Genomic DNA, 72,089 nt, shown 5'->3' with positions numbered 1-72,089 from the left:
AGTGCTGGCTTCACATTGCTTGTTGCCAGAGCCAACAGCTGAGGGGCAAGGGAAATCACAGAGTATAATTAAAGTTGCACATTGCAAGTTGAAATGAGGCTTTTCCTTTAGCTAGGGTTTCCTAGATGAACAGTACTGAGCTGAAAAGAGAGATTTATGGCAAAATGTTTATTTTTTCTTAACAAGATAATTATAGAAAAAATTGAGCTTCACTGCCTTGCATTACTATGCACCAGGGATGCATTCCATGGGTGGAGCGTGGGTGTTCCCACATAACCACCCATGGATGTTGGCACATTCCCTGATTTATCATTAGTAGCATAGATGGATGGATGGATGAGTGAAAGGAAGTACTTGTGGCATTTGGAACCCTCAAGTTTAGCAGCTACAGCAAGGGTGGAGTACTTAATGGGCCTCTTCTCGCTGCAACTTGACAGACAAGTTGAATGAGTGAGTGAAAAGATGGATGGATGGATGTGTGAGTGAAAGGGTGGATGGATGGGTGAGTGAAAGGATCAATTGATAAATAGATGGATGTATGCATGAGTGAAAGGGTGAATGTAAGTTTGGATGAGTGAAAGAATAAATGGATGAGTGAAGAGGATGGTGGAGGATGGATGAAAGAATGGATGGATGGAGGAATGAGTGAAAGAATGGATGGATGGAGGAATGAGTGAAAGAATGGATGGATGAGTGATAAGGTGGGTGGATGGAGGAATGAAAGGGTGGATGGATGAGTGAAAGGGGGATGGATGATGAGAGTAAGGATGGATGGATGAGTAAGTAAAAAGGATGATTAAGTGAAATGAAGGTTGAATGGATGGCTGATGAGAGGATGGATGACTGATGAAAGGAGTGAAAGGATGAATGGAGTGAAAGGGTGGATGGATAGATGGATGGCAAAAGGATGTGTGAGTGAAAGGATGGATGAATAGATGAATGGATGTATGAGTGAAAGGATGGATGGATGGATGAGTATTTTTGCAACATGGAGTGTTCCTTTGATTTATAAATCTAACAATGGCCCACCTTTTAATAGTCAAGAGTTTTAAGATTTTCTTACCTAAATGTCAAGCATCAGAAAAGCACACCTCTCTGGCCACAGGCAAATGGTGTTGTGGAGAGATTTATGAGCACTCTCAAGTAGACCGTTCAGTATGCTGCCCTGAAAAAGCTTGAACTCAAATCAGTTCTTCAGTCTACACTTCGTGCATCAACTCCACATTTTATTTATTTTTTTTTTTTTTTTTTTCGTGATACGCATCCTAACGGTCGGGAGACGCCAAGGGCTACATCCAGCCTGTCCGTGACCAGATTTCGACTTATCTCGTCGGAGCTCTACAAAAGGAAATGCCGGTTTCCAGAAATACGCTGAAATAATCGGGCTCCAAGAGTGTGAATTATTTTCTTTCTGCACTCCGAAAAAACAAAACATTGAGAAAACGAGTCTTTTACTCTAACTAAATTTTGGAAATGCCGGCTTCCAGAATACGCTGAAATAACCGGGCTTCAAGAGTGTGAATTATTTTCATTCTGCACTTAGAAAAAACAGAACAGTGAGAAAACGAGTCTTTTACTCTAACTAAAACATAAATTGACATCTCTTGTCTAAACAGAAGTGGAGTGCCCTATTTGTACATGAAATATTTTGACTATGGGAAGTCGTTTTTCTCTCTCTCTTAAAATTATTACAGTATAACCTTGTGGCTCCTGAAGAAGGCGTTTGTGGAAACGCGCGTCGAACAGAAATTAGTTTTCTGGCCACGTTTTATGTTCTTGTGAATATAGGTTTTTTTCTATACTTTAGGATTTAGAAGGAACTTTAGTTATTCACAGTTGAAAGTCTATTTTATTTGGCTATCTGTAATTTTTTTAAATATAAATTGATACAAGAAGGTTTTATGAATTGTGGTTCTTGTTCATTTTTTTAATTTATTGTGTCATAATAAAAATTCTGTTGTATTATATACATGTGTATTTACTCCCTCTTTTTACAGTGTTTTATAATAATTTGTTGTTTGACAGAATTCTATACAATTAATTAATAATTGATAATTTGATTTTGAAATGTCTTAAATTTAATGGTGATTACATAGAATGCTGATGAGTCTATACATTAGGTAATTTTGTTTTCCTACCCAGCTGTTTTGTCTGTTAGCTATTTGTCTTCAGAAAGTGTTTATCACTGTCGCCTGGTTTCCTTATTCCAAAACAGGGGGTCCTTGTTTTTTGCACCAATCAACTCCACATTTTACCACAGGTGAAAACGTGCCACCTTAATGTTTTGGAGCGCCATAGGCAGAAAGTTGCCACAATGGACCAATGAGAGATCTATTGACATTGATAGACTTTGCACTACTGACTAGTCTCACAAATGCTAAATGTAGACTTATGAGGATGGATGCCGCTGTGCACAGAGTACTGTTTTTAACAGAGCAGACCAAGTTATCATCAGGCAGAAATGGACACGCAAATTGATGCTGACCCACTGAGGGTGACTAGGAAAGGACAAATGGTGACTGCACACCATCCTAGAAAGTCCAATAGATGAGATTATTTGCATTTCAAGCACCTGCTTGAAAATGCCTGCTTCACCAGCTCCAGATGTTATAAGTGAGATTTGTCCACTTAGGTGTCTGAAGAGACCAATGACCATACCGGTGTCTTTGTCACAGTGCCAGTCATGGACACTAGTCCTGTAACTCAGCAACCTCACATGACCAGATAGAGCACCAAAAAGACTTACTGAAGAGTTGCAATGCATATATTTATTATTGGTACTTTTAATTTAACAAAGGCAGAGATGAAGTGTCTTGTGAGTTAGAGATGACAGGTCCCTTTTTGTTCCTGATGGACTACATGGAACAGTGACTTAAGTGTGTGGGTGATAGAATTCATGACGTAAAATGTTCAGTTAATGGTAACACGCTGATGAATAAAGATGTGTAAGACCAAGCTCCATGTGTTGTGTGATCATTTGCATGTACCCGGGCTGGGGAGGATGCTTCAATTTCCACATATTTCCCTCCTTTTATACCCAGCGAAGAATAGACTACTGCCGTCCGATTTCTCCCACAAGCCAGGTAGTTGCATCAACATAATACATACAGTGTGCTGGCCATGCACCCAATCTACTAGCCACCTCCATAACAAATGTTTTGTAACTCATCTATTAGACAGCAAATGGTCACAGACCAAATATGACACTTTTGTAAAAGTACGATGACCCAATTTTATAGCAATATGTATGAAAGAAACTTCAACCCTTCTGGAGGCCATGCTTCTAAGCTGCTAAAATTGTAACCAAGACATTTTCAACATACTGAATATATTTCACTTCATTTAAAACTGCACAAAACCAAGCAACGCAAAGAGAATATCATCACAGTGTAATCTTCCCACACTACACAATAAGCTATATAGCTTATACAGCTGGCCAAGTGACCAAGCCACACACTTCACTGTGATATAATTCTGACTAAGAATACCTAATCCATATAAAACCAGACCGCTACCTAGGGAACAATTTCTGATCCCAGCTCTACAAAGATGCTCAGCTGGACAGGTGTTACTACGCAGACTTCGTCCTATATCTTCCATATAAAAAATTAAGACAGAACCACCCACTCCATGATACAAATAAGGGCCTCATTCCGTTGTTGGTCGGAAAGCATTCGGACAAACTTGGATTCAGGGAGTCCGACTGACCGATTTCGATGTTTCTAAATACCATTTGGTCGGACTTCGTTTGACTTCAATGGGAGCCTGTGTTCCGACTGACAACACAGGCTCCCATTGCAAAATGGGATGGTTGCACAAAACCTTAAAGCCCTGGGGCAGGCACCCCTTGGTGCCTTCCACACCGTGAACAGTTTGAAAGAGGGGACCCATGGGCCCCACCGGTGGGCTCCGTGTGTAGGGGGCTGCTCTAAGCCCCCAAAGTCAGATTCCGACAGCTGATCCATGTCAGACAAACTGAGTTGGAAGGGCTGTCTGAATCTAACATCGCAATGCGCTGGTCGGAAACTAAGTCAGTAGAGTTGTACGATTCCGCTCCGAGGGACTCTGTTTCTCCAAATGCCGATCGGAAATGAGTTGGAAAGACCGAACGGGGCGCCTAACATCATAATCGGGCGGTCAGAAATGTTTCCAAGTTGGTCAGAAACATGGGTATTGACACGGATTCAGATAAACCGAATACCATTCGGAGCCTTTCTGACTGACATCGTAATGAGGCCCAAAGTGCAAAAGAGCAATTAACAGACTTGAGAGCTAATGCCTGTATATGTTTCTGCATCAACAAAATTCACGCACAATGAATGAGGTCTAACAAATACAAATGGATCCTTCTGTGAATACCGAAAGTCTTAAAGTTAGGATTTTTCCCAGTTTAGGAGTCCTAAAGTTAGGAGTCCTAACTTTACTACCCCTAAAGTGAGAACAATCCTAACTTTAAGACTTTCGGTATTCACAGAAGGCACTTAGGTGTCCTAAAGTTAGGACTCCTAACTTCTGTGAATACCAAAATGAGTAAGTGCCTTCTGTGAATACCAAAATGATTAAGTGCCTTCAGTGAATAACAAAATGGAAGTAAGTTTAGGAATTTGTCTTAAATCAGTTCTGTGAATCGGGCCCTCAGTCCCCGCCACCTTGCAGATGGGGGGACTCAGCCAACCAGGGACAGGCTTATGCCCCTCTCCCACTGGAGGGTGGCATAATAGGGGTTGTACCCACCCCAGGGAAGGGACCCATTGGTCTGTGTCTTTTACCTACCTGTAACGCCCCTAAATCTAGTATTTAGGGGCACCCCTGAACCTTACTTCTCAAACAGGAACCTACAAAAAGAAGAAGGAGAAGAAGGACCGAACAGCCATGCAGCAGCTAACAAGAGGAAGATGCCCACTGACTTGGCCCCGACCCTATCGGCCTGTCTCCTCCTCGAACCTGCTCCTGTGAAATTATGGTGTGTCCTGCAGCCAGCAACCTTGAAAACCCTGCAGAACCTTCCTCCTTTCAAGCACAAAGACTTTGTCTCCCATGTACACCGTATTTGTTCATCTACAACCTCTGGCTCCGGCCGACACCGCAAATCCACCCCACTCTCCATCTGCCGTCCACGGCCCGAGCTCGAGTGGGCAAACACCACAAGGAGGTCACCCCGGTAATCCTGAACCAAGATCTGGTGACCCCTGACCTGCCTCAAGCCTCTAGCCTATACCTGCAGCCTCAATCCAGAAGGCACGCATAACCGTGACCAGGAGCTGGTAAGAAGATCAGACCCCAAAAGGCACCGCTGCACCCGACGCCCCACGTCCTTGTTTGCCCAAACCAACGGGACCTAACCAACCCCTAACTTTCTAACTTACTTCTGGAAGTGGTGGTCGCACCCAGAAGACCTTCGTCCCCAAGTCTGCAGTGCCTTTGCAAACTGAAGGTTCCCCATTGAAACTAACAGTGCGCCTGACGTCGAAACAGCACCCTGCACCCGGCCGCACTATGGCCGCTGAGGGTGCCCCTTTGGTGCTACTTTGCTTTCCCATTTGCCCCGAGCTAAAGTCCAGGAGCTTTGCTCCCACAACCCAGTGGCCTGCTTGCCAGCAGCCACCAACTGGAGACCCCTATCCCCCATTGGATAACAAAGGGCCTCAGCCCTCTGCACCCGGCCGCCCTAGTGCCACTGCGGGTATAACAAGAGTTTATCCTTGATCCTGGGGGAACACTTTCTCTAACCCCAGAAGCTCAACTCCAAAGACCGATTATTTACCTGGTAACTGTAAACTTAATTTCTCTTCATAGGAACCGATTGACTGTTTTTCTCTAAAAAAAAAATCTAATTGTGGAGGTGATTTGTTTGGAAAACTGAAAAATAACAATTGTACAAAATGGATTTTACTAACCTTTTCTCTACGAAATGTCCCAGTGTGCTATCACACTGAGTAGAAAAAGTAATTTTAAAAAGTAATCACAAAAGTAATGTAAAAGTAATTTACCTGTAATATTCATTGCAAGATCGATACGTAGTATATGTACAGCATTTGACAGTGTTGCAATACCAGTAATTCAAACAGTAACCATTTAAAAGTACATTTACAACTGCATTTCAAACCATATATTTAATGCAAAGTATGTATCAACTTACCTGTGCCAGGCTTGCTTGGTTCTAGTAAATAAAATAACTAAAATAATATTTTTATACAAAACCAATCGGTCTGAAGTTCAGTCTTTGAGTGTGTGAAATCATTTGCTGATTGAGTGGGTACAACAAATGCTACACTGTACTCTGACACTACCTTACTGCTCGACGACACTACCACAAATAGAGAGTGAGGTGCTATCTAACTTTACCTCTGCCTACCTTTGGGGATCCACTAGACTCTGTGCACTCTATACCTCACTTTGGTATAGTATAAACTGAGCCAGCTTCCTACACTCTCGCACCATTGAAAGACATTCGTGCATCACGTGTAATCTATTTTAGGGCATGACAGTCTTGTACATCAAAGAATCTGTTAAGTAACACTAACGTCCGAGATGATAGGGGACTCGTAGCCAAGGATATTTTCAAAGCCGAGAAAATTCAACAAGCAGCCACATTTCAGATAATGAAGTTAATTGAAAACAATCGAGAGCATGACATACATGCCCTCACAATGCCAGTTTCCATCCACAAAATGGGATGGAATGAAATAAGATGTCATGGCCACATAGGAAAACCTCAAACCTAAAAGAGAAATAGGAAAATCGTATTTGTACTCCTGTAACCATCAGTAGTTTTGATCCAGTACATTATTCTATCTTCATTTAATGGTTCTTTCTCATGGAATTACAGAGTAGGGCCAATAACTTAATCTTCTCAATCCTTTCACAGGAAGCCCACAACATCTTTGTTTACCTTTTTAGCATCCTGCAGATTGCCGTATTCTTCTGGGTCTGTCATAACTCCATCATGTCTACATCTATTAAGATGTACATTAATCTCCTTCCTCGCCTGATACCGTTTGATGCCTTTCCCCTCTACAGCTTCACAGATACCCTTTCTTCTTGCAGTTGACTACTGAATGACCGTATACATATAAAACTGAAATTCACCGAGACAGAAATTCTTACTTCTCCAGCAATGGATCATTCATAAGATTACAAGCATAAAGCCTTCCTTGTCATCTAGGGTGACCACCACTCTCCAGGTCATTATTGATAATATTTCTAGTCCTGGACATTTGTGTGGTGGCCTAATGTATTCTGAGATTTGTAGTATTGGCGTACTCCCATTTAACTAATTTGACTAAAACATGTGAAATCAGAGATTTTTAAGTGAAAAGTTCAGGACTGGACTCAGTGTCTGCAATCACCTGTAGCCCATGGCCTCCCTGGGCTCCAAGACAAAGCTCTGGGCAAAGTAATACCTTCTAAAACCTTTAGTTATTTAGCCCTAAGGCAGAATCTTTCATGAAGGACTACAAGACTCTTCTATCTTGTCTTGCAGCTTAGGAATATGTATAGGGATGTGCAGTATACCGCATACATATATTAAAACACATGGGAGCTTGCAATCCCTGTATAAAAGCCTGTCTCAAATGTCCTTATTGCCAGCAACATTTTGACATCACTTGTTGTCTGTAAGTGAGACAGTCGCTCAACTGTAATACCTTATTACACTTGAGTGCTGGCTTCACATTGCTTGTTGCCAGAGCCAACAGCTGAGGGGCAAGGGATATCACAGAGTATAATTAAAGTTGCACATTGCAAGTTGAAATGAGGTTTTTCCTTTAGCTAGGTTTTTCTAGATGAACAGTACTGAGTTGAAAAGAGAGATTTATAGCAAAATGTTTATTTTTTCTTAACAAGATAATTATAGAAAAAATAGAGCTTCACTGCCTTGCGTTACTATGCACCAGGGATGCATTCCATGGGTGGAGCGTGGTTGTTCCCACATGACCACTTATGGATGTTGGCACATTTCCTGATTTATCATTAGTAGCATAGATGGATGGATGAATGAGTGAAAGGAAGGACTTGTGGTGTTTGAAACCCTCAAGTTTAGCAGCTACAATAAGGGTTGAGTACTTAGTGGGCCTCGTCTGGCTGCAACTTGACAGACCAAGTTGAATGAGTGATGAAAAGATGGATGGATGTGTGAGTGAAAGGGTGAATGTTAGGATGGATGAGTGAAAGTATAAATGGATGAGTGAAAAGGATGGTGGAGGATGGATGAACGAATGGATGGATGGAGGAATGATTGAAAGAATGGATGGATGAGTGGTAAGGTGGGTGAATGGAGGAATGAAAGGGTGGATGGATGAGTGAAAGGAGGATGGATGATGAGAGTAAGGATGGATGGATGGACGAGTAAGTAAAAAGGATGGATAAGTGAAAGGAAGGTTGAATGGATGGCTGATGAGAGGATGGATGACTGATGTAAGGAGTGTAAGGATGAATGGAGTGAATGGGTGGATGGATGGATGGCAAAAGGATGGATGCGTGAAAGGATGGATAGATGAGTGAAAGAAGGGATGGATGAGAGAAAGGGAGGGTAATGGATTGGCAGGGGATTGAAAATGTGGTTGGATGAGTGAGTGGATGGATGAGAGTGGTTTTATGGATGAGTGAAAGGGTAAATGGATGGTGAGTGATGGGCAGTAGAGTGGAAGGATGAGTGAAAGAGTGGGATTGATGCGTGAAATGGTGTATGAATAGATGGACGGATGAGGGAAAGGATGGATAAATGGATTAGTGAAAGGGTGGATGGAGAGTTGGATGAGGGAAAGGATGTATGATGGATATATTTGTAGATGGCTGTATAGGTTTGGATATGCTGGATAGACAGATGGAATGGTGAAAGATTGAATGATAGATGAAAGAATTAATGGATGGCAATGTGAAGGAGATATTGTGGATATAAGCAGGTGGATGGAAGAATGAATGCGTAAATGGATAAGTGCTTGGATGGAAGAGACAAAAATAGTTCTTCTGGGGGGCGTCATCATGACTTGCTATATTTCCTTGGTACCATAACAGCAAGGTGGAGTACTTAATGGAGCTCTTCTGGCTGCAACTTGGCAGGCAATATTGAATGAGTGAGTGAAAAGATGGATGGATGGATGGATGTGTGAGTGAAAGGGTTGATGAATGGGTGAGTGAAAGGAATAATTGATAAATAGATGGATGTATGAATGATGTAGGAGTGAATGTGAGAGTGGGTGAGTGAAAGAACAAATAGATGAGTTAAAAGGATGGTGGATGGATGGATAAAAGGATGGATGGATGAATGAGTGAAAGAATGGATGAATGAGTGAAAATGAGGGCAGATGGAGTTATAAAAAGGTAGATGGATGAGCGAAAGGGGGTTGGGTGATGAGAGTAAGGGTGGATGAACGGCTGATGAGAGGATGGATGACTGATGGTAGGAGTGAAAGGATGGAAGGAGTGAAAGGGTGGATGGATGGATGGCAAAAGGATGGATGAGTGAAAGGATGCATGGATAAATGGAAGAATGGATGGATGAGAGAAAGGGAGGGTAATGGATTGGCAGAGGATTGAAAATGTAGATGGATGAGTGAGTGGATGGATGGATGAGAGTGGTTGGATGGATGAGTGAATGGATGGTGAGTGATGGGTAGTAGAGTAGAAGGCTGAATGAAAGAGTGTGATGGATGCGTGAAATGGTAGATGAATAGATGGATGGATGAGTGAAAGAATAGATGGATTAGTGAAAGGGTGGATGATGGATAGGTTTGGAGATGTCTGTATAGGTTTGGATATGCTGGGGTGGACAGACAGAACGGTGAAAGATTGAATGATAGATGAAAGAATGAATGGATGGCAAAGTGAAGGCGATATTGTGGATATAAGCAGGCAGATAGAAGAATGTATGGGTAAATGGATAGATGCTTGGATGAAAGAGGCAGAGAGATCTTCTGGGGGGGAGGGGTCATGATGACTTGCTTAATTTGCTTGGTACCATAACAGTTTGGTTATAAGCGGGGGGGGGGGGGGGGGAGATATTTGAATTTTCTAGCTACATCCTTATTTTTGAAAGTTTAGGGGCCGATTAGCGAAACCCTGTAAGAGTACCTACAAAGTACTACTTTACATACTTCGAAAATGCCTTTGTGAATCAGACATCAGACCTCCTAGTGTTCGGGATTAGTTCGCCTTAAAATAAAATAACTGGATCACATTTATCACCCTCCTGTACCACATCCAACGGTTCCATACAATGAGCCCTCGCCAACTTTGAACCCCTAACAACCTTTCTTGCACACTCCATTAGTCCAGATGAATTAATGAAACTTTCATGGGGCGACATTATTATTACCTCTACAAACAGCTGTCCTCTTTAAAAATTGTAAGAAACAAACACATATGTGTCTCAGACATATGATAACTTTTCACACTCATTTTTCTACTGAATTGGTCAGCACACATATGAAACAACAAAAAATATATTTTGCCATATTTGACTTATTTACAACGTGCTTAGATTTTTCCATTTTAAAAAGTAGAACAAGACTACAGCATTTACCACCAAAGCCTTTCACCTTTCATTTCTTTTACACTGAATATGTCGATGTGATATTGCGTACAACATTAGCACCACCAAGTGGGCTCTAAAATGTATGCAGCAAGAGATGAAATAAATCTGCATGTTAATACCTCGTGAGACGTTCACGTCACACAATGCATTGCTTGTAGCATAATGCACTATGAGCAGCATATTTGCATGAAGATTCTGCATAATTACTATTCCACACAGAACCCAAGCACGGTTTAGCACATTTCACATCCTCAGCACGCTCATCATTGCTAAAATAAAAGATTATGGTAGCTTTTGTGCAAACTCGTATGCACGGTTCCAATGCATGTTTCATCACAGTTCTTTGGTCTGGAGAAGCAGGAGTTTTTTCATCCAGTGCCTCACATGCCGTTTGCTTTTACCTGCTCGAGACATGGCCTGCTTCGAGAGAGTCCATGCATTCCGCTACAAATCCCCTGGCCGTCTACAAGAGAGAGGGATTTCACAGTCTGTGTAAAAAGAGGTCGATTTCCATTAATAACAAAAGGCAGATTATAAGCACATTTAACTTTTTTGCGATTTATCGCTCCAGAGGGAAACATATGTTTGGCTACCGACAAAGCCGTTCTGCTATACTACCCTAATATTTGACTGTATACTTCCCCATTCACACCACGGGACGCACAGTTGCTCCATCCTTCTGATAGTAGCGATAGTCATGCAATATGTTTCCCTATCTCACAGTCAGTAGGTTTGATGGATGTTGGTTTCGTTCAAAATGCAGACATGTAGCGAGTCAGAGCAGCACCAGAAGAGCTCCTAACATTATAAACATCTCTGACAAATATGAGGCGAAAGTCTGTGTTTTGTAGGAAGAGGACCCTGAAATATATCATTATCTGATATTGGTAACCAATAGGATACGAGCTGTAGGAAATTGGGTTACTGTTGGAGGTTGGTGAAACCCCACTCAAGTATCATCAATTGGTGGAGGGAGAGAGAGTAGAGATCGTTTCAATCTCCTTCCAGTAATTATAAATCAATGTGGAAAGGATCACTGGTCCTGCATAACCAACCGGAGAAATTGCAGCACGATTACTGACTACAAAAGTCAAGCGAATGACCTATGTGACAAACTACTTGTTCGTCAATATCCCAAGAAGGTGATGAACACATGCAAGAAACGTGCCCGCAACCAACCAAGAGAAGCACTCCTAGAGACGTGTGCCAAATTGAAGGAGGATAGGATCACATGTGTAACCACTTATAGCCCAGTCACCAACCAAGTGAAGAAAATCATCAACAGAAACTGGAGAATAATAACATCTCACAATCTGAATTGGCCTAAACCGATGTTTGCCAACAAGAGAAGCCGCAACCTCAAGGACTTGCTGGTGCACACGAGACCCCCACCTAAGAAAAAGAAAGACACACCTGGACTGTGGAATAACAGTCCAGTAACAGGCCATTACCCATGTGGTAACTGCACAGTTTGTGACACTACAAAACCCACAAAGGAATTGCAGTTGCTTCCCAACTTTAATTGGATATTAAAAAGGCATACGAACTGCAACACAAGCCATGTCATTTACATGATAACTTGCCCGTGTCAAATGAGATATATTGGCATGACCTGTCGTAAAGCAAAACAAAGACTTTGCGAACACCGCAGCAATGTGAACTGTAAAAAAACAACCACAAAAATGTCAACTCACTACAAAGAATCTGAGCACTCTGTGAATGACCTACAGTGGGTCATCCTAGAAACCCTCGAAACTGTGGACAGGAATGCAGCTAAAATTTAATTTGAAAAAGAGCAACGTTGGGTGCACAGACTTAAGACAGACAGTGAGGGCCTGAATGATGCCGTTCCGTGGTTATGTCTTAACAAATAATTAATACTCTGTCTGAAATACAAATTTTTCCAACGTTCTTTAACCTTGAGAAAATTCAGAATGAGCGCCTAAAGAGTACATTCTCATAAACTCCATCTGTCATCTATTTCCAAGCAAGAAATTATTACAATTCTCATCTGAAAATTAGGTATAACATTTTAGTACAACTAATAAGTACACACACTCTAGTAACTCTTCAGTTTCCATCACTATGCAATAAAAGAAGACAGGTTACACACTGGCGATTGATTCCGGGTTACCAAGGGCAGAGACAGCACAAGCTGCTAGATGGGTGTTTGAAGGCTAGAGGTATTGAGGAGCCTTGTCCTTTTCGCTATGGAGTAAACCGCAAGTACTAAAAACCCCTTTACTAAACTCCTTTTTTCCTCACTCCACAACAGTGAAGCCTCCCCCTAACTGCCATGGTTCCCGAGGAGACAAGTCTTACATAATGTAGAGGTACTTTCCATAAGGTCTAGTTACGCAAAACCGCATGTGAAGACTCTGCTGTGTACTGAGTTTTGCTTAGTTTTAAACTTTTGTTAGAAGTGCCTACCTTTCGAATAGAATCTTTTTCTGAATAGGCTTTACAGAGTGCGCATTTAAAGATACTATAGCGGCAGTATGCACATGTTTGATTTTCAGAATACATGTAGAACGAGTGCTTGGTACCGTCTAATAGTGAATGCATGTACTTTGAAATAACAGTAAGAGTTTACACTCGAACAGGTATTACATCTTTATACCAATGTCTAAGATAATCGTGATGACACAGTAAAATTGATTAGCGCCTTTGACGTCATGGTAATGTAACAATGAAATTGCGCCTAAAGTAAATAGCGCTTTTAATATTAGGGTACTGTAAAGAAATGATTCCATGACGCCTAAATACGACTTTGGGATTTATACATCACAATATTCCGCATAGAATTCTGAGAATGAGTAAGTTGACGCTTAATATGAAAGTGACTCTGAGTCTAGTATTGCACAACTCGCTTTTAATTTTGTTTTTTCTAATAATATGCTTCATAGTTCTCAACTGTGTCTCTATGTCATTGTACATTGCTGAAGTGCCTTTTCCCACTTATTCGCTACCAATGTGGTTGCACTATCTCCCTTTTCTCTAACCACAGGTACAATGTGACTTACTATCACAAAACGAATCAGGTTACAAATTTACCTTTTCCTTTTTTTCACTTAATCACTTTATGGTCCTGAGGAAAGCCGACTGACCAACAGGCAGATATGGCTGAAACATGTCGACCACTTTTAACCTCACAAGTTTAGTACGCTAGAATTCCTAAATAATTCCATAGCCACACGCCTTAACCTTCTACCCGAATCCAGAAATATTAGAGTTGAACCTCTGGCTGTCCGGGTATTTTAGAACACCTTTATAGCACTATTTCACTTATTCACCATCACTACTGTTTTAACCAATGGTACAACATCCTGCCGGAGGGTGCAAACAAAAACTGACCCAAGGATTACGCACGGACACGTGTTACAAGAAGCGGGGACACATCATATACCGCTACACGACTTTGAAAAAACACGTGTATGAGGGTCTTTTATTTGGGAGACACCTACCGATCCACCTGCAGACCTTGGTTATGCAGGACCAGTGATCCTTTCCACATTGATTTATAGAAACCCCACTCAAAGCAGAAGCCACAATCCCATACAAGGACCAAGTAAGGCATGCTGAACAAAGTACCTTGGGCCTCATTTATGAGGCTGTGCGTCACTTTTACGCCGCCGGAGCGTCACTTTTTGTGACTCACCAGTGGTGTAAAAAATGCGCCTTGTTGTGCCATATTTACAAAGTGACGCATCCTGGGAGATGCGTCACTTTGTAAACCCCTGCGCCACATTATACCTGCGCCAGGTATAATGCATGCAAGGGGGGTGTATTGACGCAAGAAAGGGTCGTAGAAGTGACGCAGTGAAATCTATGAGATTACACTGCACCACTTCTAGGACGCAAATGCGTCAATTTCTAACGCCTGCCTCACAGCAGGCGTAAGACTGATGCAGGCCCTTTCACATGGGGCTTGCCCCATGTGAAAAGCCACATTGCTGGTGTTGCGTCACTTTTGTGACACACTCCAGCAATGCGTCACTTTTGCGCCGTACAGACATGTCAGGAATACTGACGTATTTGTAACTCCTTGCGCAATGATGCGTCATACTGTAAATATGACGCATCATTGGTGTCGCCAGGAGGGCGCAATGAAAAGTGACGCATCGCTGTTTTCACGCAGCGATTCGTCACTATTCATAAATGAGGCCCCTTAAATCCTGGTTTCCACTGTTTTGCGTAACTTTAGATTTTTCAAGCCATGCAGGGCAACGCAATGTGGCCTTTGTGTGGCTTGATAAATCTTACTTAGTATTTGCTTCGCCCTTGCACCCAAATATGTGGTAGAAGGGAGACCCAATTGAGTGATAAATATGCCCCATATTCTGTGTACCACTGTACAGAATTGCCAGGGTCTAAATGACAAAGTTCATTTTCAGATGGGCTTGAGCAAATTTACAGCAGGATAGAAATTTTGGAGTTTTTGCAATCAAGGGCAGCTCCTGAATGGCTGAAGTCAATGATGTGCTGGGCGCTGACCCTTAGCAAATGTGCCCAGGACAGTTCCCATATTCAGTCGACAGTCCCTAGAGCACTGAGCCTAAGCACAAAATGTAGACATTGAGGGGCATATTTATTAATGTGTTGTGTCGTCCTTGTGCTGGACTGTTCTGATTGGAGCAGGGTCAAGACTGATTTCAATATAGCTAGATCCAAACTGAGGTGTTGTGATGTGCAAAATATTGATGGATTAAGATGCGACCCTGAGTGATTGCCAGTGGCTGAGATTAAATCAAGCATTCTATTAATCACTGTTTTGTATACTTACTGTGTCACCCTAAGAGGGACGGGTACGCCCAGATGTGGGTCCCCTGTACATTGTGTCACTGGAACCAAGCTGTGCTTGGCTGATAAGCCCATAACTGGGGTGAAACCAGTCCTGGGTTGCTTGTGTTCTGGTTCAGGGAGCACCTGGCTTGGCAGCTTGGGCTGGGCTATTCGGATTGGAGTAGGGTCAGGACTGATTTGCATATAGTTATATCCAAACTGAGGTGTCATGGTGTGCAAAAAAATATGGATTGTGATGCGGCCCTGGGTGATTTTGAGTGGCTGAGATTAAAACAAGCATACTATTCTTCACTGTTTTGTATATTTATTGTGTCACCCTAAGTGTAGGAGAGATGCCCAGATTTGGGTCCCATACACACACTGTGTCACTGGAACCAAGCTGTTCACCACTGTGGTGCCTATAACTAGGGTGAAACCAGTACTGGGTTGCTTATGTTCCAGTTCAGGGAGGACCTAGCTTGGCAGTTCAGGCTGGACAGTTCTGTTTGGAGCAGGGTTAAGACTGATTTGCATATAGTTGGGTCCAAACTAAGGTGGCATGGTGTGCAAAATAATGATGGATTGCGATGCGCCCACAAGTGATTGCCAGAGGCTGAGACTATATATCAATATTCCATACATGACTGTTTTGTATGCTCATTGTGTTACCCTAAGTGGGACGAGTATCCCCAGATGTGGCTCTCGTGCACAGTGTCACTGCAACCTTGCTGTAACTGGCTGATGCGCCTATAACTAGAGCAAAACCAGCCCTGGGATGCTTATGTTCTGGTTCAGGGAATAGCTGGCTTAGCATTTCAGGCTGGGATGTTCTGGCTGGCTCAGGATCAAGACTGATTTGCATGTGCTTGGGTCCAAACTTAGGTGACACGATAAGTGAAAAAAGATGGATTGTGGTGGGGCCCTGAACAATTGCCAGGGACCGAGATTAATTCAAGCATTCCATCCATCACCTTGTTGTTTATGCATTTGATGACCTAAGTGCACCAGGTATGCTCAGATGTGGGTGCCGAGCTCAAGGTACTACAGGAACCAAGCTATATCTGCCTGTACAGCCATAACTAGGGCAAATCCAGCCCTCGGTTGCTTGTTTCCTGGTTCAGGGACGTCCTGGCCTGGCAGTTCGGGCTGGACTGTTCCAATGAGGAACAGCGTAAAGGTTGAGATGCATAAGTCTTGGTCCAAAGTGAGTGGCATGGTGGGCAAAAAACAATGAATTGGGATGCAGCCTGAGCATTTGCTACTGGTCGAGATTAATTCAAGCATACCATCCATCACCTTTTTTTTGCATTCAACACAATAAGTGCACAGGGTATGCCCAGACATGGGTCCTGGGCTCACGGAACAACAGGAACCAAGCTGTACTTGGCTGAAGACACCTAACGGAGGTGAAACAGTCCTATGGTGTTTGTGTTCCAGTTCATGGAGGGCCTGGCATGGCGGTTAAGGTGGACTGTTCCCATGAAGAGCAAGGTCAAGGCTTGTGTGCATATGGCTGGGTCCAAACTGAGGTGGCATAGATGGTGAAAACGTTGGATTGAGAACCAGTCCTGAGCGATTACTAGTGGCAACGATTAATTCAAGCATTCCATCAATCACCTTGTTGTTTTTGCATTTGATGACCTAAGTGTGCTAGGTATACCCAGGTGTGGCTCATGGGCTCATGGTACCACTGGAACCAAGCTATATCTGGCTGAAGAATCCTAACTAGGATGAAACCAGTCCTAGGTTGTTGTGTACTGGTTCAGAAAGGACCTTTGCTGGCAGATTGGGCTAAATTGTTCCCATGAGGAGCAGTGCCAAGGCTGATTTGCTTATTTCTGGGTCTAAACAGAAGTGGCATGGTGGGAGAAAAACCATGGTTTGGGATTAGGTTTAAGTAATTGCAAATGGCTGAGATTAATTCAGGGTTTCCATTTATCATGTTTTTTTGCATTTGTTCTTGAACGTATGATTTTCTTCAGGACTGCAGTATAGTAGTTGGCTCCCCTAACCAATTGTACAAGCTGCCACTGTACTCACAAGAGCCACCAATGCCTGCAGTAGCTCTAGCTTCTAAGGATGTTGCATGGACCCAGAAGGGCTTAAGGCCTAATTTACAAGAGTACTGCGCCACCAGACCATCACTCTTTATGAAGCTCCAGTGGCATAGGCCTTTCAATCATATCTATGAGGCGACGCAAAGCCACCCTTTCCATGGCATCATAGTTATGAGTTGGGGCAAGGCAGCTCAAAGTGCTGCCTTGCCTTACTCTACATCAATGAGGCTATCCATTGGTGTTGCAGTGGGTTTTCCCACGCAAAACCCATAGGTTTTAACACATTCTCAGATTTATAAGGATTTATAAACCTGGGAATGCATCAAAACTGTGCACCTCCCAAGAGGAGGCTTAACGAGGAGAAATAACTTTATTTTTCCTTATTTTTTCCTCTTGAAAAATGCCTCCATGGATTGTTTTTGTGCAGGACGGTGCCCCTTCCTGCACAAAAACAATTGTGTCAACAGTGCAACAGGCTTGCAAGGGAGCCTGGGTTGGCGCTAGGCACCAATTTGTGCACTGGCGCAGCCAGAAAGGACAAGAATGCAATATATTTAATTAATACTTCACATTCCTGCCCTTTCCTTTTGATGCAGGGCAGCGCAACAAGAAGCCTTGCAGTTCAGCCCTGCTGTCAAAAAGTTGTAAATCAGGCCGTCAATTTACAGCAGAAAGTTGCCACCACCTTCAGTAACTCTCGTCCTAACGGTTCTGCTGGGTTGTTAGTGGAATCTGTATGAGCCAGAAAATATTGCAGTGTCCCTTGCCTTGGAGTGTTTTTGCCTTTCACATTACTGTTGGCTCAATATGTATAGGACTGTACAAGGGCGACCTTAGGCATGTGCAAGCTGTGCACCTGCACAGGGCCGCCAAAACCCAGGGGCTGCCACGCCAATATATATCCTTAATATAATAATCCTCTGAGGATGGATACACATTTGCATGGCGGCCCTTGGCAGGGGTTTGGCGGCCTCCGGCTCTGTTCCACTTCCAAACACCCTGGCCCCCCCTCTTCACTGGCCTCAGCGCCTGCATTCCTCATGGTATCGCCCCGCCCGTACCTCCTCTTCCGTGGCCCCCTACCTACGCTCCCTGCCCAGTGCCGCCATGAGCCTACAACCGCCCCTGGACTGTAGGTTGAGAGGTGGGCTCCCAAAATTAGTTGAGCTCTGATTTCATCCAACGAGAGTATTTGCAGAACAGTTGTACTAGGCTTCAAGTAGTTCTTAAAGTAGCAATTCCTTTTTAGTTTACAATGTTTTAAATAACGGGAACTAGAGACGAATGAGTTTGGCTCAATGGAAGGAGCAGGGGCTGCAGTGATGGGTTGTGGTGGTACCTTCCATCCAGCAAACTGGGTGCTGTTAGTAGGATGGCAGCTGCGGTTTCAGTTTGCTACTTTGTGGTTCCAAGTGATGTTTACAAGGTCAGCAGATCCCTTTGTCGCCCTTGTTTCGATAAATCTTCTCAGGCTCAGCTGTGGAATGGAAGCTAATGATATAGCTGTTGACCCTTGCAGCATAGGGGATGGGTTGATAACTAGCATTCGATTGAGGCCAACTCCCCCCCCCCCACCCCCCACATTGGGCTGAGATCCCCAAACACTCTTACAATCATCTACATTTGGTTGCGCCCCCCCTTAAATATTTAAACTTACTGGTGTTATTCACTCGCAAATATTAGACAGTATATGAATATTAAAGTGGGTAAAGCCGTCTAACCCATTCAGCTCTCGGGCTATAAAAACATACCTTGCAATGTAGCTTTAAAGGAAAGGCAATGCATTAGATTGTGCGAAACTCTCCGAGTAAACATGTTTTATAAAACTCCCAGAGTAAAAATGTTTTATAAATCAAAGCACTTTAAAATTCATTTTAAACGTTTTACATTTTCCTATTCACTTTGCTCTCTCCGAGAAAAAAGGGAAGTTTTGTGGTATAGTTTCCACCTTTTATTTTCATTGAACTTTTGAATCACAATTTTGATTGACATGTCTAATCTTTCCTTCGTGCATCCCAGACGTTACTTCTCTATAGTAGAGAAGGCCAGATTCGATTTCTTGCAGTCCTGCCTTTTCTGATGCTGAAAGATTGTCTCGCGATAAACCACGAGAAGGCTGACAGGAAGCATTGTCTGTACCTGTCAGATAGGGCTCCAAGTCTCATCGTTGTCATGTTTTCTCAACAAGAAGTATCTCAAGACTATTGTTAACTCTTCATTGTCGAAACTGCCCATCATCCGGCACTTGGTAAAGACTGCTGATTTAATCTTTATAAATTGAGAAGTCACTGCAAAATACTGTCGCTAGATGTAAGGCCCACTTTACGCCCTGCACATTTGAATATTTTCTAAATCCATTATTTACCCGAGGAGGCGACTACGTAAAACCACTACACTCTCTCGCTCTCTTTCTCTCTCTCTCTCTCTCTCTCTCTCTCTCTATTACAATAGATATATATTCACTGAAAAAAACAAAGTGTCCTTATGGTTAGGTGAAATTTTAAACGAAAAAAATATTGAAAGCCACCAGTTATAGTCATCTCAAGTAACTATAAATACGGCCCTCAAGTAACTACATCTTCCACACCCACTATGCACAGTTTCAGATGTTGCAGTGATGTCATCAATATTTGATCAAACATGCCATAAAAGTCTTGTAATATGGGAAGTAATTAGCAGCGCATGGCGATGGCATGAGTTACAGTTGCTTGCGAAAACTATAACTGGTGAATTTCAGTGTTTTTTACATTTTAAATTTCTCCTAAAAATATTGGCACTTTGACATTTTTTTTTTTCAATACATTTCATAAATTTCCTACCAGCTTTTTGCATGATATTGGCCGCAGTACCTGGATTGTGGCCATGTCCTGCAACCAAATCAAGCAGCAAACCCCTAGCGGTGCACTGGTGGGGGGCCCTTGGTGTGGCAAACCACAAAGAGGCTCAGCACTCCAGCTGAAGAACTCATATCTCCAGCCAGGAGTGCAATAAAAATAACTATGATAAGCGCTCTTGGGGTCAACGATAAATGACCTAGAGAGACAGTTTTTTTTATGTTGCATTTTCTACAGTCCCTCCCCCTACCACCGTACACAACATTTGAAAAAATGTTGGCTGCCCTACTACTTCTTTAGGGGGCACCACCAGAAAAAATATATAGTGAAAAAATGCCCTAGGGTAATATAGGGTGCTCCTTGCCAGAAGATTGGATGATAAATAAGTGGTTCTGCCACTGATTTATTATTCATTTTTGTTCTTGTTTTTTTTTTCTGGGTGTCCCGTATCCACCCAGGACCCCTTATTTTGCTTCGGGCCGTGGCGGGACCCGCAACCCCAGCTGGCTCCCTTGGCAGATGCCGGCCTTTCTTTACTTTGTTGGTGGGTGCTCTGTTGCCCAGCTGGGTCATCCACAATGACTGGGGTGTTGGGGAAAATGGGGGAAGTCCCAGCACCCCATGGCCAGTTCCCCAGCCACCATTGTGATTTTGATTTTCAGTGTGTGCCCCGGGGTCCACCCAGGGTACTCACACACCTGCCTTTATTTGGGGCCGTGGCGTGGGGGAGCAGCAGGGCCTTTGTGGCCCAAGCCCGCTCTCCAGTCATACCAGGTGCTGGCGAGAGCTGACAACCTTTATTTGCTCCCATCCAATGGGAGCTGCTGTTTTAAAATACTCCCACCTGGCGAGAGCAAAGTAAAGTTGTCTGCCTGGGACAGTGTAAGCAGAATATACCCGCACTCTCCCAGGCGGGGAACCACAGTGTCCCTATGAAATATCGTGCCACAGGTGGTAGAGTGATTGGGGCTGATATCAGCACTGGGTGAGGGGCTTTCAGCCCCCCTCCTTTCTAAAAGGAAATTCAAAAAGAGTCTTAGGGAGGGGTCCATTTTACCTCTTCCCCTTCTTTGAAATTTAGCCCTGAGGGATAGGGTCCAAGGGGCCTCTTAGAGGCACAGGGAGGGGGACCCCTTGCCAACTCCCCTCAATATTGACTAGCCCCACTCACCGATGAATTCAACTTGCTGTCCTACCAGGCTCTCGCCTACCCCATTTCATTAAAGGCACTTTAATTTTAAAAAAATGGAACAGATTCATTGATCCTCTGCAAACGTTTGGCAAAATGTAATACAAAAACTATTTTGGCCCCAGGCACGGTCCCTCTGAGACCCTTAGCACCAAGCCTAAGGGGTCAGGGTATCCCTACTCTGTCCCCTTGTGTCTTTTATGTGTGTTTTTCTAGGACTCAGGACTGAGTCCCGAGTCCTAAGATGGCTGCTACTAAATTGTGGTTAATGTGGTTGCAGCCAATTAGATCTCAGCATAAGATCGGTCGCATCCGCGAGTCTCTGAGGCATGTTATATGCTAAATTTTTTAGCAATAATTGCTCAAATACTACTGATGGGATATACTCTAAATCACAAAAAGCACTCTTTTGGGACCAAAATCTCGTTTTCTAACAAATTAATTTTAAATCTCTTGAGTGGTTTGGACTTTAGCTGTGTCTAAAGTTCCTATGGAAAACTGAATGGGAAAACACGTATTGGGAAATCTCCTTTTTCTTGGCCCACTCTTGACTGATCACTCCAAAACTTGCCATGTACAAACGAGACAAAAGTACCCTTTTTTAATGTTTCGTGGAGCATTGTCAAATGGCACAAAAGTTATTAGCAACACAGTAAAGGCATTTCCTATGAAAACAAGATTCTAACTCCAACTTCCCAGTGGCGACTGAGAAGTTATAGTAATATAAATATATATATTAAATGTAATGATCCAGATGCAAACTTTTGATAGATTGCGGCTCATACGATAATTTTCTTATTTCAAAACTAAACTATTTTACTTAAACAGTTTCACGTCATGTTGAACATAGACCAAGGAGGGCCAGAACATGGATGTATAGTTTATGTCTGGTATTTATAAGGACAATAATGCTAATTTAATCACGTCTACACATAGAACCAAACTAAATGTTTGCAAAGAGGGATATTACAGACCAGTTTGTTCCACTGTTTGGGTGCTTGGGCAGTGAAGATCCAAAAATGTTTTCTTTACACCATTATGGTGGCAGCAGAATTATCCTTTGCTCACTAAAATGTTCTCTTCTATTATTAGCTCACGTTAACCCTTCCTTTGATCATTTACATTGCTCCACAGCCTTTTTTTGTGAGCTATTTTTGCATTATACAAATAACATACGTGTGCATATATATTCATACCAACTAAACTGTAAGGAACCTTGGCTGTCTCTTGTCAACTAGATAGTTTGGAGTGATAATTCTTAGCCATTGCTCTCTGCTTCACATAGAGGCATTCTGGAACTACTCGAAGTTAGGATACATGATCTACTTTGGACTAATGCTCATCAGGCAAACGCGGCATCCTGCTCTGCCTGCATTATATTCAGTTGTAATGTAGAAAGGCATACACAGGTTATACTTGTCAGGAACCAGCTTTAAAGGGCCCTTTGCTACAGGGCAAAGTTCATTATGGAGGAAGTTTTAGAAATGCTCCCTAATCCAATGCATACAAGGGAGGAATACTCAGTAGCAGAGGTATGAAGGAAGTTCCCTTTTTATTCCCTTCTGAGTATTCAATCACAGATAAGTATCCTGAATAATGCCTGTGCCCATACCTTTTGTAGTATATAAAAAAAGAGAAGGAAGAAACATGAGAGGGGCTGGCAGTGAAGCAGGATTAATGAGAGGAAAAGTGCCCCACAGTGTCACCTATAGTATGGCAATATTTACTGTATCTTGAGGCGATAGCCCTCATTCACTTCAACAACTTGTTCAGATCCTCTGACACTGAGTAAAAACTCTCTGCAGGCAGTTTCCCACAGAGAGTAGGAAACAGAACTCTGCCGGACTGGAAACCAGAATCAGCCCTGTCAAATAGTTTCAAAGTAGAATGGAGCATTTTGGAATGGTTGGATTATGGCAGCCCATCCTAATCTGAAACCAGACCCCATCATATTTGCCTGCTGCCAACCTAGAATGTACTAGAGTAGAAGAATATCCAGTTCAATCCTGAAACAGTCATGCATATTTGAGGAGGTCCACAAATGATATCAGCTGGACATGATGCTGTAAATCAGATAGTGGGTGTAAAAATGCCCCTTTTTGTGTAGTCACCCCCATTTGTTATTCAATTTTATTTCTGCTTTTTGGACTGTGAACACTAGGGTACTGCCATCCAGTGCTCAGTGTCTGTGTTTTAATCCCTAAAACATTTACAAATTGGTTAAGACGTGATTGGCATATTTAACTCCACACATTGAGCCTCCTCTGTAGAGTGTTACACCTCCTTCCCCTAGCTGTCACAGAACCCTAATACAGGCATTAATTATCAGCCATCTCGATTACTGCAAAGCCCTTCTTATGTCCACTAATGAATCCATGCTGAATATACTGCAGGTGGTTCAGAACACAGCAGCCCGCTTGGCTCTTAACAATGACCCCTAGAACCTCTTCCCCGCCATAAGTATGGCAGCTCCACTGGCTCCCCATCCACCAGAGAATCAAGTTTAAAGTTTGCAATCTAGTTCAAAAGTCACTACATGGCAGAGGCCCTAGCTACCTTGCCGATAAACTTACATGCTATCTACCTGGCAGATCTCTTTGCTTGGGAGATAAAGCTCTGCTAGCTCTCCCCGTTACAGAAAATTTCCGACAGGGGGCAGAGCTTTTAGATACCAGGCCCCTGTGTACTGGAACCAATTGCCCATCCAATTGCGAAAGTGCACTAATCTCCTCCACTTCAGGAAACTCCTAAAGACAGAATTGTTCAGTAATTGACCTACCTAGCTCTGCAAACACCATTCCTTAACGCGGAGATAACCCTACGGGGGCAATTCCTGTACTTTACAAATTCAATAAAAACAACATATAACTCTCCTTTAAGGTTATAATATATGGTGTAGAAACAACACCTGCAGTGTGGAATGTTAAACGTCACATGTTGACTTCAGCATTCATAGTACCATCCACTAGTGTGACAAGGAAAATGGCTTCAGGCCTCCCAATGTAGCCTGTCTGCAGTGTAAACCTACAGTCTGACTTTTCACACTAGTTCTTTTTACAGGGGAAAAAACTTCCTGTTGAAATATTAATAAGTCACCCTTGAGAACCCCTTGTAGATCATAAGGTAGAGCGCCTAGCATTTAAAAAAAGTTTTAAAAAGGGAATAGGGGGCTATGTAGAAATGTAATATTGGCATTTCCCTACTGTGACAAGCCCCCAAAAGCTATTTTCACTGTGGTAAGCTCTGGCTGTTCAATGAGGAAAACTAAAATAAAGATTAAACTATTAATTTTGCTAGCTCCGGTTTGGTACAAGCTAGAGAAATGATTCAACCACTAATATTTAATATTAATAAAAAATCCAATGCAATGGCGAAATTAGATTCTTATTAATATTTTGGAAATTTATTTTTTAGAAAGTTTCCTTTCCATGTCTGAAGCTCCTAGAGGCTAATTTGATTTAGCTTGCCAAAAACTGCCTCTGAAAGTGCGTGACTTTAATCATCTTAATGAGGTGTGATAACTGCTCGCAGAGTAGGCCAGTGGATTAGGGCTGTTGAACACAGTGGGCTAGGTAATAGGCATGTGTCACATGTCATGGAAGAGCATCTTAAAGGGATCAGGACTTTGATTTCAGGGGAAAGTGTGAAGCAAGTACTTCTACAGTGATATTTATGGGGACACCTGAGGAAGCGATGGCCTTTTTTTTGGCCCTCTTTAGCGAGGTAAGCATTAAGCCAATAGGAAGGGAGAGCTGGTCATATTCCACATTTGGTGTATCTCAGGAAGAGAGAACTGCTTGTTTCTCAAAGCACACCTCCGACTGGGCCACAGGCTTCCTTCAGGGGCAGAAGGCATGTGCCATCTTGGATATTTCGGGGGAACGTTTGCATTAATTCAAACATCATGTGATGAATAAGTGGGAACGGTGGCTCCAGGAACTTTTTCCTCATTTGTCCAGGAGTCACTGTAGGAAAATAGGATCTTTCTGGCATAGGTATCCCCACTTTTGCCTGCTATTAGTGTGTTTTGACTGTAGTTCACTGGGATCCTGCTAATCAGGACCCCAGTGACTGTGCACTCTTCTCCAAATTTGCTGGGATGTACTTTGTACCCCCCACAATTAGCATACTGGGGTACCCTTGTAAGCCCCTGGTATATGGTACTGAGGTACCCAGAGGACTGGTACACCAGGGGTCTCCCATGGAAGCATGTTTTATGTGACCCATGGGAGCCTGTGCAAACTGTGTCTGCAGAGCTGTTACTGCACACTGAGTGACTGGGTGTAGTGGCAGCTTTAGATGTAAGGTTTCCCTTATATCCTGGTCAATGCACTTAAAACCTATAAGTCAACCCATAAGGTAGGCCCTTCATGCCAAGCGCAGTTGGCATCTTAGAATTGCCTTACACCCAATAAGCACATTGAATTTACTTGTGAGTCCGTAGTAAATTTGTACTACATGTAACCAGAGCCTGTAATATAAAGACTACTAGGGTGCTTGCAGTACTCACTGTGCCGCCCACTTAAGTAGCCTTTTAAACATGTATCAGGCCTGTCATTGTGGCCTGTGTGTGCAGGTTTGAACTGTCATTTCAACCTGGCAAAAAAACAATTTTTCTCTGGCCCAAACCTTCCTTTTTAATACATATAAGTGGCACTTAGGATTTGACCTAAACAGTTCAGAGGGCAAGGTGCAGTTTGTTTAAAAAGCTAGACGTATACTTTGAGGTTTTATATGTCCTGGTAGTGAAATATTTGGTTTTCATTACTGCAAGGCCTTTGTCCCCCATAGGATAACTTTACTTTACCTTATGCATTTAATGAGTGAAAATGTTAAATTGGGAGCAAGTGGGAATGGCAAGTGTGATGTCTAAGTCATTATAATTTAAAGTCCTGTTTAATGGCAAAGCCGGATTTTAAGTCACAAGTCTGAAACTGCCACTTTTAGAAAGTTGGCATTTTCTTGTCCTAACCATTTGGTGCCTGAAGCCTGTATCATGGGTCACATTACTAGGTGTAGCTGGCAGTTAGTCTTTGTGTACTGCTTCCAGACAGTGAGACAAAGGGGAAATAGGTTTTGGCAGGATGGGCCATTTCACACTTGATAGGGGAGGGAGAATTCACTCACCACACTTGCACATCACTAGACTCTGCCTTAGCCCATTCACAAAGGGTTCCACACCAGTTTTTTGGGCCCCCAGAGAAGGCGGGGGCTGTGCAGGGCGGCAGGACATTCCAGACCTCAGTACGGGGATACTCTAGCAGCTTCATGCACTTCAAAGCTTGCACCAAGTATAAATATTGGACCCTCAGACCCAACTTTTCAGTACACTTCTGCACCTGTGGAAGACTCAGAAGAAGGACCACTGTGCTGCTCTGCTGCTAGAAGGGCCACTACTCTGCTGCTCTACTACTCTGTTGCGCTTCTGCCTGAGTGAGAAGGACTGGACCTGCATCTTGAAATGAGGACCACAAGAGTAAATCCAAGGCCTAGTTGACCAGCCTCTTGACCATAGACTCAGGGACAGAAAAAGCTCCAACCCCCTTGTAGCCTGCACCTTAACTCTGCCTGCTGTGACTCTTCAGGCCCAATTCCAAGTGGTGCCACTCCAGTCCTTGATCCTTGGAAGTGGCCCTTAAGGTGCTCTGCCAGTCCATTAGTGGTTCCTGCAAACCAACACGTATGATGGATTGCCCCAAAGCACATCGGGACCACTGCTGAGTGACACATCTCAATGCAGGACCTTGCAACGCAGCCTCGAAGCTCACCTGAACCGCTGCTGTCCAACATATCTTGAAGCAGAACCTTGCATTCTAACCCCGCAGCTCCTCGGAACTGCAGCTGCGATAACACATCCTCAACACAGGACCTCGTATCGCAGGGCTGCAACTGCTGTGAACTGCTGCTGTGCGACACAACCTTTACATGGGACCCTACAATGCTCCGCAACCAGGATTTAAGGTACTTTGTTAAGCCGACCTAGCTTGGCCCCTGTAACTAGCCCATACTCCATGGCGCGATGCCTGAACTTGTAACGTTAAACCAGTCAGGCACAACCAGATAACTGCAGTTGATGCTTATTGCTTTTAGGCAGTATTTTTACCTAAATGTTTAAAATTGCATATCTATGGTTCTACTAAATGGATTTTTGTCCTTTGTGACCAATAAATGTATTAAATTATACTCTATTTTTTTAAAATTGGGGATTTTTGTTATGATGTGGTTTCACTTTATTACTGTTTGTGTGCTGCATAAATACTTCTCACGTTGGCATCTAAGGTAAGCCTGACTGATTCTGTGGCAGTATACCAGAGTGTGAAGCACAGGTTGATTTGGGATTTGCTTGAATTTCACCCTGACAAGAGTTGTGGCTGCTGCTTGAGCAGGTTGTCACTCCCTTCATAGAGTAGCTCAAATTCCTAATGATAGTTATTGATGGTCGGATGATTTCTTCAAGAACATACAAGACTTGCACACAAAGCATTGATAATGATCATCATAATTCAGCATTGTCATACCCGCTCAGTGCATTGAAATCAAGCAGACATAATTGAATGTGTATATGCAAATCTATTTGTTAGAATCATGCTATCGCAATAACCTAGAGTGCTGAATACAAAAGCACAGGTGAGTTTTTTTTACCTCTGTCTCATTCCACTATAAACAATAGAACACATTTAATGACGTGTTCTGTTTGTTGTTCATTTATCCTGAGTTGGTGGAACAGTGGTGGACGTCTGTGTGGTCTTTATTAGCTCTAGTATGAACCACATTCTACTCAAAGGAGGGTCTACAGTATGACTTTAGAGACCCCTAGTTACAGCCTAACGAAAGGGGTTGTGTCTGAATTAAAGACCTCTAGTAATGACCTAAGATACTGAAGCTAATAAAGAAAATACAAATCTCAGAGAGACATCCCTAGCAGCATCTTAAAATACTGCAGCCTCCTACAGCAAGGATTTGTGTGTGACTCCAAGGACCTCTAGTAATAGCCTAAGGTACTTAATCCTGCATCAGAAAAGTGGTCGTTTCAACTGAACGTGCAATATGTCAATTCAAAAAAGTGCTTTATTCGAGTATTACTCATAAAAGCAGACATACATACATGTAATAAAAAACAATTAAATTTACAAGTCAATTAGACGTAAGCACATACATGATATTTAAAAAACAGTGCACAAATAAAATATCAGGTGCAAGTTCATTATAAAAAATGCCTGGTTAATAATCACGGGAGGCAATTTGCAAGAAAATTCATATCATAAAATTTCATACCGATGATACATTAAAATAGTATATTACAATTAGAAAATAAAATAAACACGAATCTAGCAGTCTCTGACCAACTTATCAACATCTACAGAGAATAAACAATAGTCTAGCAGTCTCTGGAGTTACATTGAATTGTTACAGAGAATAGACACGTGACTAACAATTTACTGGCAACTAAGCAAAGGATAATTATCCTGCCAGCAATCTCTGTCTTATGATCCAGGCCCACCCCAGGTACTTTGCGGTAGCAATTATAATCCAATTTACAGAAATAGATCTTACAATCCGCAATGCTACCATACTATTTTTTGTACCTAGGTTCCTGCACATGGGAGCCAACCATGCTCGCCTTGGTGCAGAGTACATTGGACAGGAGAACAAAAAATGACCAAGAGTCTCGTTACCTACCCCACAGACTGGACAAATTGATACACCCCCTGCTTTCCATTTAGATGTTAAGTTGCAGAGGGGGAGGGAACCTACCCTCAATTGAAAAAGCAGCTTCCTGTCCATGGGGTTTGTTATGTAATCCCAATACATTTCATAGATTGGATACAATTTAATCTCTAGGTAACTAGTGGTCATAGACCCACTGTTTGTACTAAGCATGCTCTTATTAACAACATGTTCCCAGTAAATGTTTTTTAGGGTGGACTTGGAAGGGAATGAGGCCCCAGCTGGATCAATCCATAGAGCATTAAGCCCTAATTCAAACAAAGCAATCTTTAATGTTTTAAACCATTTTATTTTGTTAAAGCAGTCGGCCTTGACAACGTCTTTAAACCCATTCGCGTAGTGAGAGAGCTCTGGCGTGGTCCATAGTCTGCGCCAATACAAAATCGGGCGCAGTTTGGCTTTATCAGAGATCGCTCTCTTACCTAGTTCATATCTTAGGGGCAATAGCGAGCTGCTCTGAGGGGCACCTATCAGTGTCCTGTAAAATTTGTTTTCTGAGGTTTGGAGTTCCTGAAGGTTTTCCTGCCCCCATAACTCCGCACCATACAAAGCAGACCCTATTGCTTTTGCCTCATAGATTATCAGTGGTGGTTTAATGGGCTTAGTGAGCGATTTCCTTTGCTCCTTAATAATTGTGCCAGCTAATTGCTTATGCCTTAGAGTAGCAATATTAAGATGTAGCTGCCACCTGTTTTCATTAGAGATATGGATCCCTAAATAAGTGAAGGATTTTACAACCTCCAGGATGCGACCACTCAAAAGAATTTTAGGTTTAAAATTCCTGTGGGGATTGAAGGCCATGAGTTTTGACTTAGACCCATTTACCTCCAGTCCATGAGCTACACAGAAATCATCAAATATTGCCAATGCTTTTTGCAACCCAGCTGGTGTTTTAGATAAAATTAAGGTATCATCGGCGAACATTAAAATTGGAACTTTCTCACCTGCAAGAGAGGGAGCATCCACTGCCTGAGTTTGCATGCAAGAAACCACGCCGTTAATAAAAAGGGTGAACAGAGTAGGGGCCATTGAACAACCCTGCCGAACCCCTCGCTCAACTGGGAATTCGTCAGTGTCATTACCGTACCCACCCCAGCGAATTTTAGCGTAATTGCCCTCGTGTAAACGCATGATTAAGGACAGCAGTTCCCCAGGGACCCCAAGAGTAGCAAGAACTTCCCACAATTTTGCCCTTGGTACCAGGTCGAAGGCAGCCCGCAAATCAACGAATGCTGCATACAGGCTGCCTCCGCCTAGCACCACGGTTCTCCACTGGATCAGTTGGAGACGGAAGACTTGGTCCACAGTGCTGGTTGCCCTGCGAAAACCAGCGTGAAAGGGGGATAAGATGTTATTATCCTCAGCCCAATCAAGCAACCTGTTAACAATTACTCGCCCCACTATTTTCTGGATAGTGTCGATCAAACTAATTGGGCGGTAATTACTAGGCTGAGCGCGGTCTCCTTTCTTATATATTGGGATGATAACGGCACCCCGCCATGATTCTGGAATATCTACACCTCTGGCAATATGGTTTATTAACAGATGAATATACTTGCACCATCTTGCGATGTCGTTTAAAAAAACGTCTGCAGGCACTCCGTCAATGCCGGGGGCCCGGCCACTGTGAACAGTTTTAAGTGCAATCAGTATTTTACTCCGCATAAATATGTCATCTTCTATCAAAGAAGACGGTGGGCGTACACTATCTATGGACTGGTCACTAGAAGCATATTGTTCGCTAAAGAATTTTACCCAGGCATCCTTGGGGACGTTGTTTGTAGTGGCGTCTTCAAGCCTGTCATGACCCCATTTGACTATATGCCAGAATAACCTGGAATTATTTTGGTCACTAGCACTCTGTAGCAGATTCCAATGTGCTTCATCCCAGTCTTTTTTCGCTTTAGCTATGGAATGCTTATATTGGTTCCTAGCTATCCTAGTGGCCTCCTTATTTTTATTCTTGATCGCATCACCCAAGCGGGCCCTTGCCCCCTTACAATCCTGATTGTACCATTTAGCAGGCCTATAGACCCCGGGCTTCTTTTTAATTGCCGGTTTTAAAAAATGGCATTTTATTTCTTTAAAAAGATCATTATGGACCTTCGTGACATTATTGTGGTTAGGAGAATGCCCAGCCTCGCCTTCAAAGGCCAGTATAGCCTTATCAGTTGCCGTACTTATTTTTTCTAAGACCAACGGGTCAGTTCTAACACTAGTCCACCTCAGCCTGCGCAAATCATTGGTGGGTACAGTCAACGGTGGGAGAGATTCAACACAAGTGCTTGAAACAACATCAGACTGCCACCATTTATGGAGAACACATAAAGGATTATGGTCACTCTCAAGCCGTTCCAGAACGACCATATCAGTGACTGTTGGCCATAAGGGCATACTACATATAACATAATCAATACGGCTCTTATTTCTCCCGTTATTAAATGTCATGGCTGGTACTCTGTCAGACTTTGTCCGACCGTTCAAGGCCCTTAACCCATGTTCAAGGCACATGGCATTTAGGCCAAGAATATCCTCAGTCCAGCGTGTTATTGGGGTTGTATTAAGTGCGGGAATATCCCATAACATATCTTCCTCCATGCCCAGATATGCATCGCCAATGTCTAAAGGTTCGAAAGTGCGATTTAGGTCGCCAGCTATTAATGTGTTTTTCCCAGATGAGTGAGTATCTAACAATTTATACAAAGACAACAGGACCTCAGATTTTCCTGCACTACCCCCTCTAGCATAAACATTATAAATATCTATCGAGGTAGATGGGTTACCTATTAGTCGTATGAGCTGGATGTCTTTTTGATGGAGCTCAATGTTTCTCACAACAAGCCTAAGAGACTGGCGCACCCATATAGTAAGTCCGCCCATCGGACGCCCCTTTGGGCCCTTGGTGGCCGGAAGATAAAAGTTCAAATAGCCCAGTGCAAATACAGGGTCACAGGCCCAGGTCTCTTGAAAAACACAGACATCATACAGGCTGACAAAACCAAACCATTCACCACAATCCATTTTGGAACAAAGCCCAGGAATATTCCAGGACAACAAATTCCCGGTAGCATTTACCATTATTGAATAGTTACTATGAGCTAGCCCTGTTAGAGTCGAATCAACAATACCAATTTCATTTATATTTGCTGCAGTTAGTCCGACTCTAGGTACATTAATAACTGACACATTTTGTGGGAGTGTTAAACAACTAGATACCTCTTTAGAACTTGCAGCCATGGGAATTTGCAGCGAGCTGGAGGGCTTAGATGGTAGTCAATCACATGCGTCTAGGTTGGAAAGAGCGGAAAATCTGTTTACCAAGCCTAGACCCCACTCACCAGGATCAGCGTGCTTGCTGCCCCTTTTAGCTACAACGTTCCATTTTGTTCTTAGTGTACTGCAGTTGGGGCCTCTGCCTTTCCTAGGATAAAAAAAATCTAGGGTCAATGGGACAATTGGGGTAAATCTCTTCTGAGGTGGGTGAAGATTGGGCAGGATATTTGGCAAAACCTCGGGGTCAGAGAAGTTGAGCACAACACAGTCCCCCTTGAATTTTTTTACCCTGTTCCCAATCCACTCAACCCTTCTTGCATTCACCAGTTCTTCAGCTAATTGCTCTTTGCCCCAGGGAGTTATGGCCATGTTATTGGTTAGCCAAGATAAAGATTTGTTTAACAATGATGAAGTTGTCTCGTCATCACCTGGGGCTAGTGGAGGTACATTTGCAAGAACAAGGACTAATGGTGAAGCTTCCACAACAAGCTCTGATGATCCTTTCAAGGAGTTAGGTTCCCCGTGAAATGAAGCAGATGGTGCATCACTGGAGGGCCTATCTGATTGGTTTGTCAATGAACTCAACATGGGGTTTGGTGCAACAACAGGTGTCGGTCCGTTAGATTTGCCAGATTGGATTTCACTCATCAATGGCTGGACACTTGTTGTAATAACTTCAGGAAGTTTTCTCACTTCCCCCAGTGTTTTTCCTAATAGACCTTCCAGTTTGCTTACCTCAGCAGTCAGTTTATCAATTTTACTAATCAGGGGTTTTACCATCCCTTTAATTTTTGTGTCCATCAGGCAACAAAGTTTCTGTAATAGATCATCAGAGAGAGTCACGTAGGTTTCCCCCAGTCAAGTCTTCCTCCTCATCTCCGGTGGATTTCCTTGGTGGCGTGGCAGCTTTGTTTTTGGATGATCTTAGACCTCCACGCTTTTGAATGGCTTTTTTTTTTTTCCCCCCTGAAACCCTTGGTGCGGGGATGGGGGGAGCGATGGAAACATTAGAGTCGCTATTTGTAGATAGCACAGTCAAAGCATCAATGTCACTATTGTCATCGATGTTGGCTACTGTGCCACTAGGCTGGATGCTATTTGTATCCTGGAGGGAGTCCTGTGCCCCACCCAGGAGGCTATTATTTAGCAAAGCAAATGAATCCTCTTTATCGGTATCCACCAATGGTGATTGTATAGGGGATTCTAACCCCAAAGAAGTCCTTCTATCAGTATTAATTTTTGTTACAACTTGAACAAGATAGTTCTCCATTGTGTTAGAGGCAGAGGTAAGTTTTTTGACAGGCATTGCTCAACAAGAGTGCACTTAAATCAGAAAGGTAATATACACAGGTGCAGTGGGATTTCTGTTTACCTGAAGGACAGTAGGCCTGATGTACTCAATCCCTGGGAGAATGTTTGATAAACAAAAAGGGGCAGAATCCCTGGCCCAACCCGACCTTGACCTTGACCGACCTCGGACGGCCCGCCCTTTGCCCGGGCTTCGCCCCGGGCGTCCCGCTCGCGTCCCGCTCGCATCCCGCGACGCGGGTCTCTTCCTCCCTTTATTTGCCTCTGTGCGCACTGCTGGCGCGTTTCGCGTCACTTCCGCGCGCCGCCGCAATGCCTGCCGGGAGTTGTAGTCCCTCCCGGAGCGGCGGCGCGGTTTCTATGCCCAAGTGTGACTCTCGGCGGTGGCGGCGGTGGCGGCTTGAGCGTCAGCTCTGGCATTTGATCTGGAGCCTGATTGCAGCCTGGAATGACTCTCGGCGGTGGCGGCAGACTGGAGGACCCAGGATATGACTTTCGGCGGTGGCGGCAGGTAAGTATGTCAATAGGTTTGGTTTGCATTTGTATTTAAAAGCTAGACCAGTTGACTTTGGCAGTGTTTGATTAATAAGACAAAATAGCAAGAACATTTGGCTTGGCCAATGCTTGTTTGTGATGCAAAATGTATTGCTAATGTTACTGAGTAGTTTTGTGCGGGGATAGTATATTGTATGTACCCCAAACATTTTAAATGTTTGCTTTTAAATTGTTTGTGTATGTTATAAAATTAATGTTTCTTAAAAAGCCATAATTAAATATTTTCAGTAAAGGATTGTTTTAAAAAATAATTTAGATAGCAATCGTGATCAAAGTTTGTGTTATGTCACTTCCTATGATGTCATCTGGTACTACAGTGCTCATCCCTTAAGGACAATAGGGGACATTGGTAAAATGTTTTCATTGCCATTACTTTTTAAATGGACAGAAAACACCTTATCAATTCTTCGTATTTGACATGTTCAAGATATATTTATGCATGATAAATTATTATTAAATTGTTCCATATAAATAATGACTTTTAGAAAGGTGCATAAAATCTCAGTATCTTTTGATGTCTTTCGTTAGTTGACAGGGTCACATAAATTCATTACTGCCTGGTTGCAAATGTACAAGATTGTGAGTGTCAATGTCAAGTGTTTAATTACTGTATTAGTCAGTATTGGTTTTTCCATGAGTGTGTAAACGCTAAAAAGTAATTGAAATAAACGGTGATAAGACTCAACCCTATCTCCTGCTTGCCTCTGCCTCACATGTTATAATCAGTCACTGAGGTGCCATTTACAGAATCCTACAGCACACACATTAATTTGCAAAGCACGACCAATCAATGTGATCTGTAAGCAAAGTACATCTCATGAGTGTCTAGAAAAATATCAACCTGAAGTCTGAGATGCTAACAAATAACTTTTCTCTCTCATAGAGGATGTTTCGAAGTTTAACTTCAATAGTATGCAGCAGTAAAGCAATCTTCTATTCTGTGGTGTCAACCGCAACAGATCTGGCCAGAAGAAGAACAAATTCTTTGAAACTGAAAGTAGTCCTGCCGAGATTAATATCACGCAGAGACAGGTTACAATCAGGGAATTGGCTTTCTTTGTTTTTCATGATATTGTTTGAAGGATTGCATACACAGAAGTAATTCAGAAGAATGTAAATATGCATGCAGATGTGCTGCGTTGCATAAAAGAGAGAGACAAGAAATGTGCCATATTTACTAAAATATGGTGCACTTTCGCTTTCTACTAGCGTTGGCATAGTTGTGACAGCCTAGCGCCAATGCAGGTACACGTGCAGCATTTTTTGGGTGAGTTTAGATGCTTTATGCTTTATGTGTCATGACATGAACCGAACATAGGGGCTTATTTACAAGCCCCTTGCGCCGCTGGTGCGCACTTATAACATGGGAAAAAGTGATGTACCAGCAGCGCAAGGGACTTGTAAATAAGCCCCATAGTTTGCATCTCTAGGTCTATGACAAACTCGCATGGCACACTTATCATATCAAATTACAAAAAAGTAACTGTGGGTCTAAAAGCAACTATCTCTGTGTTCACATGTATATATTATGCAACAATATGTAACCATATAGAACTAATAAGTTGCATAGGGACTAATCACTGTGTGGTATTGTTCCCATCAGTTAACCGTTCTGAACCGCCCTGGTCATCATTTGGGCCATTGCACAGAGTGGTATGTCCACCCTGCAAGTGCAAGTGTTCTTACTAGTGATAACTGAAAAGCAGTGCAAAAAAAAAAACGGTGAGTGAAAGTGCTGACTGTTAAAATTGGATAGTGAATTTGAAAAAACCTCATTTATTTTTGACAACAAATCACTTCCAATGTTAAAATATATCAAGTGCAAAGTAACAGTAGTTTGAACAAATATCTACTGCATGTGTATTCAGGTCGACATGTTTCTGCAGTTGTTGGACCCTAACGGTATCTACTGCTTCTTCAGGACCAATAATCTACCTTGCTACTGCTTAACAAACGGGTGAGTGCATAAGGAAACAAAAAGATTTCACCTGATACGGTCCTCGCATCTCTGTTGGTGATGAAATCATATCCATGCGTCCCATTTTGAAAGAGAAGAAAAAGAACACATAACACAGAAATAGTAAGACAACAATTCACTTCTGAATGTTATCACTTACATGAGCTGCATAGCTTAGCCCATGTCTGGTATGATAAAACATTACCTACCCATACATAAGTTAATTGGGTTACCTCTCACTCACCTAGAGTATGGAGGATAAGCGCCGCTCCTCACCTGGCTACAGCTCAGGAAATTGGCGCATTGCTCTGATCAAAGAAACCATAATGATAATGGTGAGAACCCCACACGGTTGCTGCTGTACAAAAAATCAACCAAAAGTCCTACTTTAATCGGTCTAATCTCTCAATTTAATAACTAGCCTTTAAAGGCATATATTATGCAATCTTTGAGGTAATTCACCGCCGTTATTTGGAACCATTCTCCTGCTGTTAATATAATGGTCAGCCTAGGGCGGAGTATTGCCACAGAACTCTCTGTCCCCGCTACCCCCGCGACACGCTGACAGTCAGCGGAGGTTCTTACCTGACCCAACCCTCATATATCATCTGTGAAGGGTTGGAAACGCTAAATAGACGATATTTGTGTCGTATTTCGTGGAACAGAGTCTGAGCTGAATACTTTCCATAAGTGGCTGAATGAACAGAACAGGTTTCTGCGCTTTACTGTTGAGTATTCAAAATCCAGTTTAGCATTTTTGGATTTACTCATTATAGCGACCCCCACAGGTTTGATCTCTGAGTTGTACAAGAAGCCTATGGCTCGCAACTCTTTACTTCAATATGATAGTTGTCATCCAAAGGCGCTAAGGGACAATCTGCCCTTTGGCCAATTTTTACGGATTCAACGTAACTGCTCCACGAAGGAGAGCTTTCAGAGACATGCAGATACCCTTGAAAACTGGCTTTCTCAAAAGAAGTATCCAAAAAAGTTGATTCGGAGGTCCAAGAAAAGGGCTTCAAACAACAACCGCGAGTCACTCTTGGAACTGATTCCCTCAAAACCCCAGAATGAAAGGATCACATTTGTGAATACCTTTAACACAAGGTCGAATGCAGTACAGAAAATCGTAAAAAAGCACTGGAAAATCCTGAACACTGGTCCTGATACATTGCCTGAACCACTTTTCGCATAGAAAAGAGGGACGAGCATAAAAGACCGTTTAGTGCATACTAGACCAAGAATAAGAGGGATCCACCAAGTGGGCACCCTCTGGGATTTGCCGCCCGTGGAGGGACATCATCCATGTGGGAACTGTGCGGCATGCCCTCAAACTACCCATTCTACCAGCATTGATATAGGTACTTCACAACGGTGGGAACAAAAAAGGTTTACGAACTGTAATAGCATCAACCTTATTTATTTGATCACGTGCTCCTGCCATTTGAAATACGTCGGGATGACGACGAGGAAAATTAAAACAAGAATTTCAGAACACAAAAGCACTATCAGGTGCAAGAAACAAGCGACCCGCCTCACAAATCATTTCTTAGCGGTGGGCCATAAACCAACTGACTTTACCTGGACTGTGCTAGAACAGCCATATATTATTTACAACAAGGGGTGGTGATGGACAGAGTCTCTGAATTAAGCAGAGTACTCTCACCCAGTCAAGAGATCAGGGCTAGATTCAACACCGTTTTTTAGCTCATTGCACCATCCCAGTTTCAGAACCTGGCTGTATGCAAATTAGTCTGTCCCTGGCCCAGTGCATCATGGGAACAGGGCAGACCAGACTACAAAAGCCAATTCTTACACTGGGAAGGAAACAAGCTTCCGGGGACCGGTTTCTGCCATTTCAGGCGTCTTCGGCCCGGCTTGCTTGAATCCTGATGGTGCAATGAGCAAGGGACTCACATCTGAGTATACCCTTCCACGCTTAGGGTGGACAAAATTATTTACAACAAGGGGTGGTGATGGACAGAGTCTCTGAATTAAGCAGAGTACTCTCACCCAGTCAAGAGATCAGGGCTAGATTCAACACCGTTTTTTAGCTCATTGCACCATCCCAGTTTCAGAACCTGGCTGTATGCAAATTAGTCTGTCCCTGGCCCAGTGCATCATGGGAACAGGGCAGACCAGACTACAAAAGCCAATTCTTACACTGGGAAGGAAACAAGCTTCCGGGGACCGGTTTCTGCCATTTCAGGCGTCTTCGGCCCGGCTTGCTTGAATCCTGATGGTGCAATGAGCAAGGGACTCACATCTGAGTATACCCTTCCACGCTTAGGGTGGACAAAATTATTTACAACAAGGGGTGGTGATGGACAGAGTCTCTGAATTAAGCAGAGTACTCTCACCCAGTCAAGAGATCAGGGCTAGATTCAACACCGTTTTTTAGCTCATTGCACCATCCCAGTTTCAGAACCTGGCTGTATGCAAATTAGTCTGTCCCTGGCCCAGTGCATCATGGGAACAGGGCAGACCAGACTACAAAAGCCAATTCTTACACTGGGAAGGAAACAAGCTTCCGGGGACCGGTTTCTGCCATTTCAGGCGTCTTCGGCCCGGCTTGCTTGAATCCTGATGGTGCAATGAGCAAGGGACTCACATCTGAGTATACCCTTCCACGCTTAGGGTGGACAAAATTATTTACAACAAGGGGTGGTGATGGACAGAGTCTCTGAATTAAGCAGAGTACTCTCACCCAGTCAAGAGATCAGGGCTAGATTCAACACCGTTTTTTAGCTCATTGCACCATCCCAGTTTCAGAACCTGGCTGTATGCAAATTAGTCTGTCCCTGGCCCAGTGCATCATGGGAACAGGGCAGACCAGACTACAAAAGCCAATTCTTACACTGGGAAGGAAACAAGCTTCCGGGGACCGGTTTCTGCCATTTCAGGCGTCTTCGGCCCGGCTTGCTTGAATCCTGATGGTGCAATGAGCAAGGGACTCACATCTGAGTATACCCTTCCACGCTTAGGGTGGACAAAATTATTTACAACAAGGGGTGGTGATGGACAGAGTCTCTGAATTAAGCAGAGTACTCTCACCCAGTCAAGAGATCAGGGCTAGATTCAACACCGTTTTTTAGCTCATTGCACCATCCCAGTTTCAGAACCTGGCTGTATGCAAATTAGTCTGTCCCTGGCCCAGTGCATCATGGGAACAGGGCAGACCAGACTACAAAAGCCAATTCTTACACTGGGAAGGAAACAAGCTTCCGGGGACCGGTTTCTGCCATTTCAGGCGTCTTCGGCCCGGCTTGCTTGAATCCTGATGGTGCAATGAGCAAGGGACTCACATCTGAGTATACCCTTCCACGCTTAGGGTGGACAAAATTATTTACAACAAGGGGTGGTGATGGACAGAGTCTCTGAATTAAGCAGAGTACTCTCACCCAGTCAAGAGATCAGGGCTAGATTCAACACCGTTTTTTAGCTCATTGCACCATCCCAGTTTCAGAACCTGGCTGTATGCAAATTAGTCTGTCCCTGGCCCAGTGCATCATGGGAACAGGGCAGACCAGACTACAAAAGCCAATTCTTACACTGGGAAGGAAACAAGCTTCCGGGGACCGGTTTCTGCCATTTCAGGCGTCTTCGGCCCGGCTTGCTTGAATCCTGATGGTGCAATGAGCAAGGGACTCACATCTGAGTATACCCTTCCACGCTTAGGGTGGACAAAATTATTTACAACAAGGGGTGGTGATGGACAGAGTCTCTGAATTAAGCAGAGTACTCTCACCCAGTCAAGAGATCAGGGCTAGATTCAACACCGTTTTTTAGCTCATTGCACCATCCCAGTTTCAGAACCTGGCTGTATGCAAATTAGTCTGTCCCTGGCCCAGTGCATCATGGGAACAGGGCAGACCAGACTACAAAAGCCAATTCTTACACTGGGAAGGAAACAAGCTTCCGGGGACCGGTTTCTGCCATTTCAGGCGTCTTCGGCCCGGCTTGCTTGAATCCTGATGGTGCAATGAGCAAGGGACTCACATCTGAGTATACCCTTCCACGCTTAGGGTGGACAAAATTATTTACAACAAGGGGTGGTGATGGACAGAGTCTCTGAATTAAGCAGAGTACTCTCACCCAGTCAAGAGATCAGGGCTAGATTCAACACCGTTTTTTAGCTCATTGCACCATCCCAGTTTCAGAACCTGGCTGTATGCAAATTAGTCTGTCCCTGGCCCAGTGCATCATGGGAACAGGGCAGACCAGACTACAAAAGCCAATTCTTACACTGGGAAGGAAACAAGCTTCCGGGGACCGGTTTCTGCCATTTCAGGCGTCTTCGGCCCGGCTTGCTTGAATCCTGATGGTGCAATGAGCAAGGGACTCACATCTGAGTATACCCTTCCACGCTTAGGGTGGACAAAATTATTTACAACAAGGGGTGGTGATGGACAGAGTCTCTGAATTAAGCAGAGTACTCTCACCCAGTCAAGAGATCAGGGCTAGATTCAACACCGTTTTTTAGCTCATTGCACCATCCCAGTTTCAGAACCTGGCTGTATGCAAATTAGTCTGTCCCTGGCCCAGTGCATCATGGGAACAGGGCAGACCAGACTACAAAAGCCAATTCTTACACTGGGAAGGAAACAAGCTTCCGGGGACCGGTTTCTGCCATTTCAGGCGTCTTCGGCCCGGCTTGCTTGAATCCTGATGGTGCAATGAGCAAGGGACTCACATCTGAGTATACCCTTCCACGCTTAGGGTGGACAAAATTATTTACAACAAGGGGTGGTGATGGACAGAGTCTCTGAATTAAGCAGAGTACTCTCACCCAGTCAAGAGATCAGGGCTAGATTCAACACCGTTTTTTAGCTCATTGCACCATCCCAGTTTCAGAACCTGGCTGTATGCAAATTAGTCTGTCCCTGGCCCAGTGCATCATGGGAACAGGGCAGACCAGACTACAAAAGCCAATTCTTACACTGGGAAGGAAACAAGCTTCCGGGGACCGGTTTCTGCCATTTCAGGCGTCTTCGGCCCGGCTTGCTTGAATCCTGATGGTGCAATGAGCAAGGGACTCACATCTGAGTATACCCTTCCACGCTTAGGGTGGACAAAATTATTTACAACAAGGGGTGGTGATGGACAGAGTCTCTGAATTAAGCAGAGTACTCTCACCCAGTCAAGAGATCAGGGCTAGATTCAACACCGTTTTTTAGCTCATTGCACCATCCCAGTTTCAGAACCTGGCTGTATGCAAATTAGTCTGTCCCTGGCCCAGTGCATCATGGGAACAGGGCAGACCAGACTACAAAAGCCAATTCTTACACTGGGAAGGAAACAAGCTTCCGGGGACCGGTTTCTGCCATTTCAGGCGTCTTCGGCCCGGCTTGCTTGAATCCTGATGGTGCAATGAGCAAGGGACTCACATCTGAGTATACCCTTCCACGCTTAGGGTGGACAAAATTATTTACAACAAGGGGTGGTGATGGACAGAGTCTCTGAATTAAGCAGAGTACTCTCACCCAGTCAAGAGATCAGGGCTAGATTCAACACCGTTTTTTAGCTCATTGCACCATCCCAGTCGGGCCGAAGAGGCTGAAATGCCAGAAACCGGTCCCCGGTAGCTTGTCTCCTTTCTGGTGAAGAATTGGCTTGGTAGTTTGGTCTGCCCTGTTCCCATGATGCACTGGGCCAGGGACAGACTAATTTGCATATAGCCAGGTTCTGAGCTGGGATGGGGCAGTGAGATAAATAACGGTGATGGATCAAGCCCTGATCTTTGGACTGGGTAAGAGTGGTCTGCTTAATTCAGACACTCTGTTCATCACCACCCCCTTTTCTGAATCGTTTTTGGCCACTATAGGTGTGGCAGGGTATACTCAGACATGAGTCCCTTTCTCACTGCTCCATCAGGATTCAAGCAAGCCGGGCCGAAGAGGCTGAAATGCCAGAAACCGGTCCCCGGTAGCTTGTCTCCTTTCTGGTGAAGAATTGGCTTGGTAGTTTGGTCTGCCCTGTTCCCATGATGCACTGGGCCAGGGACAGACTAATTTGCATATAGCCAGGTTCTGAGCTGGGATGGGGCAGTGAGATAAATAACGGTGATGGATCAAGCCCTGATCTTTGGACTGGGTAAGAGTGGTCTGCTTAATTCAGACACTCTGTTCATCACCACCCCCTTTTCTGAATCGTTTTTGGCCACTATAGGTGTGGCAGGGTATACTCAGACATGAGTCCCTTTCTCACTGCTCCATCAGGATTCAAGCAAGCCGGGCCGAAGAGGCTGAAATGCCAGAAACCGGTCCCCGGTAGCTTGTCTCCTTTCTGGTGAAGAATTGGCTTGGTAGTTTGGTCTGCCCTGTTCCCATGATGCACTGGGCCAGGGACAGACTAATTTGCATATAGCCAGGTTCTGAGCTGGGATGGGGCAGTGAGATAAATAACGGTGATGGATCAAGCCCTGATCTTTGGACTGGGTAAGAGTGGTCTGCTTAATTCAGACACTCTGTTCATCACCACCCCCTTTTCTGAATCGTTTTTGGCCACTATAGGTGTGGCAGGGTATACTCAGACATGAGTCCCTTTCTCACTGCTCCATCAGGATTCAAGCAAGCCGGGCCGAAGAGGCTGAAATGCCAGAAACCGGTCCCCGGTAGCTTGTCTCCTTTCTGGTGAAGAATTGGCTTGGTAGTTTGGTCTGCCCTGTTCCCATGATGCACTGGGCCAGGGACAGACTAATTTGCATATAGCCAGGTTCTGAGCTGGGATGGGGCAGTGAGATAAATAACGGTGATGGATCAAGCCCTGATCTTTGGACTGGGTAAGAGTGGTCTGCTTAATTCAGACACTCTGTTCATCACCACCCCCTTTTCTGAATCGTTTTTGGCCACTATAGGTGTGGCAGGGTATACTCAGACATGAGTCCCTTTCTCACTGCTCCATCAGGATTCAAGCAAGCCGGGCCGAAGAGGCTGAAATGCCAGAAACCGGTCCCCGGTAGCTTGTCTCCTTTCTGGTGAAGAATTGGCTTGGTAGTTTGGTCTGCCCTGTTCCCATGATGCACTGGGCCAGGGACAGACTAATTTGCATATAGCCAGGTTCTGAGCTGGGATGGGGCAGTGAGATAAATAACGGTGATGGATCAAGCCCTGATCTTTGGACTGGGTAAGAGTGGTCTGCTTAATTCAGACACTCTGTTCATCACCACCCCCTTTTCTGAATCAGAACAGCCATATATTCCTCCCCATATCACTGACATTTCAAAACACCTGTTCAAAATAGAGCAGAAATGGGTATACCGCTTGAATGCTGATAAGAGCGGTCTCAACGAAGATATCCCCTGGATGACCTTGTAATAGCTATATGATGGGCCTTTTTCCAGTACATGTGATCTCTGGGATACATGACCCTTTGCAAGATGCTATAATTTATAACTACAACTGCGCACTTTTCAGCAATTGTACTATTCAGACAGCAAATACATACTTAGCGATTACTGTATTATTCACGTTGGGACACACTTTTTAGACGTACACAAAATTCAGAACTTTCATATTGCCCGTTAAGAATTGACAGGGCATACAATTACATCTGTAAAAAGACTTAACAGTTGGAGAGTCTGATGTCTGAAATATCTGGTAGGGTAATTCGTAATCACATCCAGTCTTTTGGCTCTCGATATAGACTCACTGATCAGTTCGATCAACCTGGAGACAGTACAGTATTTGGGTACTTCAGATAGAGGGCGGTCCATCTTATCTAATCGAGCAAGCAGATGTCTCCCTACAGGAGCAATAACCTCAGAAACGACATTCTAAAGATTTAAACATTTGATTGTAAATGTATGACTATACCCAAACTCTTTATTCGGCAATTTACACGGAACGATAATACTACAAAAATATCAGAGACTACATTTCCCATGAGCCTCGAGAGCGCAATATTGTGACGCGCTGAACTAACCAATGAGAGTAAGCCACTCTCAACCGCATCACAACTGTGCGCAGTGTATCACGGGACTAGGACGTTCCGGATTAGTTTCCTTTATATGGAGGACAACAAGGGCAGGCCGGTGCCTCCCCAAACAGCCCGGATGCCCGCCTGGCATATTGACGGTCAGGTAAGAACCTCCGCTGACTGTCAGCGTATCGCGGGGGTAGCGGGGACAGAGAGGTCTGTGGCAATACTCCGCCCTAGGCTGACCATTATATTCACAGCAGGAGAATGGTTCCAAATAACGGCGGTGAATTACCTCAAAGATTGCATAATATATGCCTTTAAAGGCTAGTTATTAAATTGAGAGATTACCACCGATTAAAGCAGGAGTTTTGGTTGATTTTTTGTACAGCAGCAACCGTGTGGGGTTCTCACCATTATCATTATGGTTTCTTTGATCAGAGCAATGCGCCAATTTCCTGAGCTGTAGTCAGGTGAGGAGCGGCGCTTATCCTCCATACTCTAGGTGAGTGAGAGGTAACCCAATTAACTTATGTATGGGTAGGTAATGTTTTATTATACCAGACATGGGCTAAGCTATGCAGCTCATGTAAGTGATAAAATTCAGAAGTGAATTGTTGTCTTACTATTTCTGTGTTATGTGTTCTTTTTCTTCTCTTTCAAAATGGGACGCATGGATATGATTTCATCACCAACAGAGATGCGAGGACCGTATCAGGTGAAATCTTTTTGTTTCCTTATGTACTCACCCGTTTGTTAAGCAGTAGCAAGGTAGATTATTGGTCCTGAAGAAGCAGTAGACACCGTTAGGGTCAAACAACTGCAGAAACATGTCGACCTGAATACACATGCAGTAGATATTTGTTCAAACTACTGTTACTTTGCACTTGATATATTTTAACATTGGAAGTGAATTGTTGTAAAAAATAAATGAGGTTTTTTCAAATTCACTATCCAATTTTAACAGTCAGCACTTTCACTCACCGTTTTTGTTTTTGCACTGCTTTTCAGTTATCACTAGTAAGAACACTTGCACTTGCAGGGTGGACATACCACTCTGTGCAATGGCCCAAATGATGACCAGGGCGGTTCAGAACGGTTAACTGATGGGAACAATACCACACAGTGATTAGTCCCTATGCAACTTATTAGTTCTATATGGTTACATATTGTTGCATAATATATACATGTGAACACAGAGATAGTTGCTTTTAGACCCACAGTTACTTTTTTGTAATACAGTGTCTTAGGTAGGGGGCTGTAACTGTGCTTGGGTCTTTAAATATTCCCCTGGACCCCCTTCTCCGTATGTTGTTAATGTCATGAGCAGTTGTATAACTGCGGGTCCGTCATCCCTCCAAAAGGTTATGGTAAATCTACATATGTAAGTGTGAAACGGTGCTCCACTGCATTCTATGTGGAGTCATTCCTTTTTCTCTTGTTTAGAGTATATCTGGTGGATGGTTGAGTCATCCTCCACCTGTTTGCTGCGTACTATTTGTTCTGCCAACTGTCTCGTTAAGAATACTGATTTATTCTTCTGGCTAAAGGTCTCTCCTTTTTCTTTTTTACATCATGGCAACTAATTTGTGTTTAGCTTTCGATGAGGACGAAATCCAATCTATCCTCAATGATAACCCTAGCATGTTAGAATCAATGCCTGTTCCACCAGTGACAACTGAAGATGGGTGGTCTAAAATTCTTATACTTAAAAAGAGTCATTCGCGTACTTGTGTACACGGGATCGCGATGGCTGAATACCTCAGAGGAAATGGGGCACCCTCAGGGTTGATAGTTACCAACGCCCCTAGACTCTTTTTAGACGACAAAGATTTTTTACGGGACTGGTCGTTGATCGCATGGAAATGCACACGCGACTGGCTAGTCCTTATAATTAAAACTGCAAAGAGAGTCGCTGATAAGATCCTAATTGAGATCCATGTACTGGAAGGCCGAATTAAAGCTACAATTACTGGCAAGCTATTTACAAAAAATCAAGATGAGGGGAATAAGACGAACAAAGAGTTCAAAGATTCGATACTTTTTGCCAAACTTGAAAAGTGCCAAAAAGATTTAGCTAAATTCGCCATGGAAAAAATCTATCCTTATACCAGTGCCACATATGTACCTCCCCCTTACAACAGAAATGGACGCAAAGGTGGGTCCGCATATGGGACTTTAACTTCGGAAGACAGCTCCAGTGACTCTGACTCAAATAATCAAGGGAACACTTCCTACCAACAGCGAGGCAGAGGAAATAAGAGGAATTGGAGAGGCTACAATTATGGCCCCAACCAATCCAACCAATGGTGGACACCTAACCCGTGGATGACCGGTGGTCCCTTTCCACCACATATGATGGGCCCTCTTGGCCCCATGCCCTTCCCGCAGAATCAGAACATACAGCCTTTTTTAGGTTTTGGCCAAGGAAGGTCACGAGGAAGGAGACGGACCTCCAGAGGTCAAGTACAGTGGAACGTCCCGCCACAGGGGATGGGTCTACGGAACGGAAAACAGATACAACAAGACCAAGCAGGAACGAGTTCGGGGACAGTTTGATCATCAATCTGAGCTCTAGAGAGCTGACTATGACTGAAAAGCAGGTCCTCAATCGGGGACTTCGTTTTGTGCAAACCTCCACCGGCGACCCTTTTGAGACTCAAATTGAATTAGGAAAATTCTTTAGAAAGGTTAGATTGCACTTTTTCTTCTCCAAATCAGAAGACCCTCCCAGGGTAGGACTGAATACTAGACTTAAGAAACCCTCAATGTTCATACCATTACCCAGTACCATACCAGCCAAAGTGACCACGTTTGAGGAGGCAGTGAAACACGATATCCACAATCTGTTTGCCAGAACTGCTAAACCCTATATGAATCTTCCAAGGAATGAACAACAAGCGCTAACGGCTCTGGTTCAAGATGATGCAGTGACTATCAAACCCGCTGACAAAGGTGGTGCAACAGTACTTCTGGACACCATCACCTATAGAGAAGAATGTCTGAGACAACTGAATGACACTAATTCTTACAGGTTGTTATCAGAGGATCCCACAGAAAGAATCTCTAAAGATATTAAACATCTCGTTGAGGAGGCACTTACAGAGGGTTGGATCACTCCCAATGAGGCGGCGTTCCTGAGTACATCTAATCCGGTGATGCCATATTTTTATGTGCTCCCGAAGGTTCACAAGGAGAAAAGACCACCTCCAGGACGTCCGATAATCTCCGGAATTGGGTCTCTATTAGAACCTTTATCGACCTTCGTAGATTTCTTTCTGCGCCCTTTAGTAAAATTGATGCCAACTTACATCCAAGACACCAAAGATTTGCTGAGGACACTCCCCAACATTGAATTTGATATGACCAAAGACTTACTGGTGTCATTTGATGTTGAGTCCCTGTACACCTCGATTCCCCAAAATGAGACTCTTGATGTGATCAAGGTGCTACTACGACAACAGGAATGGGACTCCATCACACCAGTATCGTTCATAATGGAGTTGGCCACATTGGCAATGAAAGAGAATTTTTTCAGGTTTGAGGAGACTGTGTTCCTCCAGACATCAGGGACCAGTATGGGCAGCGTTTTTGCCCCAAGCCTGGCAAATTTGTACGTCCATAAGTTTGAACAGGACTGTGTACTCTCCCCGGCCAACCCTCATATATCATCTGTGAAGGGTTGGAAACGCTATATAGACAATATTTTTGTCGTATAGCGTGGAACAGAGTCTGAGCTGAATAGTTTCCATAAGTGGCTGAACGAACAGAACAGGTGTCTGCGCTTTACTGTTGAGTATTCAAAATCCAGTTTAGCATTTTTGGATTTACTCATCATAGCGACCCCCCACAGGTTTGATCTCTGAGTTGTACAAGAAGCCTATGGCTCGCAACTCTTTACTTCAATATGATAGTTGTCATCCAAAGGCGCTAAGGGACAATCTGCCCTTTGGCCAATTTTTACGGATTCAACGTAACTGCTCCACGAAGGAGAGCTTTCAGAGACATGCAGATACCCTTGAAAACTGGCTTTCTCAAAAGAAGTATCCAAAAAAGTTGATTCGGAGGTCCAAGAAAAGGGCTACAAACAACAACCGCGAGTCACTCTTGGAACTGATTCCTTCAAAACCCCAGAATGAAAGGATCACATTTGTGAATACCTTTAACACAAGGTCGAATGCAGTACAGAAAATCGTAAAAAAGCACTGGAAAATCCTGAACACTGGTCCTGATACATTGCCTGAACCACTTTTCGCATACAAAAGAGGGACGAGCATAAAAGACCGTTTAGTGCATACTAGACCAAGAATAAGAAGGATCCACCAAGTGGGCACCCTCTGGGATTTGCCGCCCGTGGAGGGACATCATCCATGTGGGAACTGTGCGGCATGCCCTCAAACTACCCATTCTACCAGCATTGATATAAGTACTTCACGACGGTGGGAACAAAAAAGGTTTACGAACTGTAATAGCATCAACCTTATTTATTTGATCACGTGCTCCTGCCATTTGAAATACGTCGGGATGACGACGAGGAAAATTAAAACGAGAATTTCAGAACACAAAACCACTATCAGGTGCAAGAAACAAGCGACCCGCCTCACAAATCATTTCTTAGCGGTGGGCCATAAACCAACTGACTTTACCTGGACTGTGCTAGAACAGCCATATATTCCTCCCCATGTCACTGACATTTCAAAACACCTGTTCAAAATAGAGCAGAAATGGGTATACCGCTTGAATGCTGATAAGAGCGGTCTCAACGAAGATATCCCCTGGACGACCTTGTAATAGCTATATGATGGGCCTTTTTCCAGTACATGTGATCTGTGGGATACCTGACCCTTTGCAAGATGCTATAATTTATAACTACAACTGCGCACTTTTCAGAAATAGTACTATTCAGACAGCAAATACATACTTAGCGATTACTGTATTATTCACGTCGGGACACACTTTTTAGACGTACACAAAATTCAGAACTTTCATATTGCCCGTTAAGAATTGACGGGCCATACAATTACATCTGTAAAAAGACTTAACAGTTGGAGAGTCTGATGTCTGAAATATCTGGTAGGGTAATTCGTAATCACATCCAGTCTTTTGGCTCTCGATATAGACTCACTGATCAGTTCGATCAACCTGGAGACAGTACAGTATTTGGGTACTTCAGATAGAGGGCGGTCCATCTTATCTAATCGAGCAAGCAGATGTCTCCCTACAGGAGCAATAACCTCCGAAACGACATCCTAAAGATTTAAACATTTGATTGTAAATGTATGACTATACCCAAACTCTTTATTCGGCAATTTACACGGAACGATAATACTACAAAAATATCAGAGACTACATTTCCCATGAGCCTCGAGAGCACAATATTATGACGCGCTGAACTAACCAATGAGAGTAAGCCACTCTCAACCCCATCACAACTGTGCGCAGTGTATCACGGGACTAGGACGTTCCGGATTAGTTTCCTTTATATGGAGGACAACAAGGGCAGGCCGGTGCCTCCCCAAACAGCCCGGATGCCCGCCTGGCGTATTGACGGTCAGGTAAGAACCTCCGCTGACTGTCAGCGTGTCGCGGGGGTAGCGGGGACAGAGAGGTCTGTGGCAATACTCCGCCCTAGGCTGACCATTATATTCACAGCAGGAGAATGGTGATAACAGAAGTGAATTGTTGTCTTACTATTTCTGTGCTATGTGTTCTTTTTCTTCTCTTTCAAAATGGGACGCATGGATATGATTTCATCACCAACAGAGATGCAAGGACCGTATCAGATGAAATCTTTTTGTTTCCTTATGCACTCACCCGTTTGTTAAGCAGTAGCAAGGTAGATTATTGGTCCTGAAGAAGCAGTAAACACCGTTAGGGTCAAACAACTGCAGAAACATGTCGACCTGAATACACATGCAGTAGATATTTGTTCAAACTACTGTTACTTTGCACTTGATATATTTTAACATTGTAAGTGATTTGTTGTAAAAAATAAATGTGGTTTTTTCAAATTCACTATACAATTTTAACAGTCAGCACTTTCACTCACCGTTTTTGTTTTTGCACTGCTTTTCAGTTATCACTAGTAAGAACACTTGCACTTGCAGGGTGGACATACCACTCTGTGCAATGGCCCAAATGATGACCAGGGCGGTTCAGAACGGTTAACTGATGGGAACAATACCACACCGTGATTAGTCCCTATGCAACTTATTAGTTCTATATGGTTACATATTGTTGCATAATATATGCATGTGAACACAGAGATAGTTGCTTTTAGACCCACAGTTACTTTTTTGTAATACAGTGTCTTAGGTAGGGGGCTGTAACTGTGCTTGGGTCTTTAAATATTCCCCTGGACCCCCTTCTCCGTATGTTGTTAAATACACTTATCATATCTTCTTTCTCTCACTTCCACCCAACCTGTTGCTGACAATTCAGTGGTGATGTGACTTCATCACTCACCTCTAACCTTATATAAGGATTCCAAAAGCATGTGACTGGCGCTTTATCATCCTCTTGGCCTTTTGTTGACATGGCTGATGCTCCCTCCCTGTGAGAGTTCTATATGTGAGAGGGGAGAAGCAGTGAAGATCGAATGGCAGGAGAGTCATGAGTTTAGAAGATGAAGGAAATGAAGAGGCCTATCAAAATTGCTTAAGGTAGCAGTTTGCATATTTAGTGTGAACATATTAGATAATTGGGAAGCAGTTGATAGCTTTTTTTTATAAAGTTCTATTTTATAAGGGAAACCTCTCACAACTAAAACACGCTTTGTATATTCAATTGAGAACTATACCAGTGCTTAATTAGAGCTGATGGTTTCCTGTGATCAGCACCAGAACTTAACTGTCAGCACTGGCACTTATGACATTTTACCACATGGTAGCGCGGTTTGTAAAATTTAGAAGTGAGCACAACACCAGTAGTTTAACTGGTGACCAAGTCATTCTTAAATCTTAGATGCCTGGAATAATCTCAACTGTTGCACTTGTAGGGGTGTGATGGTTAGTAGTTGTGATAGGACTGACATTGGCAGCGCTGGCAGGGACAATGCATGGTGCAAGCTGCAGTGGCCTCCTGGTGAGGGCCCTGGCACTTATGCACGGTTTCGAACATGGTTTCCATGCCGGCCTGTCCCACATGAAAACCATGTCTGAAAGTGTATTTGGGGCCCCCAGCAGGGACCCCTTTGGTGTACACCATCTGGTTGGAGGCCAAGGGGGCACCAATGGTGCCCCCTGTTGATCCCTTGAGGTGCCTGCCACGGGGTGCAAGGATGAACCACACCTCCCATTTCACTATGGCAGTGATCCAGCACGGTTCCAGAAATTCATCGAACCGACAGCATGTCGAGTACGAAATAAAATCAAAAAGCAAGTTTCTTTCTTACTTCCAAACGTCCTCTTTTATACCCTTTTTCCCTAACTTATCTATCTAAAACTTGTAACTTATGGGGTTTTAATTCATTCTGATTGGTTAAATCAAGGAGTGGATGAGCATAACCTCATCTCCTCATTGTTCATATTTTCGCAAAGTCACCGTTATAATCAAAAAATAAAGTCTCAATTGTCTTTTACCAGTCCTTTCTGCTTGTGTCCTCTAATTTGTTATTTCTCTTTTCTTTCCCATGCTCACGATGCGAACATTCAAATTGTTGTCACCAGCTACAACATTCAGGCCGCGCTGTCCTTGACCCATGCTGTACAGGCACAGGCTGCTTGCACTTCTCTCGAGTTTAGTCGCGCATGTGTACATCATCACAAACTCGGAGTCGTGGAAAGCCTCCAAGCCTTTTTATTGGCCGCATAGGCCATAATGGGAACTATTATAGAAACAAACACAATTAAAGGTTAATTTTCGAAGAATAGCCCTTCTGTTTACCTCCCCCCATTCTAAGGTAACCCAGTTAGTTATTACCTAGCATATTTGGCAACAAATAAGCATGGTTTACTCCCCATTCTCCATCTTTTATGCCACAATTAGACATACAGAAAGCATTATACACACAGATTTTGGTTAAATTATGACACTTGCATACGAGATTAGTGTAACAATTTCACTTAATTAGTAAATAATGATTCGCAACATACGCAAATTAGTATCCCACGTGTATTTGTGTGTGCATTCTATTCTATGTTGGTTATTTTCAAAACCACACGATTAGTACATATTACTGTAATGAGGAAATGACTTCACGAGGGGTATACAACATTTTTTGTTTCCATCCTCGCTCCATCAACTCCCTCCTTTGATGATTTATCACCAGATAACACCCAAAATGTTGTAAATTTTACCTCAACATGTTTCAAATTCTCTCAATTAGTGTGAGGTATACTCTAGTTTCTTTCTGTCTTGATAAAGTTTCTCTCTGAACTCTTCCATCTCAATATCATTTTTTTTACGTTCCTTTCTTGTCTTTATTCAAATTCTTTCTTTATAGACTTTTTAATATTTCTTCTCTTTCTGAGTTTACAACCTAATCTTAAAATTAAAATTACTACTATCATTTTTGTTACTGGAATTAGTTCCTTCCCTATTATGGATCTACCTATTTAATAAAACCAATTTCTAACTGCTGAAAAACTTCTACCAAGTTTCTCAAGAACACCATCAACCTCCAGTGGATCAACTTCCTTATGCAACTCTGTAAGATTTGTGATATATGTCTCAATGTTTTGACTTTTGTCTGGAATTTAAAAACAACAGTGTTGTACCTTTAAAATTCCACCTTTTCCTCCTTCTTTTGACAACATTATATCAAGAGCTAGTCGATTTTGCATCATCATAGCTCTCATTGCGACCATTTCGGTATTTACCATTAAAAATCCTCCAGCTGTATCTGTTGACAAACGATCTACTATCGCTGACAATTTCTGTATTCTGTTTGCATTAAAGGATATACCCACTGCTGGTATCAGTGCTCCAAAAACATCTCCTATTATTTCTAGCACACTTTCTCTTCTTCTACGACTTAAGGGTTCACCTATCTCATGAATTCCATTAGTTCCTCTATCTACATGGAACATTTTAGGAAAGACCAGGCCTATCTAACATGTTCCATACCAGTGATCGGGCAATCTATAATAAGCGTTGTTCCCACAAAGAAGGTATATCGAAGGAAAGACTGGGTCATTACCACCTTTAAATCCCCAACACCCTTTTATAATGTATATATCTTCACATTGACTTGCACCCACAAAATAATTATCATACAAAGTGTTGTCTCTCCGAATACACAGTTTCCCTGATAATGGTGTATCTATATTTATAGCTACATTCACATTATGTCCTCCTATATTATTATCCTCAAATGTCCACATTGACAATTTAGTTGGCTTTGCTTTTTCTCTTCTTTTATACTGAATTCTCCTTTCTTCTACCATATCCAAAAAGGCTTTTTCTTAATTATTCATTTTACAGGACAAATTATGTTTAAACGCATAATCATGGGTCAACTCTTGTGTTTCCCAAAAATATTCTCCAAAAAGTATTGCAGGTTTGATTTGATTCAGTTCAGCTGAAATTTTCAATTTCGCAAAAACATCATCATAATTATAATAATAATACTCTAATTTACTTCTTCAATAAAATAATATACTCTACAAGTAACTCCATATATTAATGGAAGATGATGGTAGGTCCCACCCTCTTATACTGATGCTGGCAATTTCACACAGACGTAACAATCACTTGCATCCATAGTTTTCACATATCCAGACAATAACCTTGAAAACAAATTACGAGAAAAGTCACTAATTGAGTTATCTTGATGTACTTCAGGTTTACATACATGTCACATTTCACCTTTTGTCTCATAGGTCTTCTCTTTCTAACTCTCATTTGCCTTTGCTTTCTCAAAATCAGGCCTGAAAGGAATTATAATAGCTAAAGTCAACCATATCAACATTAATAATCCAGTACATATTAACCACATTCTACACCATTTTCTAAAAATGGTACATTTCGATTTAGTTACATCATTAGTAGCCATTTTTGGTTTTTTTACACAGCGCGTTCCACAATCTTTACTGCCCTTATATTGTCTCTTCAAACCCCTTTCTTTGCACTTAGAGTGTCCTTACCACCAACATTTAAAAATGTTTGCTCTTTTCCTCTTTTCTCTTTAACAGTTTCCCAGTTTTGGTACTTTTCTTTCTTTTGAGTTACAGTTCACTCACTTTCTTTTTATTCACTTTGGCAACTCAAATTTTCTTGGCTGCTATTCACTTCACTTGTTGGAGGCAAAACAATATATGTCTATTCTGGTGACTTGTATTTTTGAATTGGTCTTCTCACTCTTTTTGGCCTTTGAACAATCTCTATCTTTTTACCCAACGACTCCTTTTGACTAGTTATTTCATTTACTTGATCTTCTGGCACTTTTTATTTATTAACCAGTTTGACTCTCAGACCATCAGTTTCTTTAGGCCAATTATCTCCTTTACGAGCTCTCTTTGTTTCAGGTCTGACAGTGTTACCTTCCACTCTCCAAGCTCTTTTTCTTGAATTTCTTCTCAATTGAGTTTCATCTCCACTGTCATCAGACTCAGTTTCAGATTTCTCTACAGTTTCATTTACGGTGAACTCTATAATGTCTGTTTCTTTCTCTGAGCTTGTTTTCTGTTTGGTCAGTTCTTTCACTCTGTTAGGAACTTCTCCATAGCTGGTACTTGAAGCTCATCCTCATCGTGAGTTATTTCCTTTACACCAGTTTTGAGATTCTGGTTCCCGCTTTCAGAGCATTCAGACTGCCCTACAGTATCTTTATTACTACCAGTTTTATTTTCACTTTGCTCAGTGTCCTTAACTGGTATCACTTCTAACCAAATCACGACTTTCAGGTCAATCTTCAGAATTTGATACTTCAATAGCTTCACTTTCTCCTTCAGACGTAGAACTTGCATCTGATATTTCCAGATGTCGACGAACAGGTCGAGCTTCAGTATCTGGATCTTTCTCTGGTTCACCCTCAGAATCTGAATCAGTTATGCTATCTCCTTTGTCCTGTGGATTTTCAGGCTCAGGCAAACGCATGGTGTTACTTGCATGGACCCATCTCTTCACTCCAGCACATTTAACTACAGTCTTGCTGACCAAAATGATTTGTCTGGGCCTCTGCCAATGAGGGACTAAGCAATTTCTTCTCCTATGTACCCTTATCTGAACCCAATCTCCAGGGAATAGATCATGGACTGGATGTTTTTCTTTCAAGTTTGCCTCAGTTCCCACCTGATGGAACACAGAAGTTACTACGTCAGACAGGTTTTTGTAGTAATCCAGTTTGATATCATCATTAATAGTTAACAGTTTATCAACTGGCAAAAATGTTTGTCTCATCACTCTTCCCATCAGAATCTCATGCAGACTATGGGTCATATGTTGGTAAATATTATTTACCTATTCTTAAATACCGAATCATACCGATTCGGTATTTAAGAATAGGTAAATAGTATGTAGGTAATTTTTCGGTAATTTTTACTGAATCTGTAAAATTCGGTATTTACCAAATCGGTATTTACCGATTCGGTAATTGTCATTCATTCCTATGGGCCTGGATACCGATTCGGTAAAAGGGGGAAAACATTGAAGGGTGGCAGGGTGTCACTTTGACACCCTGTTGCACCCCTCAATTGTGTATGGGTGCACATGTTGCAGACATACATGCCCTAAAGGCATGTATGTCTGCAACATGGCACTGTTGGAAAAGCAAAAAAAATGCTTTTTCAAAGGTTTTCATTATTTACCACCAACTTGTAGTTGGTGGTAAGCACATCTCTCTACCTTACCCTTCTCTCAAGCTTAGGTTAAACTCTATTACTCTCTCAAGGATACGTTTTGAGTCAGAATACGCAATGATTCTGTTGCTTAAGCACAAAATTGTATAGGTTGCCTTCGCTGTACATTTACCACTTTTAAATGTAAGGGTCCCTAAACTTGTAACATACGACGATGTCACCACTTTGAAACAGACTATGTGATGTGTGACTTACATTCCACACATGTTCGACTTACATGCCTCCTAGGAAGAGTAACCAGCATCCTACTTCCCAGAAGCCTCAATTCCGGACTACATATAACGCAATGCAGACTCAATATATAATGTTCGTCATACATTCTGTACATCAAAACTCTGTATACATTGCCCTCTACATTGCTTAACCTAGTAAAACTATAGCAACCAATGCTCTGCTACCAAGAAATACTGATCCAGCGCAGCTCCAGAAATTACCTGCAAATCATCACCGTACTCCTAAGGAGCTATTCTCACATTACTCGTCAGTGGGGCCCAAAACACCGCGAGTCATTTATACACATATTCACCTTGCTCCCAGAATTGGTGAAGACTAGAGGAGAGTTGCTGGATTTTAGAGGAGTGTTTTATTTCATACTTACATTTTATACACTATATACATCTGCAGTTTATCGATATTACCATGGTTTTATTTCAAGAAACATTAACACACCCCACCGTTATTGTCAATGGATTTGCTAGTAAAAGTTAACAAATGTACAAGACCAGCTTAATTCTCTATTTATTTAATTTTTATTTAGAGATTAAATCTCCTAGCAAGACCTTACTTTTATTCACTCTATTTCAATGATCATTTTAAACATTAATAACCTAGAGAGAAAGAGAAGTTACATTTAAACATTTATATTTATTAGCATAACAGTTCAGAGAAATAAGTAAAAATTATATTACCAAGATTTCAGGACACGGACATCAGCATAAGGAAAGAACAGTTCCCAAAAAACACCTCTTTATTCTTTCTTGATGTTCACCTCCCATCAGGACCCTGCACCCATTCAAAAGTCCAGAAAAATGTAAAAGTCCTTGCACCATAAAATGCATCGATCCGACAGCATGTCGTGGTGCGAAATAAAATCAAAAAGCAAGCTTCTTTCTTACTTCCAAACGTCCTCTTTTATACCCTTTTTCCCAAACTTATCTAAAACTCATAACTTTTGGTGTTTTCATTCATTTTGATTGGTTAAATCAAGGGGTGGATGAGCATAACCTCATCTCCTCATTATACATATTTTCGCAAAGTCATCGTTATAATTAAAAAATAAAGTCTCAATTGTCTTTTTGAAGTCCATTCCACTTGTGTCCTTTAATTTGTTATTTCTCTTTACTTTCCCATGCTCACGATGCGGACATTCAAATTGTTGCCACCAGCTCGAATATTCAGGCCACGCTGTCCTTGACACACTCTGTACAGGCACAGGCTGCTTGTACTTCTCTCGAGTTTAGTCGCGCATGCGTACAACATCACAAACTCGGAGTCACGGAAAACCTTCATCTTTTTATAGGTCGCATAGGCCATATTGGGAACTATTATAGAAACAAACAAAATTTAACGATAATTTTCGAAGTATAGCCCTTCTGTTTACCTCACCCCATTCTAAGGTAACCCAGTTAGTTATTACCTAGCATATTTGGCAACAAATAAGCATAGTTTACTCACCATTCTCCATCATTTATGCCACAATCAGACATACAGAAAGCATATACACACAGATGTTGGTTAAAATATGACATTTGCCTACCAGATTAGTGAAACAATTTCACTTAATTAGTAAATTATGATTCGCAACATAAGCAAATTAGTATCCCATGTGTATTTGTATGTGCATTCTATCCTATGTTGGTTATTTTCAAAACCACACGATTAGTACATATTACTGTTATGAGGAAATGACTTTACGAGGGGTATACAAAAAATGTTGTTTCCATCCTCGCTCCATCAGCAGCATGCATTACAGCCCGTTTACGGCCGCCAGTGGTGGCTGGTGACATTTGAAAGTGGCGATTCGTAAATACTGCACCGCGGGGACTGAGCATAGCGAGCAAGTCCGAACCACCTACAGGGGTTTCTGGGGGGGTTCTCCTTGAGAAAACTTTGAAAAAAAGAGTGGGCAAATGTGCATTTTCAAGCCAATTTGAGTAAGGTGTTTGGCGAACACATCTTTGGGAGTAGCCAGACAATGCTGTAAAATTCGGAGACTCCCTCGAATGCCAGGAGACTTGCCTCTGTATGCATTATAGGCAGAAAAAAGAACTTGTGTCTAAGAACTCAATCTGTATGTGTATGATAGCTCAAAAAATGGCTGGTGTATGATTTTGGATTCCTGTGGCGAATGTGTGCTCAAGAAAGCTTTGCCACAGCATTAGTCAAGTCTGATATTAAAAAAAACTGTCCCTCCTTAAAAGATTGATAGAAACCTGATGCTGCTACCTGGTGGGTATGCAGCTGCACAGTTAGAAAATAATTTTTCTGGACCCAATGCCTGGCACAAGGGCTTCAAATACTAATCAAAAAGCGTCAAAGCACTTTACATTTGACTTTGTATTGCAGATTAAAACTTATAAGAGGTTGTGCTGGTTGTGGTTGGTGTTTTAAGTTGAACAAGTAGATATTGTTTTTTGCCCCATTAAGAGTATATAATGTAATGTTCCAAAACACTGATCTCACGCCTGGATTTAGAAAGCCTTTGTGTGTGGTCATTTCCTATTTTGACGGCAGTAACTAATGTCAAAGTGCCAAATGATGGAAAAGTGGTCTCCGGACGAAGCTACTCTTCATGTAGCATAGCTCAACCATAACTAAAGAAAGTCGTACCTTCTGTACAAATGGGTTGAAATCCTGAAATATGACAATTCTCTCGGCAAACCCATTCTTTTGATGTTATAAACCTATATCACAGATTTTTACCCTCCCCCGCCCGTCTTCTTAAAATCACTTGTTTGGGGTAACTTTGAAGCAATAAGTAACACAGCGCAAAGAGGCACAGCCGGTGTAGTGCGCTATGAAAATATCCTGGTACTCAGTGCATTGAATGTTCTCATTATACAGAGTACGTGTTTACTAACGAGAAGTGTTGATACTCTCCCAATAAATGTAGTGAACCCCTACTGTAAGATGCAGGAATTTTTCATTTCAAAATGAGGACATGCCAGTATTTGGTAACTGACAGTACCTGCTCATTTACATCTAAGGGACCACCGGTACCCCAGCGCCAGCACCCAGAGGTGCCACACAAGAGCAATGTATCAATGCCTTTCTTTATGTGCGGGAATGAAGGACCACCAATGCTACAGCGCCTAGAGGTGCCATACATGCAGAGCACTGTCTAAATGTCATTATTTGCGGGATCAAAGGACTATTGGTGCCAGATCGCTTAGAGATAACACGCATGCAGTGCACTGCAGAACTGTCCATATTTGCAGGATCAAAGGACTGCTGGTACTAGAGCGCATACAGGTGCCGATTTTACAGTTTACTCTATTAACTCTCTTTTTTGCGGGATCAAATGGCTACTGGTGCCTGAGCGCCTAGAGGTGTCCACATGCAGTGCACTGTATAAATGTCATTATTTGAGGGATCAGAGAGGGCTACTGGTGCCAGATCGCCTAAAGGCAAAGCGCGTGCAGTGCACTGTCTAAATGTCATTATATGCGGGATCTTCACCAGACCCTCTACCCCAGCAAGAGCAGTGTGGATGTAGGGCTGCACTCACCCAGTGGCTCAGACCGCACTCGGCTCCCCCCATCCCTACTGTAGTGCTGCCTTCAAGCGCAACTGTTTCCAAATGCTCTGAATTTCCAGGAAAGGATTCACGAGCACTCCCACTACAGCAGAAGACAGTGATTGCAAGCACCCATAGCAAGTGAAAGTCAGGCAGCAAAATGTCACACACATCAGGGACCAAAAGAAAAGAAAATTCACTGCACCGCCTCCGCTCCTTGCCGGTCCCGGTCCCGCAGTCCCAAGTTTCCCTGCTGCTCTGCTCAGGAAACCCGCCCAAAGGAAGCCTCCCTCCCCTCCGCCAATGACAACGCTGCAATGGCAGCGTTCTGATTAGTGTGGTGTAGGCGCACAGCACCCCAGACGGGTACCTAATGGGAGGCCCTTTCCTCTATGTAGGCTGGTTACAGCCTACATAGAGAAAAGGGAGAGTGTGCATGACCCCGACCATAGCAGTCAGGGCCCACAGCAGTGGGCAAGCCACTCACCCCTGGCCCTCGAGCAGGATGGCCCACCCACCCATAACCAGGCACTTCTGCGTTCTTGCAGTGCAAGAAGCAGAAGCATAAAATGGTAGTTTTACCATTTTATGTTTCTGCTTCTCGCACTGCGAGAAAGCCATGCCCGATGGAGGAGCCGCCACCGACGGCCGCAATGCATGCTCCCATAGTGAAATGTAGGAATGCAACTGAACAGTGTTCGAGTGTTCAGCTGCATCCTAATGAGGTGGCCGGGACCGAAGACCGGGTGTTTGTCAGTCCCAGGACCAAGTCAGTGTCGGGACATTAAAATCAGGCCCTTAGTCCTGAAGCAGATACTTTGAAACTGAGCAGTCAAGGTCATTGATGTGTAGAGTAAATCTCCTAACACTGTAAAATAGTCCTGTCTATGGCTGAATTTGTGGTCGGGGAAGATGTCTGAAAAGTGGGACTACACACCAGGCAGTCTGTATAGTAAAATAGCAGAGAATCTAAACGTGGAGTTCAATTTTTTAAGAAATAGAAGGCTTTCACAGTTCTCAACTGTAAGAAGTGAGAACATACCCTTCAACTTATCCCTATATATGATGACAATACCTCCTCCACCTTTCCGAGATCAATCTAGCCTAAAAATACAGTATCCTGGAGGTAGTGCTTGGTCTACATCTGGAGCAGAGCTGCTATATAATGTTTTGTTATGTTACTGCAATTTGTATAGCGCAATAGCTGCCCCAGCAGAGGGGCGTCCCAGCGCTGACAGCATAACAACTAACAAGTAGGGGGGGGGCAAAGGCTACACATAGGAAACAGGTATGTTTTTAAGGCCTTCCTAAAAGCCAAGTAGTTGGTGTGGCTCCGAATATGGGTGGGCAGCGAATTCCAGAGGTGGGCTGCCCTACTGCGGAAGGAGCGGCCTCCTGCCCTTAAATTCAATACTCCTGGCCACCGGCAGCCAGTGTATCCAATGGATGGTGGCTGACACTAGGCAGGACCTACGTAGGCTAATCGGAGATCTGGCTGCTGCCTTCTGAGTAAGCATGGGCGGATTTTGCGGATCCACGATTCGCGGATTTTGCGGATTTGCGGATCGTGGATCCGTAAAATCCGCGGATTTTGCGGATTTGCGGATTATGAATGAGTCACTGAATTTGCGCTTCTACTAGTTCCAGCGACCATGTATGTGTTACTATGCAATAGCCCCGAAGGTCGCAGTGGTTCCTTGGGTGAGCTGTCCATCATAGTGGGTCAATGACGGGAAGACAGTGCACACCGCGATTGTGTGGGCAGGGCTTCCATGCGAGTGCACATGCCTCGTGTGTGTATAAAAGGTCTGAGACCGATCAGAGCAGTAGATGAAGAGACAGACCCTCCTGGTAACAGGAACAGCAAAGGGATTACGCTCATGAAAGTCAAGGATTCTAAGGCCTCTATCCAGCATCACAGCTGAATTTCGACGGTAGATTTGGGAAGAAGGTTACGGTGTTCTGTGCTCCTCGTCACCTGTGCTTCCATCATTCCCTGGTTAGAAGTGTACAATACCCTGAGTGAGAGTTGTGACATCACTCGATTTTGTTGCTCCCGTGTTTTTGTGTCACAAGCGGTGGTTTCACCGGATTCTGAGCCTGGCCTACTTTTGAAGTAATTAAACTGCCCATAACGATTTTACATATTCAGTATCTCAGGTAGCACACATGCTATAAACAGCACAGCTCGTGAACACCAAGCGTGATTAACTCAGAGAGACACTGAACTTTTGCGTGCACTGCAGACGGTGAATGTTCTTCCTATTTGGCCATCTGGTCCCTTACTGCTGCACCTGATAAATCCCCCCATAATGCGGTCACATATTTTGTTCAGCATGGATCGATCCACATTTATTTATGAACTTCCCCCTGACAGGCCACCCTTCGTGGTTGCGAGATGAGGTTAGGTGCATGTGCACTGTAGCTGTACACCCCACTCACTTACCCATCTGCAGAAAGAAATGACTCAGGTAACCACAGGGTAGCATTGACTGAGTGAGGCCCAGCGAGGGCGGGGCCCATTACATGCCAAACTGGCCTGCCGTGCTGAGGAACGCGGTCACATTTTGGTATTCCGGCGATATGACTTTAAGTTCGTTGCACAGATGTTTAAGGCACTTAACATATATGTCAGCAAAGGCAGCTCGTTATTGTTTAAAGGTTTAAACAGTAGGCGTCCCTTTGACAGCTATTTTTCAAAGCTTTAAGTGGTTCATTCGAAATGGATACACAATGATTTCATTGGTACAGTGGCTCAGGGAGATGCACACACTTTCTTTCCTCAATAAAAAAGGTAATGCGTCCCTCAATGTGAAAAGTCCACTCCGCCTCTGGGGAGAAAATGCTCTGGGCTCTGTGTTCATGTTGCAGGACCACAGGAAGTGACCTCACTCACCCCGAAGGGTGCAGGGGTCCCTTCAGCTCCTGGCCACAGGAACAACACGAGGATTGCGCTCGTGAAAGTCAAGGATGCAAAGGCCTCTATCCGGCTTCCATGCGAGTCTTTCTGTCTATCCATTCTTGTGTGTATAAAAGGTCAGAGACCGATCAGGAAGCACTAATAGATAAAATAAAGCAGGTCCTCGAGCACCTGCTTTATTTTATCTATTAGTGCTTCCTGTTGAAGCTAACTTAGCTGACTTTGTAACAATTTTAGGATGGCGCTGGCAGCTTGCCGGCGCCATCCTAAAATAGTTACAACTTCAAGCTTGAAGGCTTGAACTTTTGCCCCCAAATCCGCCGCTCGCGGATTCGCGGATTTTCGGTAAATTCGCGGGAGTTCGCGGATTGCGGATTTACCGAAAATCCGCGAAATCCGCTAGCGGAGCGGATTTTACGCCCATGCTTACTTCTGAGCCCGTTGTAGCCGCGCAATCTCGGTCTTATTTGCCCCTAAATACAGAGAGCAGGCATAATCCAATCTGGACAGTATGGATGCCTGCATGATGGTCTGGCACGTCAGTGAATCAAAAACACCCAATAAGGGTTTAAGCCCCTGCAAAAGCCACAAAAAAGTCCCTGCTACCTATTTGGGTTGGACTTGATCGCTGAGGGATAAGTCCAACCATACCCCCAAATTGTTGAGTGCCTGCTTGGGAGGCGGGGCGCTACCTAGGCTCTCTGGCCACCAGAGTACGCTCCACAGACCATGGTCCGTCCCCACCAACAACATCTCAAATCTACTGGCATTCAGCTGGAGGCAGTCGGCGGTCCGTAAGAAAAAACACATTTGGTGCTGAATCCAATAAAAGGTTACAGATGTCTAGTTTGTGAGCAGGCAAGGAATGGCAATTCACCAAGAACATGTGATATGTAAAGGTTGAGAAAGATACCACCGGCTGAGTGAAGTCGTGCAGGGGTGAAAAGCCACAGTGATATAAATTGTTATGGGGAAAATTGGGTCAAGATGGTGATGACGTGACTCATCTATGGGGAATTGCAGTGACCATAATTGACTAGCAGTAAAAATTACCTTGTTTTGGATGGAAGAGGCATACTCTCTGGCCCCTGGACCTAGTTAGAATTATTACTGTCATATGAGGTATGAGTGGGATCCCATGCAAATTTAGAGAGGCAAGCGGCCTGGTTTCAAAGTTCAGATCCCCGGTGGTCACAAAATCGATTAAAAAAAGTTAGAAAGTGGTAACTGAAAGGCAGGAAGAGGGGAGGCATTTGGTAAAAGAAAGTAGAAAATATGGCAATTTGGGAAGTGGGAAGAGAACAGGGGCAAATAAAAGTATTTTTTAAATTGCATTAACGGGCGATTTGGAGACATTTGAACTGCGTGGGGCAGAGGGTTGGGTGGAGAGCGGCAGGGGGGTGGAGGGTTGAGATGCAGGAATGAGAGAGTTGGAAAGTGATGCGCTCTCTTCGAGTGGAAAAGCTTAAATAAGGAACAATTCTCTCATGTCAATAAAACTCATCCAAACTATGGCAAAGAATATATGTTCCAATGGCAGACAAACACAAGAATAAGGAGAAAACCCATTGATTAAGGAGTAAGAAGCTGACTCAGAGCCCACAGAATTGTATGTTAAAGTACGGGATACAATCCTGTCTGGCACATGCAGCTACTGTTGTCAGTAGTAACACTAGTTATACATGTACATGAATCAATTAATCTCAGCCACTTGTTATCACTCCAGGCTCTAAAGCATTGTTTTTTACTCACAGTAACATTTCACAGAGGGAGCAGTCAATCACAAGTCAATGGACTCATGCAAAAAGATACATCAAACTTTTAATTAAAAAGGCCATGATGCCCCTGTAGAGGACCACAAATAGCAGCAGATATGTTTCAGCCTTTTTGGGCCTCATTCCAGTTGTTAAACTTGAATCCAGTGTTGCAGTGAACATAAGGATTCATGTTGTGGCCTATCCATCCCACTGTGGAAAATGTTATGAGAAAAACGTGGTATTTAAAATTCTGTGAATACGTTCAACTACAGGTGCTTACTGTAACCCACATTACTGTTTAGTGTTTCTGTCTACATTCTTCTTTTAGACATAAGGGCTAACTCTATGTATTCCCTCTTTGTCATAAAGGCACTTTACTGTTTAGGTCTGTGAAAGTGAGTGCTCTTTAGGTCAATTACACAACAAGCCTTGTAATCTATATCTGGGAATACCTGTGCACTTAGGGTACCTCAATGAGAAAAATAGCATGAGTCTAGAAGCTTTGTCTGCCATAGAGCTAGAAGTGAAATTGCACCTCAATGATGAGGTCCAACTACGCTGACACATCAAGGGGTGGCTTGTGTTTTCTTCCAGAATGTACGACAGTCAGCAGTTCAAGGTGGATGATATATTTTGGGGTATCTCTCACAGGGTTGTAAATGAAAGAAGCAGTAATCAGGAGTATTGTATTATGAAAGCAGGTTTCTAGAGGTAGTGATGTATGACAAGAATGTCCATGCATGTTTGTTTTGTGGCTATTTGTAGTAGTCTATTATTTTTGTGTTGCTGTATTTTTCTGTTGCATTATTGCAATGTGATGTGCTATACTATGTGGTAGTGTTGCATACTGTTTTGTTATGTGGCACCCCATGTTTTAATTGTGTTTTATGTTACTTTGTGCATGTTATTATGTCATGTTAGCTAGTGTACATATCTCAGCAAATGCTGTCACTTTTCAAGCAAAAAGTACTAAAACGGTTTTAAAGTTTGCATGATAGTCTACCACGTAAAATAGTGTTGCCCAAGCTCTTCCGACAAACGTTACCACAAAACAGTGGCAGACACCGTATCATAAATTAGCACTTGAAGCTCTCACTTGTGGGATTCAATAACAATTCTGTAAAGCATGTCATTATATATATGGGTTTAACTGCATTTACTTGTCGGTAAGAATATGTTATCTAATGGTTACGTTTGTTGACCTGGAGGATCTGCTTTCTTTGAGCCAGTGGTTGCTGGTGGGGCACACCAGCACTTATTCTTGGGGACAGGCGCTTATCTTTCTGCATCATTTATTTACGTGCAGAAGAGGGGGAAATTACACAGATTGTATAGACTGCAGGAGAGAAAGATGGCTAATTCCTTATAAAAGGTGAAAACAGGTACCTGCAAGAGTGAAACAGAGGAGGAGGGAGTGTTTGGTAGCGGATTAACGAAGTGTGAGGTAGTTTTAAAACTACCAACCTTTGTATCCCACGCCCTGATGTTTATTTTCAATGGCCATGTGCTTCCAAGCAGAACTTTGGTCAATGGCACGCTTTCTTTCACGAATTAGGCCCTGCTTGGATGCCAGAGAAATTGACTGAAATCCCGGATCCGCAGTCGTGGGAACCTGAGTGAATAACATCACTTTCCAGTACTACAAACTGTAAACATCTGTATTAGTATGTTAATTAGGGCAATGCCACGTAAATGTTTAAAAGCACATGTTCATTCTTGATAACATGTTTTACCACTTCAGCAATGTGGCCATACACGGAAACACAATTCCCCACACCCTGCCATAATAGTATGTTTGAAACTGAAAAATGAGCTTCATAAAGTTCATCCAGGTCAAATCAAACACTGCTAATCAAAATTGTGAAAAAATGGCTTTAGCATCTATCACACCCCTTCCCAATTGTGTGTGTGCTGGTATGTAACGATTACAACAAAATTTTTACAACGCACTACCATTACAACGCAGGCATTACCACGCATACCATTACAACGCATTGCGCTGGGGGGCGCTCTAGGATAGGGAATAAGTTTCATTTTCTATCCAACACCTTCCCTAGTGTCCACGGGGACTGGAGTTGGAATAGAAAATTATACTTACCACTATCCAGCACCTCTAAGCGCTATGCGTTGTAATGGTATGCCTGGTAAAAACCGCGATGTAAAGGTATGCGTGGTAAAAGTATGCGTTGTAACGTCATACATCCGTGTGTGCTTGTCCAATTAATCTTCTGGAGTCAGTAGCCTACATTGGTGAGAGCATCACTCTGCACCCGCTGGTGGTCACTTTACTTCTTCTGGGAGCTATATTCCAGGATGAATGAATTGCTTTAAGCCAACAAGCACTGCCAGCCTAGTTTTTAGGTCGAGCCTAGATCACGTTTGCGCTGTCTCTTCGAAACATGTTGTATATACTTTGTGGGTTTACAGCCCGTCCATTGCTTTTGATTTGTTAATTTGAGTGACCTCGATCAATCCTTGCTTCCAAGTGGTTAATCTTTCCTATTTGTCCCTCTTTTGCATGGGTTGTTCACACCCATGTAGCAGTACCCCATTACGTGTACACTTGCATGTGTTTAGAGACAATTTTTCCCTTTCTCTAAGAGCATTTCAGAAGAACTCTCAATGTTTTCAGTGGGTCCGAGTTCTGTAAACAGAGCTGTAATTATTGTTCTTATCTCCTATCATAGAATGTCAGAGGCAGTTTTAATTTACCGCAGCTGCCTTCAAAGTGAGAGAATTTCCATCCCACAATCCCCTCCTGCTTTGCTGCATCAGCCGTCCCCCCTTATGAAAACATCTACTAACATGGTGACGGGTGCTTCACGATTCTGTATTTTTTTTTAAATAATAGAAGATCTAAGTTGCACCAGGTCTTAGAATGACCTTGGTACGGATGTATGTCATTACTACGCATGCTTTTACGACGCATGCCTTTACCACGCAACTTTTACAACGCAAGTCTAACAACGACTTGCGTTGGGGGGTGCTGGATAGTGAATAGTTTAATTTACGATTCCAACTCCAGTCCCCGTGGATAGTAGGGAAGTTTTTGGATAGTAAATTAACTATTCCCTATCCTAGAGCGCCCCCCAGCGCAAGTCGTTGTAACGACTTTCGTTATAAAAGTTGCGTGATAAAGGTACTGCGTTGTAAAAGTTGCGTTGTAAACGCTGTTCCCCCCTTGGTACGGCTGCTCCTTAATATAAATCCTGTCAAAAATATGGTGTTTTTCAGGATCGATCTGCATCATCCCACTGCTCCTGTGAAAATGTTTATTTCCATTTTGAATCACTTGCAGTTTCTACTTAGTTTTTTTGTGAACAGAAGATTGCAGCTAGGTGGCAGCTGTGGTAATGATGATTGTGCGTACCCTACGAACAACAGAATTAGCCCACGTTAGGAAGGATTTCTTTGGTCGAGAGCGTTTGCACCCATAACCTATGCAGAATGCCTTTACGTGATTGGATAACAAAGGAGGATGACTTACTCCAGACAGCGGGGGTTAGCTGACGTGTATTTTGATCATCTTCAGACAGATTCTCGACGGCGACTGTAATTGGTGGAAAGAGCATGGTACCACCTCCATGTCAGTTCCCTGAGGGTTTCGGTATCTGTGTTTTTGGTGATGGAGGGTTCCCTGCTTAAATGGACTAATGGGTAACATTGAATTACTGATATATGACAACACTGCCATAGCTGATACTGGGTCTGAAAACCTACACCCCCACTAACACCAAACAGTGGCTCCAAAATGGGTCATGCAGGCTTCATGTTATCCAATTTGTCCCTCATGCTGTTTAAAGGCATGATTACTTCCCATTGTAAGTCTACATTTCCACTCTCAATTGCTGCCTGGGCATGAGAAATGGGCTGAGGCTACCTTAAGCACCCTATAGCTGCTCCATGGGATATTCTCCTTGGTCAGATACAAAAATCACTGAGTGAACCCTCAGAAAAACAATATAAGTCCTTGCCGCCATAGCCTGCCCATTAACACTGTAGCTCAATGCATTGTATCTCTCCAGATATCAAAGCCCAATTCTTCCCCCGTACTCCTTTACAGCTCCACACCTCATGGCTGCCCATTTCTCAATAACTACCTGACCATTTACTCACACCGGCACACCCGGCCCTTTTCCTACCTGCACATTATCTAACCTGTTACCACCTTTTCAGTGCACTATATAGACACATCTATGAAGATATTTGACATCTTTTACATGAGTCCAAATTGCATTATATACAGGGCTATTACTGGATACTGTCATGTCAATGTATGGTTTACAAACCAGGGCATGATGGACACTGGTATATCAATGTGTACTTTACATACATGGGTATTGAGGAAACAGTTATTTAAATGTTCTTCACATGAAGGGTCATCATTGAAACCACCAAGGACCTGAATGCTTTACTTGCAGGAGTCTTTGTGGAAACTATCATGACAATGTGTGCTTTACAAACAGGGTTGTTATGGAAACAAGTATTTATTTATTTATTTATAAAGTTTTATATAGCGTGAACAAGATCCCGAAGTATATCAGAGCGCTTTACAGTAGGCAGAAAGAATGAACAAGGGGGTAGTAGAAACATCAATTGGGAAACAGCAGCAAAAAAAGGAAGATAATACTTCACAGACTAGACAGGTGTCCGTATGTGAAAAAAAACAAAAAAACAGAGGAGATGATCCATTGTAGCTGGAGGCACCAAGGTGAAAAGAACAAAGTCAGACGAGTTGGATGTACCACCTCCCCTTACGGAAAGAATTTGCTCATTAGGAATCTTTTGGCTTCCAATTTGAACACCGTCATTGAGGAGAGGCTGCGTACTTCAGGTGGCAGAGAGTTCCATATCTTTGGGGCAGCCCTGGAGAAGGCTGGGTGACAAGTTCTCTTTTTGTTAAGGACGAGAGGTTGCAAGAGGAATGTAGAGGCGCTGCTTGATGCCCTCTCACTAGAAGATAATTCACGTTTTTGTGCCAGGTTCGTAGGAGTATTGAGGTGAAGGGCTTTGTGGGCCACAACTGCAATCTTAAGCTAAATTTGTGCTTCAAAGGGTAGCAGTTGAGATATTTAAGGACTGGGGATATATGCTCTTTCTTTTGGCACCTGCAACCAATCTAGCAGCGGTGTTCAGTGATGCCCTGAGTGGGGCCAAGGCATATTTGGGTAGGCTACAGAGAGTAGTACTGCTATAGTCTAACCTTGGCAAAACAAGCGCTTGGACCACCTGCTTGAAATCACTTAGAGGCAGGAAAGGTTTGATATTTCTGAGGGTTCTCAACAAGTGGTTTGCACCCTTACATACATTGCTGATATGAGACTTCATATTCAGGTGCTTGTCTAAGGTGACCCCGAGCGATTTGGCTGTATCAATTATGATCGGAGTGCATTTGAAGGCAGTGAGCGGAGACAGCCAGAGATCTAGCTTGGGGATGTGGTACGGGGGGGGAAATGAGCATGAACTCTGTTTTGGAGTTCGTGGAGTTTAGTGCTTTAGCTAGAGGTTCCAAGAAGAGTTTGAAGAGGATAGGTGACAGGGCGGATCCTTGAGGGACCCCCATGTGTACTGGAGAGGGCTGAGAGAGAGAATGATTTGCCTTGACTCTTTGTATTCGATGTCAAAGAAAGAATGAAAACCAGAGAAGCACCTGATCCTAGAAACCCATTCTGTTTTGTAGGATGGATAGGAGGATGTCATGATTAACCATATTGTAAGCTGAGGAAATGTCGAGGAGGAACAGTAGGCAGGATTCATTTTTGTCTAGTATTTTCAAAATGTCATCCATAACAAGTGCTGTGTCCCTTCCGAAAACCAGATTGATGCTGTTCAAGAAGTTGGCAAGTCTCTATGTGAGCACAGAGTTGGTATTGCACACATTTTTCAAGATGTTTTGCTAGAGTGGGGATGTTGGAGATAGGACGGAAATGATTGAGATCATTGATGTCAATGCATTGTTTACACACAGGGATATTGGTGAGCCTCCGGTAGCACTACATGCTTTACATACAGTAGTGAGAGTGGAAACTGTAATGACAATGTTTACTTTAAAAATAGGACGAGGGCAAACTGCTGTGGGTGAGTTGTGCACTGCCGCAATGTGTCCACAAAATCCGTTCTAAGTAACCTGCACATGTCAGAGCACCATGAGCGTTGACTCTGGCATTCTGAAGGGTGATATTGCCCTGCATTCCAAAAGGCGGTGTGCAGACCCCAAGTAGAGTGTGAAGACCCCAGGTAGAGTGTGTAGACCCCAGGTAAGAGTGTGCAGACCCCAGGTAGAGTATGCAGTCACTGTCATTTGCACATCAGCAATCATCTGTGACGGGCAGGCCCATTGAGTACAACTGTGAAATATCTAAACAGTACCCTTTGGGTGCATGGAGCATCATTGTACTAGCAGCACCCTGGATAATTATAGCAGAAACATCAAATAAAATAGTTAACACCATGAAGAATGAAAGTAATATTTTGGACAGGCTCGACCATGACGGCGATTTCTGACATATAAAGCAATTTAATTGGTATTTTTTTTCCACCGAAAGCCATCTTGCATTTTTTTTATAGCACTGACTAATGGTGCGCATTAAGGCACAGCATTTTAAACTGGCGCTATTTCTCCTGTCATCACCATTTTGATTATTGTTTTTTTCAATGAGACCCAGTGCTTCAGATGGCCACTGCTTCCCCTGTTCACAATATGTGATCCAATGTTTGATGCTTTTCATGTTGGCACATCTAAGATTTGCTACTGCAGATAAATATCATACTGAGGCAGACTGGAATATTTGAATTCAGAGGAAATGCCTTCGCAATCTGCAATTAATTAGCCATCACATTAAAAATATATATATATGCCGTACATTGCCCTGTTTGGGTTCTATTTTTGCAGTATTTGTTTTCATGGTAGAACCACACCCATTCACCCCTGTTTCTCAGACTGGTCGGGAGACATCTTGCAGCAAACTAGGGGCCAGCATAAATATTTTTCAAATGCCTGCTTTTTGGAATCACAGTCAGGTCCAGGAACAGGAAGAGTCCTCCCCTGAGTGACTGACTGCTGACTAGTCTTGGTCTTCATTCAGAGGTGGGTAGGGAGGCTGTTCTGAACTCAAATGAGTGTCCTACAAGGCTAAATACATATGGGGGCATATCATCAAGGACTGGCGATAACTATCGCTAATGTAGGATAGCGTTCATTTTTTATCTCCATTTTAATTCGCCTTGTTATCCATTTTAATTCGCCTTGTTAGCGACCTATTATCAACACGTCGCTAACAGGTGTTAGCTTCCGCGAAAACTTCCGCTAACTGCTGTGCGATGGCGATAGGCAAATCAGCGATAGCGGGCAGAATCCAGCCATAAGCTTTTAGCGATAACAAAATGCACGCTAACCCGCAGGTGTGGACTTTGAAAAAATAGCCTATCAGTCTACCTACCATAGAAAAGACGTACCAAAAAAAAGTTAATTACAGATCTGAGCACCCAGGGCCAAGTGCAGCACACATCAACAACCCCCTCAAGCCCCCCAGCATCCAGAATTACCAGGATGAGAGTCTGGATACCCTGCTGGACTTGCGTCTTCTGCCTGGATGCCTTGCTGAACTTGCTCCTAGTGCCTGGATGCCTGCTGGACTTGCGCCTGGAGCCTGGATGCCTCGCTGGACTTGCGTCTTGCATCTGGATGCCTCACTGAACTTGAGCCTGGTGCCTTGATGCCTGCTGAACTTGCACCTGGATGCCT

The sequence above is a fragment of the Lissotriton helveticus genome, chromosome 3_2 (genome assembly GCF_964261635.1).
Source record: "Lissotriton helveticus chromosome 3_2, aLisHel1.1, whole genome shotgun sequence".
NCBI classification, from domain to species: Eukaryota; Metazoa; Chordata; class Amphibia; order Caudata; family Salamandridae; genus Lissotriton; species Lissotriton helveticus.
Note: the sequence above shows the minus strand (reverse complement) of the source record.